This window comes from Chlorocebus sabaeus, chromosome 24, assembly GCF_047675955.1.
Source record: "Chlorocebus sabaeus isolate Y175 chromosome 24, mChlSab1.0.hap1, whole genome shotgun sequence".
In the NCBI taxonomy this organism is placed as follows: Eukaryota; Metazoa; Chordata; class Mammalia; order Primates; family Cercopithecidae; genus Chlorocebus; species Chlorocebus sabaeus.
The window spans coordinates 53,433,266-53,494,213 of record NC_132927.1 but is presented as its reverse complement, the minus strand read 5'-3'; the positions used below and the strand labels follow the sequence as shown (position 1 = coordinate 53,494,213).

General features: G+C 47.7%; 2 protein-coding genes across 7 annotated transcripts in view; one reads left to right on the top strand and one right to left on the bottom strand.

Moving 5' to 3' along the window:
• Window positions 1-18,925: 18,925 nt before the first annotated feature.
• On the top strand, window positions 18,926-29,679 carry ZDHHC22 (zDHHC palmitoyltransferase 22). 5 transcript variants are annotated; one of them, XM_073011196.1, is made up of 5 exons: window positions 18,926-19,324; window positions 21,151-21,690; window positions 26,989-27,116; window positions 28,432-28,488; window positions 29,443-29,679. In XM_073011196.1, the coding sequence occupies exons 2-4, from the start codon at window positions 21,165-21,167 to the stop codon at window positions 28,450-28,452; spliced, it is 675 nt and encodes a 224-aa protein (XP_072867297.1). In that variant the 5' UTR covers window positions 18,926-19,324; window positions 21,151-21,164; the 3' UTR covers window positions 28,453-28,488; window positions 29,443-29,679. The 5 variants fall into 5 exon arrangements, 4 of the variants coding, with proteins under 4 accessions (XP_072867297.1, XP_072867296.1, XP_007985576.1 ...); XR_012091016.1 differs by having other exon boundaries at window positions 26,989-28,488; XM_073011195.1 differs by having other exon boundaries at window positions 28,432-29,679.
• Window positions 29,680-44,260: 14,581 nt separating this feature from the next.
• CIPC (CLOCK interacting pacemaker) overlaps window positions 44,261-60,948 on the bottom strand; it is a 19,146-nt gene continuing 2,458 nt past the window's right edge. For both annotated transcript variants that reach the window (XM_007987383.3, XM_007987382.3), the window contains 3 exons: window positions 55,722-55,909; window positions 51,587-51,756; window positions 44,261-48,156 (listed from right to left, as the gene is read on the bottom strand). In XM_007987383.3, coding sequence (XP_007985574.1) covers window positions 47,263-48,156; window positions 51,587-51,756; window positions 55,722-55,857 — 1,200 coding nt within the window. In that variant the 5' untranslated portion in view covers window positions 55,858-55,909 and the 3' untranslated portion in view covers window positions 44,261-47,262. The remainder of the gene's footprint in view (window positions 48,157-51,586; window positions 51,757-55,721; window positions 55,910-60,948) is intronic.

Genomic DNA, 60,948 nt, shown 5'->3' with positions numbered 1-60,948 from the left:
TTCAATAACTTGGCCGAGACCACATGCGCAGGAAGAGGCTTGGCAAAGACTGGAACCCAGTCTTTCTCTCTCTAGATGCTGTATTTCTTGTGGATGGTCAGAACTGCCTGGCCAATCCATAGAAGAGTGAGAAACAATAAATCATCATTGATTTAAGCCATTGGTTTCTTGGGTGGTTTGTTACAAGGCAGTATGTACCTGAAACAGATGCTGAATATTAGATTGTAGATTAATATTTTCAACATGAAGATATGTTTACAACATATTAAGTGAAAAAAAAGGAGGTTATAAAACAGTGCATGCAACACGAGTTCATTGTTGCAAAAAACAAAAGCAGATGATCTGAATCTATTCAATTCCCATTTGGGGATAGTGAGTGTTTAGATGTTGAGGGATGCTTGTATTTGCAGGAGGATGTTGATTCATTTTGATTCTATTGCCTGGAAGCTGATGACCGGAACCTAAAGCGGGTTAATGTGTGTGGAGCATCTTCCACTCTAAAGAGAGGTGAAAACCACCGTGCACCTCCTGGGGCCTCAACAGGCTCCAGAACCAGCTCTCCACTCCCACCATCGCCAGAAACCCTCCTCCTCTTTCTGAGCAGATGAGGTCAGAGCAGTCACTCAAAGGCAAGACCGCCTAAATAATTTTTGGACCCCAGTGTGAAATGAAAACAAGTTGCCCCTAATTCAAAAATTATAAAACTTCAAGATAAAAGAGCATTGAACCAACTGCCAGCACTTCTGGCCTGAGGCCTCATAGAAGTGCACAGACCGCACGCCCCTGAAGCTGCCCTTGTTCCCAAGCTAGGGTAGGGCTCTGCTTCCCCCTCTGCTTTCTGGAAGTAGGGGTGAGCTCCTGGAGACTTGCTCACAGAAGTGGAGTACCTGTAAAGGAAGGGGCTGGCATCTCATGGTCCAAGGGAGGCAGGAAAGGGAAGGAGAGTGGACAGAGGCAGCCACACAGAGCCAGCAGCAGTGGAGGGGCTTGCATGCCCTGTTCGGTCAGGTAAGGGTGTATGAGTGTCTCCATGAACACTGGGGAGGTGGCTGGGGAGGAATCTCAATGGTGGACCTCTGGAGGGTAGATCTGAGAGGGAAGACATCTAGCCACAGTAACCCTCTCCCTAGACAACTCCACCACATACCCCACTTGGAAGCCTGCTGGCAGAAGGCATTGCCCGTCAGGCAGTGGTGGCCAAGAGAACAAGATCTGTGGCTGCTCCACTCCACCTCTCATCCCCCAACCCATCACACACCAACCTCAAATCCTGCAAATGAAAGGACTCCATGCCGGAGGGGAAGAAGAGAAACCCCTGCCCCCTGTTCCTAGCCTTGCTTGACGCTGGTGGACATGGGGCGGGGGCAGTCATCCTATAATTGCACATGATTTTCTTTTAATTTTTAGAGATAGGGTCTTGCCCTGTCACTCAGGCTGGAGTGCAGTGGCGCAATCAAAACTCACCGAAGCCTGGAACTCCTGGGCTCATGCAATCCTCCTGCCTCAGCCTACCAAGTGGTTGGGACTACAGGCTACACACCACGACACCTGGCTAATGTTTTATTTTGATTTTCTTGTAGAGACAGAGTCTCACTATGTTGCCTAGGCTGGTCTCAAACTCCTGGCCTTAAGAAACACTCTGTGTTGGGCTCCCAAAGTGCTGGATTTACAGGTATAAGCCACCGTGCCTAGCCGAACATGATATTTAACTTTTATTTTATTTTATTCGAGACAGGGTCTCACTCTGCTGCCTAGGCTGGAGTACAATGGCACAATCATGGCTCACTGCAGCCTCGACCTCCTGGGCTCAAGCGATCTTCCAACCTCAGCCTGTAGCTGGGACTACAGGTGCATGCCACCACACCTGGTAAACTTTTTTATTTTTTGTAGAGATGGGGTTTCACCATGTTGCTCAGGCTGGTCTCAAATTCCTGAGCTCAAGTGATCCACCGGCCTTGGCCTCCCAAAGTGCTGGAATTATAGGCATGAGCCACTGCACCCGGCCTTAACGTTTTTTTTATTGTTGTTGAGACGGAGTCTCCCACTGTAGCCCAGGTTGGAGTGCAGTGGCATGATCTCAGCTCACCGCAACCTCTGCCTCCCGGGTTCAAGCAGTCCTCCTACCTCATCTCCCTGAGTTTCTGGGATTACAGGTGGGCGCCACCACACTCAGCTAATATTTTTATTTATTTATTTATTTATTTATTTATTTATTTATTTATTTTCAATTATTTGTTTATTTTTTAGATGGACTCTCACTCTGTCACCCAGGCTGGAGTGCAATGGTGCGATCTCAGCTCACTGCAACCTCTGCCTTCTGGGTTCAAGCAATTCTTCTGCCTCAGCCTCCCGAGTAGTTGGGACTCAGGCCCGTGCCACCATGCCTGGCTAAATTGTTTTTGTATTTTTAGTAGAGACGGGGTTTCACCATATTGACTAGGCTGGTCTCGAACTCCTGACCTTGTGATTTGCCCGCCTCAGCCTCCCAACGTGCTGGGATTACAGACATGAGCCACCACGCCCGGCCGATATTTTTATTTTTAGTAGACACGGGGGGAGGGGGCGGTTCACCATGTTGGCCAGGCTGGTCTCGAACTCCTGACCTCAGGTGATCCGCCCGCCTCGGCCTACTACTGGGATTAAAGACGTGAGCCACCGCGCCCCTGGCCTTAACTATTAAATTGAACTAGACTAACCTGGATTTTTAGTAACTGGAGGTGACCAGAAAGCTAGAAATCTGCCAGGAATACTGTTCAGGGTCAGAAAAGGAGATTTGACAAATCGTGGTTGAAGGCTGTGATTAGAGACGAAGCAGAAATGTTTCTTGTTTGAATCCTGTTCAATTCAGACTTTTCCAAAAGCCAGGTCCATGTGAATAGAAATACATTCAGAAGGGATTAGAGCAGGGCATTAGGCACCAGTTGGGTGCTGGGATTTTGTACTAAGACAAAAAGTGGCTTTTGATGAAAGGAGATGTGCTACCCTCCATCGAGCCTGTCCCCTGAGTCTCCATCTCCTCTGGACCCCTGCCAGTGACGGGCAGCCCCTACCCAGTGGCATGCACCCTCACTCATGCCTGTTCCATGCAGCTGAGGAACCAGTCTCATAAATGTCTGTTGCATCAAAACATCACTGCAGAGTCAGGAAAGCTTTTGTGTCTCCCTGGGGAAGCCAGGTGGGGGTGATTTGCAGGGATCTGGTGCCAGCACGGTGGTGAGTGTGCAGGTGGAGTTGGAGAGGGGCAGACAGGGTGCCCAGCTCGTCCTCGTGTCGTTTGGGGAAACCCCTCCGTCCTGGGTCATCCGGGAGGGTTGGTCACCCTGTCAGCGGGATTCGGACTGACAGAGGAGAGGCGTGGGGTGAGGACAGAGCGAGGCTGGAGAGACCCCAGCTGGGAACGGCCTCGAAGGAGAGAGTGCCGCCTCTCCTTTGTCTCCACCGCTTTCACATCTTGTGGGGAACAAAGCCTCTCTCTGCTGGGAGGGGCTCCTTTTCCCTAAACCAGGAGGTGTGTGAGCATGTGAGCATATGTGAGTGTGTATGTGTGGTGTGAGTGTGTGTGTGATATATGTGATGTGTGTGTGCATGTGTGATGTGTGTGTGATGTGTGTGATATGTGATGTGTGTGTGTGATATGTGATGTGTGTGTGCATGTGTGATGTGTGTGTGATGTGTGTGATATGTGATGTGTGTGTGTGATGTGTGATATGTGTGTGATATGTGATATGTGTGTGTGATGTGTGTGTGCATGTGTGTGTGTGTGTGATGTGCGGTGCTGGAGCACACCCTCCCTCCCTCACTTCCTCACTTCCTCCCTCTCTCGCTCCAGCAGGGATGACTCAGCAGGGAAGCCGGGCCCGCTCCTCACTCTGGCTCTGGTGCAGCTGCTGCCCACTCCCTGTCCCCTGCTTTCCCTCCTGGTGGCAGCCACATTGGCTGGTCCCAATCGCAAGAGCCAGGGACTTCTTGGGCTGAGGACCCTGTGATCTCTCCTTGGTGGCCTTGAGGAGGGGGCTGACCAGCCTCCCCTGGTCGCACAGGCCCCTCACTCCCTCCCTCCCCATTCCAGCTGCTTTTCCCCTCCCCAGCTAACACTGATGGGGGTTCCCGTGTGCCAGGCACTGCAGCAGGACGTCATTTATCCTCACCCTGTGAAGCCAGCGCTCTGATTGTTGTCATCCACAGACTGAGAACGCGAGGGATGAGAGGCCAAGTCACTGGGCCAGCCACTCATTCACATGCAGTTCTGACAGATATGCACACCCATGTGGGCTAAAGAGTACAGGCAGGGACACTCATGAAAGAACCCCAGGTAGCAAGCTGGGCGTGGGGGCTCACGCCTGTCATCCCAGCCACTTTGGGAGGCTGAGGCGGCTGGACCGCTTGAGGTCAGGAGTTCAAGACCAGACTGACCAACATGGTGAACCCTGTCTCTACTGAAAATACAAAAATTAGCCGGGCATGGTGGTGCATGCCATAATCCCAGCTACTCAGGAGGCTGAGGCAGGAGAATCGCTTGAATCCGGGAGGCAGAGATTGCAGTGAGCTGAGATTGTGCCGCTGTACTCCAGCCTGGGCGACAGAGTGAGACTCCATTTCAAAAAAAAAAAAAAATTATCCAGGGCGTGGTGGTGGGTGCCTGTAATCCCAGCTACTCGGGAGGCCGAGGCAGGAGACTCTCTTGAACCCAGGAAATGGAGGTTGTAGTGAGCCAAGATTGTGCAGCTGCATTCCAGCCGGGGTGACAGAATGAGACTCCTCAAAAAAAAAAAAAAAAAAAAAAAAAGGCGCCAGATAGCAGCAACAAAGTGAAGTGAACAGCTGGAAACAATCTGGTCAGTCAATAGGACACATCACAGGAGTTATGGCGCATCTGCATGATGGGGGAACGCACACTCATTAAAAAGAACCAGGAAGCTGGGCAGGTGGCACACACCTGTAGTCCCAGCTACACAGGAGGCTGAGGTGGGAGGATGGCTGGAGCCTGAGAGCTGGAGACTGCAGGGCTTGAGGATTGTGCCTGTTGATAGCCACTGTACTCCAGCCTGGGCAACATAGTGAGAGCCTGTCTCTACAAAATAATAATTAATAAATCAATAAAAAGGAGGAGCTCTATGTGTGCATGAGCATTGAGCAATTGCCAAGGTACATCAATCAACAAAGAAAGAAGAATGTTCACGCCTGTAATCCCAGCACTTCGGAAGGCTAAGGCGGGTGGATCACTTGAGCCCAGGAGTTCAAGACCAGCCTGGCAACATGGTGAAATTCCGTCTCTACTAAAAATACAAAAAAATTAGCCAGGTGTGGTAGCGTGCATCTGTAGTCCCAGCTACTCAGGAGGCTGAGGTGGGAGAATTGCTTCAGCTCAGGAGCTAGAGGTTGCAGGGAGTCAAGATTGCGCCCCTGCACTCCAGTCTGGGTGACAGAGTGAGACACTATCTCAGAAAAATAAAAAGAAAGCAGAGTGCAAAGCAGTGTGCTAGTGCAGCCGGGGGGCTACTGTGTATGTGTATGTCTGTGCACCCACGCACATACACGCCTGCTTATGTCTCTATAGAGGCTCTTATCTGCAGACCAACTCTGGAGGAGGATACTAGTAATCAGTGGCAATGGTTGTCCCTGGGAAGAGGAACAAGAGACTGGGAACTGGGGTGGTAGTGGAGGAACTGCACTTATAACACCTTTATATAGTTCTAATATCAGATAGTGCCTTCTGAAAATAAGAAACCATTGTTTAAAAACTGTAATGCAAGGCCGGGCATGGTGGCTCACGCCTGTAATCCCAGCACTTTGGGAGGCCGAGATGGGTGGATCATGAGGGCAGGAGATCGAGACCATCCTGGCCAACACAGTGAAACCCCATCTCTACTAAAAATACAAAAAATTAGCCGGGCGTGGTGGCAGCGCCTGTAGTTCCAGTTACTCGGGAGGCTGAGGCAGGAGAATGGTGTGAACCCGGGAGGCGGAGCTTGCAGTGAGCTGAGATCCGGCCACTGCACTCCAGCCTGGGCGACAGAGCCAGACTCCATCTCAAAAAAAAAAAAAAAAAAAAAAACAAACTGTAATGCAGCTGGGCGCAGTGGCTCATGCCTCTCATCCCAGCACTTTGGGAGGCCAAGGTCCATGAATCACTTGAGGTCAGAAGTTCGAGACCAGCCTGGTCAATATGGTGAAACTCCGTCTCTACTCAAAATACAAAACTTAGCGGGGCTTGGTGGTGTGTGCCTGTAATCCCAGCTACTGGGAGGCTGAGGCATGCGAATCACTTGAATCTGGGAGGCAGAGATTGCAGTGAGCTGAGATTGTGTCACTGCACTCCAGCCTGGGCAACAAGAGCGAAACTCCGTCTATAAAAAAGAAAACCTATAATGCAATATGTAAAAGAAAACTCCACGTTTGCCTGACTTCAAAGTCCAAACCCTTAACCTTAAGAGTGGACTGCCAGAGGAATTTGGACTAAGGTGTGCAGGTGAGTGTTTGTGTGCAGGTGCATGCATGTGTCTGTGTGAGTGTGCATCTGTGCATGTGTCAGTACAGGTGTGCTTGTATGAGTGGGCATGTAGGAGCAAGTGTATGCATATAAACTTTCAGAAATCCAGCTTCTGTTCCCCAAGTCCTCTTTCCAGGAGGTGAGCCATGACAAACTTACCCCCAAACTGTCCTCCCACGCTCTGCCCTTCTCTCTGTCTCGGACAGATTGCTGAATGGAACCCTAGGGGAGGGGAGCAAGGGAAGTGTGAGTGGGCTGCCCAGACAGGCCTCCTAGCATAGGACTCCACTCCGTGGAGCCAGCTCTGTTAGGGAAGAAGATGCCCTTCCCCTTTCCCTTTCTCTTTCTCTCCCCTCCTCGCCACTCCCACCCAGGCCCCAAAAGTTCTCAGCACTACCCTGATCTAGCAGACTGTGGGTGGGATGGGGGAAGACAGGACTGAAGCTGAGCAGCCCGGGCACTAAGGGGAGGAGGTGGGGAACTGAAGGCTGCCTTTGCTGAGTAAAGGGATGATTTTTCTGGGCTTGGAGAGATTGGAGAGCGAGCAGAGCCAGGGTGCCTGGAGATCAAGTTTGGGGGTGATGGGGAAACTGCCTGGGGAGTATGGGGACAGACAGGGCAAGTGGAGCAGGTGGTGGTTCCTATAGTTCTTAGTCTCACATGACCCCTTTAAAACACAGGCCAGGGTATATGGTTTGCTGCTAATTTTACCAGCAGGGTCAGATTTTCCCTCCCTGCTCCAAAATTATCCCTGAAAAGATGGCGGGGACAGCCGATGCCGTGCACATTCTCTTGCCCCCAAATTTATCCTCCCACATCTGGTAGCCTGCTTGAAATTCCACCCTCAGAATCCCGCATGGGGTTCCAGTCCCAGGTCTGCCACCTACAAGCTGGGTGACCTGCACCAACTACCAACTACCAACTACCTAGCAGCTCTCAGGCTCAGGGCTTGATCTGTCAAATGCAGATGAGGTTGCAGGGCTGGTGGGAGGTTCCGTGGAAAAACACCTGCAAGACTCAATCAGTGTTAATGCCCGATTCCCCCTCCATACCTATTGTATCTGAGGGCTCCAGACCCAATCTTACAGGAAGAGGTAATGAGCGGGGAAATGAGTATTTTAAAGGGTGGGAGCAGAGAACAAGTTGAGAGGCCTCAGCTCCTGAAAGGTGTCTCCTAAGCAGGAAAGAGAAGGCGGTGGCAGGTCAGGAAAACACATTTAGCAGCATCATAGAAATCTCTGCCCAGCTCACCAAGGCAACCGCCGCCTGTCCCTGCTGTGCAGCTGCCGCCGTCGCGGGGCCTCCCCCTCATTTCTCCCCTAGCTTTAACTTTAGCCAGATTCCACTCTAGGAAGGCAGGAGGCAGGGATGGGCGCACGGGGGACTTTGTCTCAGTGCTGTGGGAGGGGATGCTATAGATGGACCGGGAGGGATAGGACTGGAGGCAGCTGAGCACATCAGGGGTTATAGGATGAGGGTTGGCAATGATGATAAGTACAACAGAACACAAATGTCATTTATATGCAGAGAGGAAATTACCCCATTACGGTATTTGTATGATTCTTGTTCTGTGGTGTTGTGGTTATGAGGTTATTTTCCTTTAATGTATGCTGGGGAGCCTGCTAGGTAGAGATGTTCCCTGTAGAAAGGAGATGTCCCCGCATAGGCAAGATGTAGTAGAGAATTCTCATGGTTCCTCAATTCCCATTCTCCTCTTATTCTCTAGGAATTGGACCTACAATTTTTAGCTAAGCACAGGGCCACCTGGAATAAAGACTCATCTGCTGACCTTCTTTGCATCTAGATATGGTCATGTTGCTAAATTCTAACCAACGGGAGACAAAGAGAAGTATTGCAAGTAATTTCCAGGGGGTATGCTAAGAGGAAGAAGGTATGCCCTTGCTCATACTTTTTTTCCTACTTCCTGGTGGTGGAATGTTGAATCAATGGCTGGAGCATGAGAAGCTATTTTGGGCCATGAGGTAAAGGCTGCATACTAAGAATTGAGGACGAAATGATATAAAAGGAGGCTGGGCCCTGATGTGATGAAGGACTTTGCCAGCCCTGAGCTGACACCTCCATCATGAAGATGAAGACCACATCTGAGGGATGACCGAACAGGGAACTGGAAAGAACCTGGGTCCCTCCTGGCACGGTAGAGTGGCCATATTAGCCTTGGAATGCCTGTCTCTGAACTTCATTTACATTAGAAGGAACTGTATGTCTAGCTCATTTAAGCCACTGCTATTTTGGATTTCTCGTTTCTTCACAGCTTATCAAATCGTAAGTGAAATCCACAGCAAGTTTGTTCTAGGCTTCCCTGACCCACATGAGAGAGGAAACGAAGAGCCCAGCTAAGCTTCTCTTCTGCACCTTGGAGTGATCTACAATGGTGGGGGCCAAGGATAGTCTCCAGTCATTAAATGCCCTAGGAACAAGGAAGGGAGGAACTGGGTAAGGCCTCTTCCTCCCCAGGGTCCCAGAGGAATGGGATAAAGTCTGGCTTTATCAAGAACCAAGAAACAAGATGGCAACTACACTAACTTTATTGCCCCCATGGGACTGTAAGCAACTCTAGGCTAGAGATTAGCATAGACCCCAGCACATAGTAGATGCTTACTAAATATGTATTAACTGGCTAATGGATGCACTATACTAAGGAGCTTGGATCAGAGCCTGAAGGGGTCAAAGCAACACGTTGGGATAGAGTAGCAGCGGAGAGCCAGGAGAGAGATCCCTTATGGGAAGGTGACTCTGGGGGGTGTTGTGACAAGGCAGCGCTATGTGGTCTGTGGCACAACCTTCCCACAATAATGCAGCATATCCTCTCTGGGTAAGGAGGACACTCATGGACGCAGTGCTTTATAGCTAGCCATGCGTGGTCGTGTTCAGAATAGCATTTGTTCCTTGCAACTCCAAGGGCAGGGATTATTACTGCACTCTTTTCAGAAAGCAAAACTAGGGCCCAGAACTTTGAGGTCACTTGCATAAGACCATTCATAAGAAATGCAGGAGCGGCTGAGCGTGGTGGCTCACACCCGTAATCCCAGCACTTTGAGAGGCTGAGGCGGGCAGATCACCTGAGGTCAGGAGTTCAAGACCAGCCTGGCTAATATGGTGAAGCACCATTTCTACTAAAAATACAAAAAAATTAGTCGGGCGTGGTGGTGTATGCCTGTAATCCCAGTTACTCAGGAGGCTGAGACAGGAGAATCACTCGAACCCAGGAGGTGAAGGCTGCAGTGAGCCAAGATCGCACCATTGCACTCCAGCTTGGGCAACAAGAGTGAAACTCTGTCTCAAAAAAAAAAAAAGCAGGAGCTGGGACTTGAACCCAGGATTTCCCATTACAAACATCACCTTTGTTGGAATAAAGGATGCAGCTGGGGCTTTCTGGTGCTAATGCCACTCTCCTCTGAACTCCCCAGCCCAACTCTGAGACTCTGAGGCAATCGATGAAGGGGTGAGACAAGGGAGGGAAGGGGTGTCAGGCAACCTCTCAGCAGTTTGGAGGCTGGTAGAGAGATGCACCCAGCACTGCAAATAGCCCAAACAGTATATTTGTACAGAAAAGGGGTGTCCTTAACTCAAGATACTTTACTGCCATCTACTGGAAAATTATTATAATAATCATCCAAATATACATGTGTGAAAATGAGGCCCCTGGAATTGTAAAGTGTAGAACCTGAACAACTGTACAAGGCAGCCCTAGATGCAACTTCTTTTGCCTGAAAGAATGAAAAAAGAGAGGACCCTTGCCACCAGGGTGGCTCAAATCCTGCCCTCTTCTTTCCTGCCTGGCAGTACCTGGTTTACACAAAGGGTCTGTAGTAGTCTAGCTCCTGTAGTTTCACCATCTAGGGCCCTGTAGAATCTATTCATCCTTCCATCCACTCTATGAATGTGCCCTGAGTGTGTCCTCTGGTCTAGGTCCTTATCTGCATTCTCTGCCATTTCCTAGCTGCGAGCTCTTGGATGTTTTCCTGAGCCACTGTCTCCTCCTATATAAGATAAAGGTATCTCTCCTGGCCATTTGAGACTTACGTGAGACAATGTACAGAAAGTCCCTCCTGGAACGTGATCAAAACTTGCCCCTTTACCCCTAAAGCAGTCAACTGTCAACTTACTGTGCTGAGGGACTCCGTGACCAACAGTCTTGACCTGCTCCTCGCACTGTTGGATCTGACTTACACACACCAGGAAGTTCACGCAGAGAGGACAGGCTCTGGCATGTTTTCCTTCAGAAACAACCAAGAAACTATGGATGTGAACATGTGAAGGTGAAGTGCACAGCACAGAGCTGAGCCCACCGGGTGGTCACCCTGTTTTTCACCTTTAAGCCCTGGCTAGAAACTATGCTGGCTGGGAGGGCGCAGGGATCCCTGATCCTGAGAGGGGCTGAACAGTTGGGGTCGTGGGGACTGGGCCTTGCAGGTTTCAATTCCCTGCAGGAATAGGCTTGCAGACTGTTGCTTGAACAGGTCCCTGGAGATTTCCATTAGGGTTAAAAGCAGGGCCGTCCAACCCTTTGAGTTTCAGTTTCCTCATCTATAAGATGAAGCCAGCCATATTTACTTTGAACCATCATTGAGGGGATTAAAAAGCAGGAAGTAAATGGTCTACCACAATGACAGAAAGAAGTAAACACAAAATAAATTATAGCTACAATTGCAATCGTGGGCTCCAGGGGGCGTCTGGGCTAGCTAAAGGATGCTATTCTCTGCCGTCCAACTCCCAGCCTCCCTGGGGGATTGGAAAAGCAGGTCCCAGAGCTGGTGAGAAGGCAGATTACAAACTCCCCACTTTGTGTGGGAAGGAAGCTGGCACAAACTTTCTGGAGGATGGTTTGGTAATAGGGATCCTTTTGACCCAGACACTCTACTTCTTGGAATTCAGCCAAGGAAATAATCACAGGGTCCCATAGAGTTGTTTGTGTTAGGATGTTCATTGCAATGTTGCTAATAATAGTGAGAAATTGGAAATAATCTAAAGTTAGAGATACACTCAACACACATTTTGGCTGAACACCAGATGGTCAATTGTTACAATCAGTATTCAGCCGAAGCCCAAGCCAATGCCTTTGATAAAGGAGTACATCTAACATTTTATCAGAGATTCTCTGTGATGACAGTTTCCTTATTGGTGCATTTCACTGTCAGTGTTTAATAGCTAAACATTATAGTGCAAGAACAACATTTTCTTAGTGCTAGCAGTAGCGAGATTGCTCCTGTATTATGTATTATGTAATGTTTGTGTTAATAAATTGGTGCTTACTTCTGACTGATAATGGCAGAGGAGTGTGATGCCTCACTTGTTCTAATAATTTTTTCTTGGCCAGGCACGGTGGCTCACGCCTGTAATTCCAGCACTGTGGGAGGCCGAGGTGGGTAGATCACCTGAGGTCAGGAGTTCGAGACCAGCCTGGGAAACATGGTGAAACCCCCTCTCTACTAAAAATACAAAAAATTAGCTGGGCGTGGTGGTGGGCATCTATAGTCCCAGCTATTTGGGAGGCTGAGGCAGGAGAATCGCTTGAACCTGGGAAGCAGAGGTTGCAGTGAGCCGAGATCATGCCACTGCCCTCCAGCCTGGGTGATAGAGAGAGACTCTGTCTCAAATAATAATAACGATAATATTTTTTCTTTTTTTCATATTCTTTATAATCCATATTGAGTTAAATGTAATTTATCATAGATATTGTTATTAATATATGTGATTTTAGAGGTTTCCCTCCTGATGAAATTATGAGGTTGGTTAAGCTGACATTCTATTTTTATTTTATCTTTACAAGATATAAAGAATTACAAATAGGGCTTAAAAAAAAAGACTCATGGCCTAAATAGAATAAAGTAACTAAAAATGGAATACAGTTTAAAAGGTTGTTTTGCTTACTGCCATGAATATTAGTATCCCAAACAATTCTACAAAGATTAGAACTCTGATGTAATCTAATCTCTATTATTCTCCTTCATATTATTATTTTAATTTTGTTGTTGTTGTTGCCTCAAAAAGTATCTTTAAGCCAGACGTAGTGACTCAAGACTGTAATCTCAGCTACTTGGGAGGCTGAGGCAGGAGGATTCCTTGAGCTCGAGTTCTAGGCTTCAGTGAGCTATGATAGTGCCACTATACTTTAGCCTGGCGGTGACAGAGTGAGACCCTGTCTCTAAAAAATTTAAAAATTTTTTCAAGTCTTTAAAAAGTATCTTTTAAAAGTATCTAGCTGACATATTTTTCAAAATTTGTATTAGCTATGTGTTTCCTTCTAAATCTGAACACTTAAAAGCTCTCAATAATTATTTCCATACATAAAAAGGACAATGTTTACAATCATAAATGATTACAGCATTTTACTCTTGCAATAATAAATGTACATTTATACATCGATAGAATTTCAACAAATAGAGCACAAAAGAAGACATTCATTACAATTTACACATAGAAGGTCATCCATATTTGAAAGTGTTTATTACAGTACATCCAAATGATATGCCAGTATAACAGGTTGTTATGCTTATTGCATGCAAAGTCCATGTAACACAGCCACGGGATAGCGGATCATGCCCCAGTCTAGGAAACCCAGAAACGATGCTCAAGTCTGAACTTGTCAGTTCAGCCTTTCAGGGGCCAAAGTTGAAGATGGAGCTCTAAAGCAAAATTTGATACTAAGATCAAAGCCAAATTTTGGTGCACCCCTATTAAATTGTGTCTCTTCTGTAAGAGGGACATATTCGCTGTCCATTAAAAATTATGTTGGGGAAATGTATTTATCAACACGGAAGGATTGTCTTGTTAATGCTGAATTTTAAAAGCTGGTCATAAAAGATAATGAAGATGTGAGCCCAGATTTGTAATCAAGGGGAAACAAACCTGAGTAGATGAAAGATTGCGAGACACATACAAGATGTTCACGATAATTAGCTCAGGGCTTAAGATGGAAAGGTTTTGTTTTGCTTTTAATTAAAAAAAATTATATTTTCTTACAAAACATATTACCCATATGGTTTTTAAGAGTAAAAAATATTTAAAGTGCATCTTTTCTGTCTCCCCTTCTCTTTCATCTGGAGCCAGATTTTGAGCTTATGGAAGCAGCCAGATGGCCTGCGACACTGACCGTAGCCACCTCCAGGCCTCACTGTCCATGTTCATCTGAGGGCCAAGGCTTTGGCAGGCTGCAGCTGCCTTTCCTGCACCTGCTCTGTGAGGAGGAGGAGATGTGCCAAGAGGAAGGCAGAGATCAGATGGAGGGCAGAAAAGGGCAGTGGGCAATAGCCCCATTTGACCAATGACAAACTGGAATCTCAGAGGCTAGAAGTCCCAGAAAAATCCATCTTCAGTCCTGAGGCCCAGGGAATGGCTAAACTGCAGGTCTAAACTTTTTCACAGTAGAAGAAAAAGCTACAAGTCATTCTCCAAATCCATTTCCCTCTTCTTCTTTCTCAATACAACTCACAAATCTTAGCTGGTTACATACTGACCAGTAGCTAGGTATGGCCATGTGACCAAGTTCTGGCCAATGAGAGAGGTAAGTGCATGTAAAGTGTGTGACTTCCAGGAAATTCAGGAGAAACCTGAATCTCCTCTGCAGAAAGAGCAAATCTGAGAGTCAGAGAAGCTAAGGAACTTGCTCAAGGTCACATAGCCAGTGAATGGCAAAGCTGGGATACAAGCTCAGGTCAACAGACACCAAAAACTTGTGATTTTTTTTTGGTCACACCACACTGCCTCTCTCCTGGGGCCTGGGCCATCTCTGCTGGGGTAGGGGGAGGGAGAAAGAGGGGGGGTCAGGAGTGTGAGGTTTGTGCTGCCTGCTGCTCTGTGACGGTAACAACATATCTAAGAGGCCTCCAAACAGCCAAGGGCACTGCGGGGACCTCACTCCCCTGGTCTCACTCCCCTCCTCCTGTAATTGAGATGTCAACCTTCTGCCTCATTCCTTCCCATCCTGGACACCTGGCATTGCAGGGCTCTCAATGGAGACAGCTGATTTCACCCTGCTTCTCCTGAGCCTCCTCCATCATGAAGACATAAACTTGGTGTGTCAGACAGATAAGTGAGCACTCTCTCACTACCCCCCTTTCTTTTCCTTCCTCTCTCCTTTTCTGTCTTCTCCTCTCTGCCCTCTCCCTCCCTCCTCTTCTTCCTCCCTATGCCCCCCGTTTCTCCTCCCTCTGCCTCCTGCACACTCTGAGATGAAAGGACCAGTTAATCTTGCTGCCACCGCTTCCATGGGGCTGCATACTCACTTGCTTGTCCACAGGCACAGGCGTCCCTACCAGGACTGCCTAAGCGGTCCCTGGAAACCATGGCTAATTGGTGAAAGAGCCCATTCGTTCATTCTTCCACAGCCTGGATACTGCAAAAGAGGTTCTCTCAAGCTAAGCCAAGATTTCCACCCTGATGCACCAATCACCCGGGAGACCACTGGGTTTACCTGTCACCCAGACCTGTAGTTTCTACCTTGACATGTGAGCTTGGAGGCTGAGCATCCCTGCCCCTAATCACACACACCCCCTCCAGCACAACAAACAGCAGAGTGCCTGAGGGCATTTGATTAATGTGCTGCAGGCTTACAAGTTTATGAATATTATATTTATTCATTGAACCAATGTTTACTGAGCACCTACTATGTGCCAGACTCTGTTATAGGCACTGGGGATACAGCAGTGAATAAAGCAGTTCAAATCCTGCTGTCTTGGAGTTGAGAATTCAGTGGGGAGAGACAGACAGTAAACAGACAAATATATACCTGTCAAGTGGTGATAAATGTTGTTGAAGACAAAGCAGAGTAGACGGAGACGCAGAGTGCAGAACACAGCAGTTTTAGGTAAAGGGAGATCCTTTAGGTCTGTTACTCTGGAGAAGTATGTTACATACCTGCTTCCTTTATGCAACTGACATGTTCCAGAAAAGTTAGATATCAATGAGATTTGTTTTGCATATTAAGTCATATTTCAAATCAAACATAGTCAAGCCTTGCAAATTAACATGCAGCAAATCTCTGAACCTCAGTTTCCCCATAAGGAAAATGGGTTTGATAATTCTTGCCCCAGCTAGTTTATGCTGTTGAGAGAGATTCATGGGGTGAAATTTTAATTTTGTGGATGTACTTTGTAGCCTGCAAAGCACTTTATTCAAAACATCAAACTAATGTTATCGTTGTTAAAATGAAGACATAGTTAGCAAAATAAATTACTACCTCCAAATAGAAATTCTGTGATAATCCAATTTTCATGTATTTAGTTGGCTAAAATGAAGATTACACTTGCATGTTTTCCAAATCTGGGCAGGCAGGGATGGCATCTTTGTAAGCCTTCTGAGGCTTGGGAAGCACTCTGAGTTTATCCCTGGCTATGACCTGCTGTCAGCACTAAAGAGCATCCTGACCCAAGCCTATCTTCACCTTGATCTATCTGAAATAAGAGCATGAGAATGAAGAAAACCCCCACCAGCCTTCTTAGGTGCAGCTCCTTGCATCTTGGAATAGTCTCCTTCCAAAACATTTGGGGCATTATAGGCCTGACAGACATGGAGGCGGGGTTACTCACTCAAGGCAGAAGCTGCTGGTTACATGGATTTCTCTCCTTGTAATACAACACTCTGAGGCAAAGTGGAATAATTTCCACTTGAAAGGGAACTCATTTTATTCAAATAACACCACCAAATAGCAAGATTGAGGGTGCATATCTCCAGGAAAGGGCTGGACAGCAATTAGATGCTTATCTGTGTCCCTGCCCCCATGGGACTGCCTGAAGGTACAGTCATGGCTTAACTATAGGAATCTACAACAAGAACAATGGAGAGTATGGTTTATAAATTATTTCTGTCATTGTTTATGGAGGATGAGATTAGACTCAGGGTGGGTGGTGGCAGGTTGCAAGATCAATGGCAAATGTGTCCTCACCAGACATTTCTTTTTGAGACAGAGTCTTGCTCTGTTACCCAAGCTGGAGTGCAATGGAGTGGTCTTGGCTCATAGTAACCTCTGCCTCCTGGGTTCAAGAGATTCTCCTGCCTCAGCCTCTTGAGTAGCTGGGACTATAGGCACCGGCCACCACGCCTGGCTAATTTTTATATTTTTAGTAGGGATGGGGTTTCCCCATATTGGCCAGGCTGGTCTCAAACTCCTGACCTCAAGTGATCCGCCTGCCTCAGCCTCCCGGAGTGCTGGGATTACAGGTGTGAGCCACTGCATCTGGTCCTCACCAGACATTTCAAAGACCTCAGAATGTAGCTCTTCCTTTCAGAGACAGACCAGTAGCAATTCATTGATTAAGAGACTTTTACTCAGTGTCGACTCTGGGCAAATCATCCTATTAGGAAATATGGAAGAAACCCCAAAACATTTCCAACATAGGCAAGGAGCTCTCATTTTAGTTGGAAAGAGAACAGAGTTCTGTGGATGAAAAGAGGAGCCCTAAAGAGGATGTGGGAGACGCTAAGGCACTTAAATTACATCATCCCATTTGATCATCATCACCACAAAGTAACAGCAGCATTCTTATTCCCATTATATGGAGGAGAATACTGAGAGCTGAGAGGTTAAATGACTTGCTCATGGTCACACAGCTGGTAAATGGCAATAAAATGCTCATTCTTAGTCTGCTTGACTCTCATGGGGCCAGAATCCAAGTGAAGTTTTCATATTGATTTTGCCTCCCTATTGATTTTGTCAGGGATAAGCATATGTTTTAGAAAAACAAAATGACATTTGCTTCCCTTCACTCCATTCCTTAAGGGGAGCTGAGGAACCACTAGCTTTAGATCTGAAGCTTTAATGTCCTTTTCTGCTGATAAATGATATTTCTAAATAAATAATCGTCCTTGTCCGTTTGTGTTTCCACGACCAGATCTCCTTTTCCTGACTGAATACTCCCTTCCCCCACTAACATCTTCCCACGTTCGCTTAGCTTCTTTCTCTCTTTCCTTTTCCTCATACACACAAATTCAGACACACACCTTCCCACCTCACACCCATATGCAAAATAAAATTAGAAATACCACCCGACTCACAAGGTATTTGGGGAATGGAGATCTTCAGTCAGTATAGCCAAACCCAGGCACCCCAGGCTCCCTCCCTGCCAAGCCCATGTGAGAGGCAGACAGAGCTTGTGAAAAGGGGCCCAGACAGCCACAATTATGAGACAAAGCTGCTCTGAAGGAAAAAGGGCCATGTGTGCCTCCCCATGTCTGTCCTGTGGCCACTGGAACTCACAGGGCTACCAGCTGCTCACGGCCACCATGTGGCATACTGTCCTTTCACTTACATGGCAGATGCTTTTAGAACGCGAAAAGGTTTGCTGGCCTCTTTTTTATTTTGATGTATGCTGATCAATTACAGAGGAACAGTGTCTGGTTATTCGAGAATAAAGGCTGAGCTGACTAGCATATGGCCCTCATTTCAAGGGATTGCTCTTGTTTTAATCAGCCAGTTGAGAAAGCAATAAATACTTATTTATTTATTAAGTATGCCATCACCTAGAGGAGAGGAACAGGGCAGGTAGGTGAGCTATGACACCCAGGAAATTGAGGATGGTGATGGCACCAATATTCCTGCAGTGTTTGATGTTTTTAAGGCTCTGCTCCCCCCGCCCCCCACTATTTGATACACACTGGTGTGACTACCCTCTTGGTGCATCATGGTACCCACCTTAGAATAGCGGAGCCCTGGAAGGGGAAGGAAATAGAAATAGGAAGGTGGGGGTGGGGCCCGAAGAAGCAGCTCCAAGTTCAAGCTCTGTGTCTGGATAAACTCCCATTGTCTTTCCTTCTCCCAAATCAGAGCTGCCCATGGGTCCCATGGTGATGCTGGGTTGTGTGGAGGCCGAGGGCAGGAGCATTAACGCTAGAACAAAGTTCAAGTCCAGGCTCTGTCACTTAAAGGCTGTATGACCTTAGATATGCGACTTAGCTTCTCTAAGCCTCAACCTCCTCATCCCCAGAATGGGGCTCAGCCAGCTTCGTAGATCAGGCTGAGAGGATTAAGGAAGCGTCTTATGCTAAAGGCTTAGTGCAGTGCCTGCTACCTAGCAGGGGCGCGATAAGTAGTGTCTCTAATTATGATCTAATCAAGCAGTGCTTGCCCTGGGCAGGCCCTGTTTAAGGGTTTTACATAGATTTTCATTTAACCCTCACATCTCTGCTTTACAGATGAGGAAACTGGAATCTAAGATTACACTGGAATTTACAGATGAAGAAACTGGAATCTGAGATCTCACAGTAGTGAATGGTGAATATTTAAACCCAGGTAGACAGGCTCCAGAGTCCCAACTCCCAATCCTCTGTACACAGCCCTTTCGAGGAGATGACGCTGGTCTTCACGGGTGTTGCCCTGGCAAGCCGACCTCTCAAAGCCCCAGGGTTTCTTCAGTCCGAGTGGAGAGCAGGGAGGTCGTGGGACATAGCCGAGAGGGAAAGGCAGGATAATGGCTGGAGAATCCACATCAGGGCTGAATCTCAATCTCCCAGCTGGAACGGGCAGCTGAAACCAGGCAGAGCGCCCCAGCCCGCTCAAGGGGAATCGAGGGGGGAGGAGGGGGCAAGTCCACAATGCTGAGACTGGCGGCCAGAGCACCGCCCCCAGGAGCGGAGGGAGGGGTGGCGGGGCTGGGGGGTGCCCAGTTGCCGTCCCCGCCGCTTCCTTGCCCCTACTCGCTGGCGCCCAAGTGGGAAAACAGCAGCTGCCCGCTCCCTCTTCCCCACATCCCCGCTACCTGCCCAGTTCCCGAAGCGAAGCGCAGGCTGCGAGCCAGCCGGGCCGAGTCCACAACTTTGCAGCCTCGGGCAGGGCGAGAGCCGGCGTCCGGTGCTCCTCTTCTCGGCGACCAGAGCTCGGTGAGTTCATTTCCTCACCCCTCTGCAGCGGCGGCAGTGCGGCGGCGGAGGCGCGGGGGGCGGCTTCCCTTGCGTCCGGGAGGTAGTGGCCGAGAAGCCCGCGGCCGCCGGCGCTGCCGGTCTTTCTAAGGCTCTGGCTGTGCCGCCCTCTGCCGCGGGCGAGGCGGGCGCCAGTGCTCAACGGACAGCTCCCTGAGCCCCGGGGCCCCACGGGCGGTCTCTGCTGTCCCTTCTCCCGCGCAGGGCCCGGGCTGAGACTGCCCACCGAGCGCCCCTCACTCCCCTAGCCCCTGTCCTTCGCCGCCTTCCCAGCGCTGCGGCGCATCTGGCTGCTCCCGCGCCCCCCTGGCGACCGGCGCGGGGAAGGCACTTGCTTCGCCGGAGCCCCAGGCCAAGGGCTCTCTGGGGCGGGCAGCGCCGCCGCAGCCCCCGGCGGCGCATGACTGGGGGCGGTGCCCAGCCCCCCGCGACCACCTTCTGGCGTGCACTGCGCTGCGCCCCAGCGGCAGGGAGAGGCCCACGCTCTCCGCGGAGGCTGCGGGTTCCCGGGGGGCGCTGGGACCTGCAAAGGGGATTCCAAGGTGACCAGTCGCCCTGTCCTGACGGGACAGCCTGGACAGAGGCCCCGTGGCATCCGCCCATCCTAGGTGCAACCGCCTTCCCAGAACTTTTCTCGCGCCTCCGGCTGGCCAATTCCTTAGCCCCTGGAAAAGTTCTCTCGGGCGCACGGAATCCTATTTCTCGGTGGCTTCCGAAGCTGGCCAGGAATCCCGGCTGTGAGGCGTGGAGTGGGATGGGGACGCTGTGAGGGCTGCGCACGGCGGCGGGGTCGATCCCAGGAAAGGCCGGCCAAGCATCCACTCGTGTACCCAGGGCGGGCTTGTCAGCATGGAAAGGATTTCGGCGCCATGAGGGTTGTTTGGGTTTCTCTCACCAGGAGGGCGGGAGGCGGGCGCGAAGAGGGGATTTTAATTTCGCCTCAAATGAAAACGCTCTTTGCAAAGAAATAGCCCGGGCAGCCAGCGTTGGAGAGATGTGCTGGCCAGGACCCGCTGACACAGGTATTCTGGCTGCATCCCCACCCCACCCGGTGCCCGAGAGCGAGTGTGAGTGTATCGATTGTTTTAATTGATTTTTTTAAGCTACGTGGCAGAGGCTGCGTGTCTGTACACGCAGATACATACATACACAAATACACATACTCAAGCGCACACAGATTACACGTACAGAGTCACAGACAAGGACACACACACACATCGTGGTCCCGCACGCACACATACCTCCAAAGAGCCTTGGGTAACCGGTGAGGTCCCTGAGTGCTGCCCAAGATGTGTGTGTGGGTGGGGGCGCAGGGAAGGAGAAAGGGAAGTGTGAAGCAGGATTTCCAGCAGCTCAAATGCCGCTGATACCTCTGCCCCCGACCCCAAATCCTTCCCTTTCTCCTCCTAGGGAGGTCTGAATCAGAAATCCCAAACCTGGGCTTGTTTCCACAGCCACAGAGGGGAGGAGTCCTATCCCCCAGCGCCCCCCACCCTCACAACTTGTATTGCTGTGCCTGACTCGACCGCGCCAAGGCGCCCAGCTCGCTCAAAACCCCAGGCAACACTCACCCCCAGGTAGGGCCTAGACCGGAGGCCACTGCGGGCTCGGGGTCTCTGGCCTGCCTAGTCCGGGGTTAGGGAACTGGGGAGGGGAAATCGGCGGGACAGGGGTTTGGGGGCGTGGAGTCGCGTGCAGAGCCCCAGAGGCGCGGCACGGAGGAGCGCGCGAGGGCGCCCCCTGGACGCCGCAGTCAGTCAGTCCTCTTCTCACCCCTGGTCCCGCAGGAATGTAATCGAGGATGCTGGCCCTGCGGCTGCTCAACGTGGTGGCCCCCGCCTACTTCTTGTGCATCTCCCTGGTGACCTTCGTGCTGCAGCTCTTCCTCTTCCTGCCCAGCATGCGCGAGGACCCCGCGGCCGCCCGGCTCTTCTCGCCGGCCCTGCTCCACGGGGCGCTCTTCCTATTCCTCTCGGCCAACGCCCTGGGCAATTACGTCCTGGTCATCCAGAACTCCCCAGACGACCTGGGCGCCTGCCAGGGGGCCTCGACCAGGAAGGTTCCGTGCCCCTCACCTAGCACCCACTTCTGCCGAGTGTGCGCCAGAGTCACCCTGAGGCACGACCATCACTGTTTCTTCACCGGCAACTGCATCGGCAGCAGGAACATGCGCAACTTCGTCTTGTTCTGCCTCTACACCTCCCTAGCCTGCCTCTACTCCATGGTGGCCGGCGTGGCCTACATCTCCGCGGTCCTTTCCATCTCCTTCGCCCACCCCCTGGCCTTCCTCACGCTCCTGCCCACCTCCATCAGCCAGTTCTTCTCCGGTGAGTGGGCCTTGGCAGGCAGGTTGGGCTCTACCCAAAGACCTCCCACCCCAAAGGTTGCCGGGCCCCAAACTCCAGCCCCAAAAGTTGCCAGATTTAGCAAATAAAAATACAGACCCTTCCACTAAATTAAAATTTCAGATAAACAACTCATAATTTTTTAGTATAATTATGTCCCAGATACTGTATGAGATACACTGAGAAAATTTGCTATTGGCTATCTGAAATGCAAATTAAGCGGACATGCTGTATTTTATTGGCCACATCCCCCCTTACCCTCATCATCCTCATCCATCATGCTGTCCATATGCTCACAGAGTTGTGGCATCCAGGTAATACACCTGCTCTGTGCCAGGCAGGGCTGGGTGCTGGCCATTCCTCCATGTAGCCCCATGAGGTACAACCATGCTATGACCGTCCTCTGCCTGGACCCCAGTCCTGCTTACATGTCACCCAAGGACTCTGCTCTCCAGAGGTCTCACCAACCAATTGCAGTAATATTGAACTTGTTGCCAGCCAGCCCAGCAGGAGACTAAGCCTCGTCCTCCTGCCTATTATGTTTGACCTCACCAGCCTGTTCTCCAGCCTGCCGATGGCTCAGAGCAGAGGGAACTTGGGTGGGAGAGGCAGGCTTTTTTTTTTTTTTAGACAGAGTCTCACTCTATCACCCAAGCTGGAGTGTAGTGGCGCAATCTCTTCTTACTGCAACCTCTACCTCCCAGGTTCAAGTGATTCTCTTGCCTCAACCTCCCGAGTAGCTGGGATTACAGGTGCATGCCACCAGCTAATTTTTGTATTTTTAATAGAGACAGTGTTTTACCATGTTGACCAGGCGGGTCTTGAACTCTTGACCTCAAGTGACCCACCCACCTCGGCCTCCCAAAGTGCTGGGATTACAGGTGTGAGCCACTGCACCTGGCTGAGGACTACACTTTAACTAGTGTGCACAAGGACCACTCCCTGATATCTGGCCCTAGAAGTACTCAGCTCCTGGTGGCAGTTCTTACCACTTTATTTGGCCTTGAGACTGGCTCCTACTGCGTTTCCTTCCACTTCCTCCCTATCCTGGCCTTTGACTCTGAATGGCTTAGCTTCCACAATCGGTAGTGTCTACGTGCTTGGGCCTGCATGTATAGCATTGTTATCTCCATTTCTCAGATGATGAAACCGAGACTCAGATGGGATTAAGTGGCTTGCCCAGTATCTTCCTACTACTGAGTGGCAGTCTCTGGTCTGCCTCTCGGGTCCTTAATCCATAGCTCTTCTGTAGTGGCTCAGGGAATAGAGCATGCTTCCTCACCTGTTGGCCTTCTAGGAGCAAAGAAAGACAGGGGGCAGCTACTTCCACTGAAAGCCCAAGATTGTTTTGAGGTGCCTGTGCTGAACATTCATAAAATTTCTGCTCTACTCTGGGGGAAGCCATCATTTCAGTCTTTGTGGTGACTACAGCCCAGTTCTTCCCAGGCACAGAACTATCATGCCATTTGGCAGTGGGAACACAGAGATACAGAGGGGACCCAGCTACGGGGGCTGCCTTCAGGGCTGGTGGCTGAGCTGGGTCCAGAACTCACAGCTTTCAGGCCTTCTGGATCCCAGCACTGGCACAGGAGGCTGCTGGGACCAAAATAACCAGGACGGGGGAGGGTGGGTGGGTGGGCTAGGGGGTGGAGTGTGAGCACAGGCAGGTGGAGGGATGAGGAGAGCCAACAAGCCTGCTTATACTTTCTTTTCCAAGTAGTTTCGCCAACCGTAAAAATGGATGGTTCCAGAAGGAAGACCTTGAAATGGTTTGATTTGAGATAAATCTGGGCTTGAGGCCTGTCCATATGTGCTAGGTTTGATCTGATGGGAGAACAGAGCCAGTGAGTGCCCACCTTGGGGCCCAGACTCCTGTGCCAGCATAAGGATGAGTTCCAGTGTCTTTCACTTCCTCACCATATCCGCTGGGAATAGGCGACCAAAACTTCTTACCTCTAACTCTCCTATCTCATCCTTTGTGACCTTTCATCTTTCCTCTTGACAACCCTCCTTCTTTCCCTCCCATGACATACACCCCACCTGTTCAGCTTTCCCTTTCCTATTCCTCTTGTTCCCCAACCCTCAATCCGAACAGTTGGTAGCACCGTCTCTCATCTGCTCTGGAGGGCAGGTGGACAGGAAGGAGTAAGAAGCATGGGTTGTTTAATAGAAATTGAGTTTGAGATCAGCCTGGGCAAGATGGTGAGACTCCGTTTCTACAAAAATAAATAAATAAATAAATACACTAGTCAGGCATAGTGGCATGTGCCTGTTGTCCCATCTACTCAGGAGGATGAGGTGAGAGAATTGCTTGAGCCCAAGAGTGTGAGGCTGCAGTGAGCTATGATAATGCCACTGCACTCTATCCAGCCTGGGCTACAGAGCAAGACCCTGTCTCAAGAAAAAAAAAAAAGAAAAAGAAAGAAAGAAATTGAGCTGTCCCCAACTCTGGTGCAGATCTGAGTCAGATCTGTCACCAGAGCATGGATGGCCGTGAGTTTGGGCCTTGAGAGCTAAAAGTGGGAGGGGTCTTCTAGTGTGAAGGTGGCTGCCAACCACAGGCCCTCAGCTAATCCAAAGAGGGAGGCGGCTAGTTAGTTAGGTGTCAGAAGTTGCCCTTTCTTTTGGCTTTGTGGGACCAGTACAGGTTGCTGTGTCACCTCTCTGACTCTTATTCTTATCTGGGAAATGGAGATGCCACCATCTGACCTGTATCTTGGCATTTGGGTAAGTACACCAGCATGATGGGTGCTACCAGAAAGTGCAGTAGGAGGGAAAGGGGACTAAAGTTCATTGAGCACCTGTTATGTACCATCCACTATGCATGTCACATTTCACCTATTCCTCACGACAAGTCCATATTATCATATCCATTTTTAAGGCTCAGAAACCAAAGACTCAGCAAGGTTAAGTTGCACTAACACCACACAGCTGGTATGATTCCAAATCAAGATTTGGAGTTGGGGCTTCTAGCCTCCAAAGTTCATACTCTTTCCACCACACCACACTGCCTCTTGGGGGCTGCCTCTCTGAAGCTGCTTCTGGAATGAGCCATTTTGGGAGGGAGGCAGCTACTTGTCCTTGGATGTACTGAAAAGTATGCTGGGTGATTATTTGTCAAAGGTGTTATAGATGCTTGTTGGGAGGAAGGGGCAGGGGAGATTGACTGATGTGTCCTTTTAGGCCCATTAGGAAAATTCTGTGATTTTTGAAAAGAAGCAGAACTATTATTACACAGTTAAGAGGAGCTGAAGCAGCCAGGCTAGGTAACTTCAAACACTTTTAGACAAAGCAGGTCCCCAGAATAGCCTTTTGTAGCTGCTGCATGGGGCCAAGAAAAGGCTGCAAGGTCTTTTTCTCATGCCTTGATTTAGTGCCAGGAAAAAACCCTGTGGGAAATGGCTTCCATCCGCCCAGGCTTATTCCTGGGGCAGTGTTGCAAGGCAGGCCCAAGCTTGACAGCTCTGATGTTCTCACATCACAGCTCGAGGGCCATCTTTGCCTGTCAGCATTCCTCACACCAAAGGGCACCATGGACCTGGGATCTTCCATCCTGCACATGGCTGCCCAAGCTAATCTGTGCCGACAAGTAAGAAGTGGGTCAGGGGAATGGCACAGCCCGATGTGAGCCCTGTCCCACTACTGCCCCTGTGCCAGTGGAGGGGCTGCTCTAAATGGCAGCTGGGCCTATCTGTCTCCAGCTTTGTAAAAAACAAAACAAAACAAAAAACAAACAAACAACAACAACAACAAAATGGGTATCCAAGCTCCTAGGGATGAGGACAAGAGGAGGCTGCTAATGAGAGAATCTGAATCAGATCCACATCCTCCCTGACTGCTGAGTCCACCACTGCTCATACTGGACAAGTGTTGAAAGACCAGTTCCCAGGACTTTGGAAATTGGAGGCTGGAGAGATTTGGGAAGAGGTGGGCTGGGGCAAGAGAAGGCTAGGGAAAGGGCAAAATATGGTTGAGATTTTCAGGGGCAGAATAGGTTGTAAGGTGGAGTCCTTAGAGGAGACACCCCCACCCCACCAGAGGAGGTGATAGGGTTGCCCTACAGGGAGCCAAGGGCTAAGGAGGACTTTCGAATTAACTCCAGGGTCCAGTGCCCTGGCTGCTGGGCAGATCAAGGTAAGTGTCTTTGCCACAGCTGCCAAAGTTGCAGCCCAGCCAGGACTCTAAGCCCTGAAAAGGAGAAGGAGAAAGCTTGATAGTTTCAGGAGTTAAACTTGAACTCATTTTGGATGTAGTCTCCTGCTCTGTAAAAATGACCCTCTGCTGGGAGCACCACAGTGAGTGTGAACCGGGATGCTGACCACTCTGTACATCATTTTCTTGAATCATGCAGCCGAATGAAATCGTTAGTATTATTATACGCATTGTACAGATGAGTGAACTTCAACTGAGAGGTTGGGACACTTGTGTAAGTCCACACAGCTGGGAGACTCAAACTTAGCATGGACCAGCCATCCAAACTCTGAGGTAGAGTGTGGGAGCTGTTACTCAGTGATTATTTCAAACCAGTAAGAGGAAGTGCTTGGTTTAGAGGGATTCTGGGGAGATCCTGCCCCATGACACAGGGCCAATGACCTTGGGGGCCTCTTCTAGCAAGATTTGTTTGACAGAACCAGCTCTGGTGGAATGCTGTGGTGGCCACACTGTCCTCTTGTTAACATTAATGACTGAATTATTCTCTACGTTGGTGCTCTGGGCTGCTCTTGAGACTAAGCTCGTGACTTATTCTTTCCAGCTCTCCATCATGCTGTCATTTTCCTGCGTCTTCTCAACCAGCACTCCCAGAACAGTACGGAGAAGGTGCTGCAGTCTAGACAGCTGCCTAGATACCCGCTCCCTCTTTAGGGTCCTCAGCTCACCCCTCTCTTCTCCTGAGCAAAACCCCTTCACCCTGCTTCCAGCCCAAAAGGAGAAAACAGAGAGAGACAGGCATCTTCGACTCTACAGAAATGTTATCAGCGGCCAGATGCTGCCCCAGGAGCTGAGGGCTCTCCTTGCTAAGCTCATCAAACTTAGCTGTTTTTGCCAGGTCTCCAGTTTTCCCCACCTTGCCTCAGGTGCCATCCGCACCAAGAAAAAGTTAGGGCAGCTGGTTCTTCCTTCCTCTCCCTCACTGCAGCTGCAATGCTGAGATTGCTACAAAATGTAGTGTCAATCTCATTAATCTCCCTCCCTCCCAGTGAAAAGCCTGCCAAGATCACAGTTCTGCAGGTGGCCTGGGTGTAAAGCGGCTCTGGTGTTTCCCCTCCCGTTGCCCTGCAGGAGCTGTCCTGGGTTCTGAAATGTTCGTCATCCTCATGCTCTACCTCTGGTTCGCCATCGGCCTGGCCTGCGCTGGCTTCTGCTGCCACCAGCTGCTGTTGATCCTCCGCGGGCAGACCCGCCACCAGGTGCGGAAGGGGGTGGCAGTGAGGGCCCGGCCCTGGCGCAAGAACCTACAAGAGGTCTTCGGAAAGAGGTGGCTGCTGGGCCTGCTGGTCCCCATGTTCAATGTCGGAAGTGAGAGCTCCAAGCAGCAGGATAAGTAGCAGACACACCCGTCATTTATCTCTCTCTCTCTCTCTGTCTTGACTCCTCCTGAGCATAAAACCATGGCAGCCTTGTCTCCACCCATGACCCACTACAACCTTGTGCTGGTAAGGTCGTAGCATCTTCCCCCCGCCTTCCGCCCATGAGAACAGTGTGGGCTGGTGGATTATGACAAGGAGGAAAAACATCCCCCCAGGCATTTCTAGGCTCCTCACGAGCCAGCCAGGTGGCTGCTAGCCGTTAGACTGCCTCTGCTTTCGTTCCTTCCCCTTGGGATCCCTGCTTTCCTCCTCTTCCTGGCTCATCCATTCTCCACCAGGTCTCATTCATCACTGCTGTCTGCTAGAGCCCTTCCTCTCAGCCCCCATGTTGGGAGAGGGGAGTGGATTCTTGCTGCTGGTATGAAACTTCCTGGGACCTAGAGGCTGGCAAATGTTTAAAATCACCATGTGTAAGAGGCAGCCAAGTCAGCTCTGCCAACAGCTAGGGGAGTTGGGAAAGAGTGGGTGTGTGTCTGCATCCCCTCTGTAGGAAAAAGAACTCAGTAGCTTGCTGCTCCCTCACGCCACCCCCCAGGTTCAATACCCTTTCTTTGGGAGACAGAAGTCAATGGCCTGCTTTTTCCAAATGCTATTCCCTGTCCATCCTGCCCCATCTGGCCAGCCCAGCCCAGTCCAGGACCTGGCTGGATGCTTCGTCTCCCTGGAACTCTTCCAGCCTTTCTACTTGATCTCCAGCCCCCAGGTCTTTGCCAGATGATGGGAAGGCAAGGAAGAAGGGACAAGGAAGGAGAATTACTGATAAAGGAAGGGGGTATTCGACTGTATAACCATATGGAAGTGTGTATGTGTGTGTGTGTGTGTGTATGAGAGAGAGACAGAGACAGAGAGAGAGAGAGAGATGGGTGGTGGTGAGAAGTGTTAGAAACATATAGAAATAATGCCTAGGGGAAAGGGAGAAGTGAGAGGGACAATTGGGTTCATTTATGCCCTATACAAAGGGCATTCCAGCAGCTGAAACTTTTCAGTGTTTGAATGGCTGCCTGTGAAGGTAGTGAGTGCCCCATCACTAGAGGTATTCCAGCAGAGTCTAGGCAGTCGTCTGCGGGCATGCTGTGGAAGGGATTTCTGCACAGGGTCATTCTAGGTGAGCTTACACATTCCTTCCAACCCCAAGGTTCTGGTGTCCTGGTTGTGACTGCTGGACCCAGAGGCAAGATCTGCGGAGATGCCTGTGAGATATTTGCTTTCCTGGAGGGCAGTGTGGGCATGGGAGGGGTCTGAAGATCAGTAGCCAACCCAGCCACTGAAGAGAGAGTCTATGCAGAGACAGGGCTACCTGGGTGGTTGCGGAGACTGACATTTGAGGACAGGGAGATGGAGCCGTGTCATTGTCAGTGGCAGGGCATGGGCGGCAGTGGTGAGTTAAGGCTGGGGAGTGGAGATGACTGGAATATAAGGGTGCAGTTCCCAGACCATCCCTGCGCATCTGACTGACTCCGGTGGAGGCACTACTGTGTGTTTTCTGAAACCCAGAGGAACAGACCCCTGGGGCATATAAGGGAGTAGGGACAACACAAGTGCCCCCTCCTGACTGGGTCCCAAAGCCAGTATGACATCCATGCAGGCAGTAGTGCTGAATCCACGCCCTGCAATGCCCAACCACCAACCACAGCGATCTGCTGATAGCTGCACAACACCCTGGGTTCTTGAGCAGAGATTGGGAGGACTTTACTGTGGTTCTGCCTTCACGCCCCCTAGACAGCTAATGTAGTACTGGCTCGACCTGCTTATACTTCTCCCTCCCATATTGATTAATTCATTCATCCATCCTACATATATTTATTGAATGCCAACTACGTTCCCAGCCTCTTCCAGGCACTGGCAATGCAGTGGTGAACAGGGTGACAAGATTCATGCCATCAGGGGCACCTTGTCATGGCCATCTGTGCACTGATTCACACCCCCTGAAAAATGGTCACTCTGCCATCTTGGTGGTTGGTGGGGCAGGTTATTTGGAAAGAAAGGATGTGATAGAGATGGCTGAAGGGGGGAAGCCTAGGCTGCCTCAATGGAGGAGTCACCGGGGCATCTTCACCCCCAATTCTGGCCATACTTAAGCAATGGGAGGGAGAGGGAGGAGGGGAAGGTCTGGGCAATTTTGGCCTTGACTCTTTCCTGACCCCAGAGCTCAAGCTTAGAAGCCAGCCCTGCTGTTTTCAGCCTCCTGAAGTCTCAGCACGGTGAGGCCTGACATCCTGAGGAAGGGCAACAGGGAGACCTACAGGATGTTGACTGCTTGCAGACTGGTCAATGGGGGATGAGGGTGGGGAGGTTGCCAGATGTGAGACCTGAGTAGCATTTGTACACATGGCCCTGTATTGTCCTTGAAGAACGTCAATAAAATATATGGTTTTAAATTGGATTTGATATGATTGTATGGGCACTGTTGGTAGCAGGGCTGGACTGAACTGATGCAGCCATACTAGCTGTTCAAATATTTAAAATAAGTATTGAAAATACTTCTCTCTTAGTTGGTAAATAACCATGGCTCAGATTCTCTGAGTATCCTACCCCTTCTGCCCCTGCTCCTCCCTGGGAACCCTTGATTCTCTCCACAATCCAGCAACTAAAGTGATGAGGGGCCCCGAGCCCGCTGCAGCCCTCAGTCAGAGTCCACTGTGATTTGTCAGGGCTGGGCCGTGTGGTGCAACATATGTATCACCTCTGGTTGGTAACAGGTCTCAGTGCTGGGGTGGATCCACAGGGAGCAGGGGTTGGAATATCTTACCTAGGAACTTTCCCTTTCCTCCTTCTCCTTCCACTCTTTCTCCTCCTCTCCCTCCCCTCCCCATATCAGAAGACAGGTGAGGAGGAGTGAAGAGAGTCCCTCTGCTCCTCCTCCACAGACAGAGCCAATTGCTCCTAGGGATCAGTCAGGCCCCCTGCCCTCTCAGGCCCTGCAACATCTGGAGGTCTCAGGCTTCCCAGCCCTGGGGACAGTTGGGAGGATGTTGAGCCCTTCAGGGAGTGGGCCCTGAGCAGATGAATGAGTAAGGCCTCTGATTCATCCTAAAGACACGAGGCCTGGACTGAGGAAGGATACAAATGCAAAGAGCTGTTGCAGAACCCTCAGCCTAGCCCAGTGTCATGATGGTGTATGTGCCCTGAACACGGGCCAACAGGCGACCAGCTTTGCTGCAGGAGCTGGGTGAATGGAGCTGTGGCGAATCCTCAGCACATTCTAGAGCATGGGCTGCCTACACTTCACAGGGCAGGCACCACGCTTGCCTTAGTCACTGTCATATCCTTGATGTGTAGCAAGGGCTAGGCACACAGTAGGTGCTCAATGAACATTGCCTGAACGATGCAGATTTACCACTCACTTGCTTACTCCACAACTCTTATTCCTGTGCTGGACTCAGGACTGCACTTTGCACATTGTGGGGCTAGAAAACAGATGAGATCACTCTTTCTTCAAGGAGTTTCCATTCTGGCAGAGGTTTCTGGAAGTGCTCAGAGGAGGGAGAGAGCACATTCTGCTGTTAGGTCTGGGGCCTTTCCATGATACAGGGCCTGGAAAGATAGATGAGATTTCAGCAGGCCAAGAGGGACAGGGAGGGCTTTCCAGGGACAGAGAACAGGCCTGGGGCCTTGGGGTATAGGGGATATCATGAAAAGACAGAGGAGGTTAAGGCTGAGAGTAGGGACCCAAGCAGAGAGGGCTCTGAATGCCAAGCTAAGGGACCTGGAGGGCATTTGACAGGCAATAGGGAACCATTGAAGGTTTTGAGCAAGGGAGCAGCATGATCAGAGGTAGATTTCAGAAAGCACAGCCTTGGAGGATAGACTGGAAGTGGGAGAAACTGGAGGTTGAGGGACCTGGTAAGAGGCATATGCTGTATCTCAGTGAGATGTAGCCAGGGTCCAGGTGGGGATAGTGGTTGTGGGATGGTAAAGAGGGGAAAGATATTGGAGGCACTTCAAAGACATGGGGCATGAGTAGAGGGATGCTGGGGAGGGGGCCCAAGATGGCCCTGAAGGTGAAAACATGGTGATTGTTAGGAGGACTGGGGTGGAAAAGATTGTGACACTAGGGTTCAGGGCCATCCCATGCACTAGCCTCTGTCATTGGCCTATCACATGGAAGTTGATGGTGTCATTTTTAACTAACCACTCTGTCCATGGAGGAGGAGGTTCAGGGACATCTGCTGGTCATTCTTGACAGCATAGCTCTCTGACTCCCAAAGCAGGGGTAGAATCATCTGTTAGCGCCAATAGAGATCATGGGTCCTCAGGCCCATGTGTTGGAGTGAGATGCTTGGCTCCCCTGTGCCTCAACCTTTCCATCCAGAAAGTGGGTACTCTTCTTTGGCCCATGCCCTAGTGTCAGATTAGGAAAGGCAGGAACTGCCTCACTCTAAGCTCCGGGAACCCAAGGAGTTTTGGAAAGAGGACAAACTTGAGGAGACTTCAACCCAGGTCCCCCTCCACTGTAACCAATCAGTCCTTAGGTCCCAGGGGCCATCTGTTAGCCAGTCTTTCTCCTTAGGAATATGACTGTCCTTGTTACTGTCCATGCATTTGGTCCCCCAAATACTGTGGCTCCTGTCTGTACCCAGTGTCCTCCAACTGGCCTCATTGCTCATGAGATTCCCCCTCATCTCCCTCCTGCCCTGCCTCTCAGCATGCCCTCACGGATGCTTGGGAAGCAGCCCCTCCTGCCAGGAAGAAAAGGAAGGATGGGCAGAGAGAGAGGAGGCATTTCTCCTAACTTATCTGAGATACCTTAGAGATGAGGCAGAACCTTGGGCCTGCTCACTAGCCACAGTGAGCCTGCTGGTGGGGGCGGGAGGTGTCTGGGAGTAGCTTGGTTGCTCCAGATGTTGGCCTCTGCTTCTGCCCTCATTTCCCTCTCTATTCACAGTACTGGCCCAGCTCCTTCTTTCATTCTTCAAAAACATTCATTGATGCTGACTCTATGCCAGGCATGACGCCAAGAACCAGGAATGCAAAGATGAAAGAGACCTAGTACCTGATCTCAGGGAGCTCACTAGGAAGAGAACAAATTGCAGATGGTTGTGATTCAGTGGCATGAAAGTGCCGATGGGAGCACAGGGTGCTACAGAAGCCTGGAGGAGAGCACTTACTTGACCAGGGCGGACCTGAAGGCTTCCCAGAAGAGGCAACATCTGGGTCATGCAGGATGAATAGGAGCAGGCCAGGCAGAAAAGCAGGGCTGTGGGTGGGAGTAGAGGTAGGAGGGACTGTGCAGAGTCAGAGATACCAGGTGATTTCTGGGAATTGCAAATCTGCATCTAGGGATGGTGAGATGTGAGCACACACCTGCAGCCACAACTGGACATCCGTCCTCAGGCCACGCTCCCCACAGACCCTGCCTCCTTCCTCTCTGATCACTTCTTAGAAACCCTAACTCATACCAGCTCATGTTGTCCCATTTGGGTGAGTCAAGCATGAACTGATGTCTAGTTTTTCCAAAGGATCCACAGGTCTCCAGGTTGGTGATCAAAGGTAGAGGGTTAAGTTCATTTTCCAGAGAATCAGCCCAAAGATGTTAGAGCTCACCTGGGAACATCAGACATTCCTAGTCCTCTCTGGGCCCAAAGAGAGGTCTCTGGGAGTTCCCCATCACTCTTGCGTTCCTGCACAGTCTCAGCAAATGGTGTTGGAAGGACACCATTCCTACCAAGATGGCTTCCAGGAGTTACAAAAGAACTGGAAAGGCTGGGACCCTGAGATGTAAGCAGTGACCTTTTGTTATGTGCAGTGCCCCATCTGGACTGGCAAGGCAGCCCCCTGCATGGCCCTCTGCACCCTGGTGGGCACCTCCCCACACCCTGTAACCTGGTGGCCCCAGCATGCCTCCTCCTTTAGCCTAGGTCCCTCCCAGCCCCTCCTCCACATCGCACTTCTCCATAGGACCTTTCCTCAACTGGTCCAGCCCCCTGGAAACCCTCTATCCCAAACTCCCACTACTGTTGGCAGCTCTCTGTCACTCTTACTCTCTCCTGTAGGTTTTGTCTCCTAACTACTGCATGCCCTTGGAAAGCAGAAATGGAGATGGTGGAATCCTTTAGTTTCCCCCGTCCCTAGCATGGTGTAGGACACTAACATTGTTGATACAGTCATTCTGTGTAGTGATACTGCATTGTCACCAGTATACTACTGGTGTATACATTATACTGGTGACAATGACCAGGATTTGCTGAGCCTTCCCAACATGCCAGGCCCTTGTCCTACACACACTTCATCTGTATTAACTCACATATTCCTCACAGCAATACTACAAGGTATGTTTTATTATAACCCCGACGTTCCAGGTAAAAAAAAATAATAAAGGCACAAAGAGGTTGCGTAATTTGCCCAAAGCCTGAAACTAGTAAGTGGCAGAGTCAGGATTCAAACCCAGGCTGCCTGCTCCAAGGTCTATTTAACCTGGCACTAGACTGTCTTTCCATTGGGGAATATTATAGTCACACAATACATTCCCTGCTGAAAATTAACAAGGAGCCAAGTTTCTACTCATTCATTCATTGATCTGTTCAGTCAACGTGTTTATTGAGTACCTACTATGTAATAGGCACGGATGGATACAGAGAAAGGAAGTAGGCTCAGCTTGTGCCTTGCAGAGCTAACAGCCAACTGCTTGTGGTGACTTTGCAGGGGAAATGACCTAGGGCGTCCCTAGGTCTTTCCCAGCTGAGGATTATGGGCAGATTGCCCTAGATGAAGCCACTTCTTCCAGGGCAGAGTATCGGTGGAGGTCTGAGGACAGTTGGGGCTGAGGCTCAAGGATGTTACCTAGTCAGGGAAAAAGTTCAAGCTCTTTCTAGATGGCAGTCCTCCCAGGCAGTGTTGGGGTACCTGCAGGAGGGGACCAGACCCTGGCAGAGAGCCAAGCACAGCCCAGCACACCTCTGCCCCCATCCCTGCAGACCAGGACATGGAGCCACCAAAGACTCTAAAATGAAAGTGGGGCCTGAGGAGAAAAACACCTGCAAAGCCTGTCTATGACAGAGGAAAAAGATAAGCCTCCAGAGAGGGCAACAGACAGCTACCGAAGTGGGGTTGCATGTGAGGATCCCCCCATGGAAGGCCAAAAAGCTGTGTAGGAGGGGACCAGGGGGCTGACCTGGAACTCAGAGAGGAGCGGAGCTGGTGTTGAGGCTTTCCAAAGAGGCAGTCCTGTATGTGGGCTTCTCCCCAGCCTTCCTGTCCCCAAATACCCCCTTTCTGGCTGGCTTGTGCTGCCTGAAATTCCCCCACTATGAATATGTCCTTCAAAATAGCATTTTGGCTCCCCAGGCCCTTTGTCTCAAATTCTGGGAGGTATTTACCACTAAATACCTTGAAATGAGGCTGCCTTATTTTTCTGATTGACAGCTGCGAGGTGGCCAGAAGTTGTCTGAAGGGGCGATTTTAGGTAGAGGGGAGGGGAGAGTGGTGCCCAAGGTGTGAGGTACTCTGTGGGGAAGGAGGCCCTGCAGGGTGTGGTGACCCTGGACAGGGCAGGCCAGAGGGGCAAGGACTGAGGTGGCAGGGGGTGCAGGACTGAGCAGGACTGCTCCCAAGTCCTCAGTCAGTAAGTGGCATCCTGGAAAGATCACACTGTGAACCCAGGGTGCCCAGTGGTTCTGAGTCCCTGTGTGACCCTGGGCGGGTCACTGCCCTCCGTGAACACTGGACTCGCTCTTAGACTTGGCGGGGATTGCACACACTTGGCCCTCAATGGGGCACAAGGTTTTAACGACCCCCAAAGGGGCAAGTGGCTTTTACTTTGCCACAGACTGCCCCCCACCATTGCCCAACCCAGAGCCACCCCACACTCTACCCTTGGCTATCTGGCCCCTGGAGGCTTTGAGTTTGTGACCCCTGAAAGGCAAGTTTCAAGAGAGCTCAGTTTTAGTCCCGACTTGCCCTGGATGGGCTGTGTGACCTTCCACAAGCCACTGGGCCCGTTCCGGAAACCTTCCACCCAGCGTGAGGTGCGGGGGATAGTGGTGGGAAGGGGGAATACGACTGAACAGGTGGAAAGTCAGGGGAGGCGAACTGACACGAATGGGATGCCCCGAGCAGCAGAGGTCACCAGCAGCAGGAGAAGGACGGTTCTTGCGTTTGCTCAGAGACCTCAAGGATTGTTATCTTATGGTGGAAAGAGAGGGAGGAGACCTGGGGAGGGAAGACAGGAGGCGCAGGTAAGGGGCAGCGCGGCCCCTCCAGCTGACGCGCCTGCCGCGGAGGCCAAAAATTCCCTCACACGTGCCGGGTAATTAATAAACAGACTAGCAGGGACGAGGGGCGACGGCTTGCCGGAGAAGGATTTAATTAGCAATGTTTTCGGGAGAGAAAATTAAATTACAGGAAGCGGTGGTGGAGGCTGCGGACCACAAAATCCCGAAGCCGATTCCTCAGACCCCTGCGCGCGTCGGGACCGCCTTGCCATCGCCCCGGCCGTGGGACGAAGGCCGCGCAGCATGGGGAGTCTGTCCGGGCTCCGGCTGCGACGCAGTCGTGCGTGGCTTCCCCGGAACCCGCCGGAGCCCGCGGCCGTGGCTCAGGCTCGCCGGGAGGGGGCGCCGTCGGGTCTCCGCGCTCCACTGTCCCGGCGCGCGCGCCCAGCGCTTGGTGGCGGCACGGAAACCGCGCGCTGCAGCCAGCCTGGGCCTGCCTCGCTTAGCCGGAAAGGGCGAGATCAGGGACCCAGACTCGTGATGCCAGCAGTGGTCTTACTCGAAACTCATCTAAGCGTAAGGTGGGGAGAACCGGCCTGATGAGTGGGTGGCAGGTGGTGCAGGACACTGCAGTCTTGTCCACGGCCCGGGCCCCGCGCATCACCGCGTCTCCGAGAGCGCGCTCCGAGCCCAGCCCCTCCTGGGAGGTTCTTAGCCCTCCTCAGGCGCCACCGCGGCCCGGGGACCCACCTTCTCCCGGTCTTCTGGCGTTTTCTATTTGTCACAATAGCTACCATTCCTGAGCTCGCGCTAGAGTCAGACCTGGTGAGTGAGTACTTGGCTTAGGGAAGGCACCAAGCCCTGTGCAGTGTGATTATTAACCCTATTCGGCGGAAGGGAAAGAGGAAACGAGCTCAGAGAGGCTGAGGAAGTCGCCCAGCAACACACAGCTGGCAAGACATTGAAATCCACATCCCATTGGCTTCTGAGCTCTTCCCCAGCAGGGGAGCGCCTGTTTTTCATTCTCAGTCTCTAGCAGAGCCTCGCACGTGGGTGCTCAGGAAGGATTTATTGAAGGAACAGCAGATTTTTCCTTGTTTGTCAAAGGGGGTGCTCATAGCTGAGGGGTGTGAGGATTAAATGAGATGGTGTGTGTGTAAAACACCTGACTGTGCACTTGGAGCACCGTGAGCAATTAGTAAAAGCTTGTGCCAGTGTTAAAGAAACTCAACAGTGCGGGGAATCACTGGGGACTTTGGTAAAATGTAGACCGCCGAATCAGCAGGGCCTGTGACTCTGCATTTCTCACAGGCTCCCAGGTGTTGGTGATACTGCAGATGACAGTTACTTCGCTGTGTGGAACTGGTCCCCATGCCTCCTCACCCCAGCCCCAAGTCCAATCTCCCACAAGGGAGCCACTGCAATTATTCCCAGCTTTGTCTGCCTATCTGCAATCCCCTGAGGAGCTTTAAAGAATATCCATGGGGGTGGGGGACGGGGGACGGAAGGTCTTTTTCCCAGAGTCTGACAGGTCTGGGATGTGGCTGGGCATGTTCAAAGCTCCCTAGAGGATTCTACTACCACAGTCAAGGCTAGAACCGCTATAGGGGAGGTATCTGAGGAAGGCAGTAAGTGAGCAGAGGAGGTTTGAGGAAGTTCACCTGATGCAGGTGTGAAGGACAGATTGTGCAGAAGCCTGGAGGCTGAGTCACCAGGTAGGAGGCTGGGCCAGCTAGGAGGCTGGATCTGGCTAGGGCAGGCTGATTCCTCCATAGCTCCCCACCCACCAGCTGTGTAACTCTAAAGGAGGGTGAGGCCTGGGACAGGCTGGGGAGGGCTGGAGAGCATGCTTGGCAGGTATTCTGCAGGGTGTGTGCAAAGGAGGGTCTCTGTTCTGGGTGCAGCAGGGTGCCAGAGGTAGGCAGGGAGCTGGGTTGTTTTGCTGGCCACTGCCTGTATGTACAAAGTGGAAGGCTGGCCTTGGACTGAAGCCAGCTCAGAGGGCCCAGTCCTTGTTCTTGGAATGGCACAATTCACTTGCATCAGCAATCTTATTATTGTTTACTGAGCACCCACCACGTGAGGCCACTGTACTATACACTGTACATTAAGGCACAACAATCTTTCAGAGTTGACAGTAACTTAACAAATGAGGAAGCAAGGCGCAGAGAGGTTATATAACTTGCTAGGACCACACAGAGACCAGATCAAGATCTAAAGCCATATTTCCATCTCACCAAGATGTCTCTACTCCTGCTCTTTCCTTTGGCTAAAACGCTATTCCCCTTCCTCTCTATATCTGTATCAGGGGAACTCCCTCGAAACCCCTCTGCTCACATTACTGCTCTCCTATGTTGTCTCTATGTAACTCAATCTCTAAAATAAATCTCTCCTATGTTATCTCTATGTAACTGAAATAATATCTGAAAGTTATGTTCTTCATCTCAAATGAAATGGCTGTTTGCAGATGACTGACTAGGAACAGACTTATTGAAGTCTTATTGAAGCTCTACCCTATGCCAAGGCTGAGATCTCAGACACTACTTAGATCTCAATCATCGTGAGTTCCTCTCAAGGTCTTGGGGAGCTCCTGCGGCTCTGGTCTATGATTTTCCTTGGGCACCAGGCACAACCTTGCGTCACTACTTTTCCCGTGGGTCATGACTCCTGGCTCAGATGCCTGGGCTCCAAGGCCAGGGACCACATTTATCTTTCTATAGACCCTGGGCCTCAACACGTATTTGGTGCAGCCAGAACCAGGACTAGGGTAAGTCAAGCAAGGGCCCATGTGAATGCTTATGCCAGCAGCAGCTGGGGAAAGCAGATGCAGGTACTGTTGTTGTGGGTGAGCTCAGAAGTCTGAAGGTGAGTCGCTCAACAGGATAATCTGCTGCTGCTAACTCCCTCCTACTGTGCTTAGGTGTGTTGGGGTGGACTTATCAATTAATTTATTGTGCCCATTCAACACTTCTGTTCTCAACTTAATAGTTTCATATTAAGGACTCTTGCCCTAATCAAAGGGTGCTAACCCCAAAGGTTATTAAAGCATTATCTTTGAAATGAGTAGGAAATATCACCTTGTCTAGGCTTACGCACCCAGCTTTGGATGTTTAAGACCTACAGAGACCAAAACTGTCAAAGGGGCAATTGACTAACTGATTGTCATTGCTACCTCCCACAAGACTAGAAGGAGGGACCAGGTCTGTTTTAGCCACCATTTTATATCCACAGCTCAGTCAGCAGCTGGGACATAAACATGTTGAAAATGTGTTTCCCTGAAATAACAATGACAATGCTTTGGTCAGGTAAGCTGCAGGAATCATTAAAACTTTCAGAAGAAGGAGAAATGATCAGGTTTTGAGAATACAATTTTGAGGGGAGAGGTGTGAAAATCCAAGTGATGAGGACCATGTTTTTGAGGATTTTTAAAGGCCCCCAAAGTGGGACCTACCCCAGGGCTGACCTGTGGGCTTGTGTTGTCTGGTGCCTGCTCAGCTCTGGTCCTGTGGGTCCAAGAACCTTTTTTTTCCCCTTGAATTAAATATCTCTGCCATGTTGACTTTATTTATTTATTTATTTATTTATTTATTTTGAGACGGAGTTTTGCTCTTTTTGCCCAGGCTGGAGTGCAATGGCACGATCTTGGCTCACCACAGCCTCTGCCTCCCAGGTTCAAGCGATTCTCCTGCCTCAGTCTCCCGAGTAGCTGCGATTACAGGTATGCGCCACCATGCCTGGCTAATTCTGTATTTTTAGTAGAGAAAAGGTTTCTCCATGTTGGTCAGGCTGGTCTTGAACTCCCGACCTCAAGTGATCCACCCACCTCGGCCTCCCAAAGTGCTAGGATTACAGGCGTGGGCCACCGCGCCTGGCAACTTTTTTTTTTTTTTTTTTTTTTTAATCATTCAGTGCATGCTGTCCCACATGTAAAGATCCCCATGCAACTGGCAGGACCAGGAGCCAGTCTTGGCCATGGGCTGAGCAGAAGTGACATTGTCACTGCAGCTCAAACTGACGAGTACAATCAGCAATGTTAGTAATTTGCTAGCTAGGAGCTTCACAGCACAACCGATGTTTATAGAATGCGTCAAGAATAAAATCAGTATCAAACTATCAATTTCAATAAAATCAGTATCATGCTTTCTAGCTAGGTAATTTGCTAGCTAGGAGCTTCACAGCACAACTGATGTTTATAAAATGCTTCAAGAATAAAATCAGCACAGGCTAGAAAGCATGATACTTCTAAATACACCTTGCCGAGACAAGCATCAGCTTGGATATCCTTTCAAAAAAATAAAAGGCTTTCACCTTAAAGTTCACCGTCTCGGCCTGCGAAAGCCCAGGGGACCATTATTGAAAACACACAATCTAAACCATGCCTGTCACTGTGTTGTCGGGGTGCAGGCTGCATGTATCCGGGGCCCTTTGTTGTGACAGTTCACTGCCCTTTCTCTGTGTGTTTTGCTGAGGTGAAACTCATTTGCATTTCCTGAGCAGCCCAGTGATGAGCGGGGAGGCCCGGAAACCTTGCTGGAGCCCAGAGGGGAATCAGAATGAAATGTTAACCAGCAGGACCACGAGGCCTCTGGGGCCAAGTTTTCCTGCCGTTTTTTGAGGACAATGCAGGACTCATTGAGGGTGTGGTGCTCCATTTGCATGTAACTTCTTCAAGCTTCTTCTCTTCCCCCCGACTGGGCACTTGTGCATGGGTTGTGTGGAGATAATTTCACTTGTGTGGAGATATTCACTTGTGCAAGGGTTGTGTGGAGATAATTTCAACCCAGCTCTCTGTAGAGACACGATTATTATGGCTTACCATCTACAAGTGGTAGCAGGTCTTGATTTTTCAGGGCTTCTGGTTTTTCACTCTAACCCTCAAATGAAGGGCAGACCCCATGCCAAGCACTCCCATCTGCCCACCCAGCAGGCAGGGGCTTTGTGGGCTGTCCCCAGAGAATGGAGGCCTTTGCTCTCTTCTGTTATAAAGACATTTACCAGGATGAACGAACATGCTTCCAAGGCCACTGCAATTCTTGAGATCTAGTGAGTCTGTAGGAAATGTAAAGGCAGCTATTTTTATTCTCATGTTCTCTAGCCACTCTGACTGCCTTGCTGGAAGGATAATAATCACTCCACCTGCCAGGGCCCTCACGCGGGCTGGCCGCAGGATCCCACTTTCGGTTTTCATTCCCCTTCATTTTCTAACAGCTTCCGCCCACTCCCTGGGTTAACTTCGTACTCTATGGGGCCTTCTTGCTTTTTTGCTCAGCTCATCTCCTCCAGCTGCTGTAATTTGAGGCAGGAACCATACAGACTGTTCTTTCAAGCAATTCTGTCTTGCATAACTATCCTTCAGAAAGAGATAGGAAAGCCATGTGTTTTAAGAATAAAGGGGGGCCGGGCACGGTAGCTCACGTCTGTAATTCCAGCACTTTGGGAGGTCGAGGCGGGCGGATCACCTGAGGTTGGGAGTTCGAGACCAGCCTGACCAACATGGAGAAACACCATCTCTCCTAAAAATACAAAATTAGCCAGGCATGGTGGCGCATGTCTGTAATCCCAGCTACCCAGGAGCCTGAGGCAGGAGAATCGCTTGAACCCGGGAGGCGGAGGTTGCCATGAGCCGAGATTACACCACTGTACTCCAGTCTGGGCAATAAGAGTGAAATTCCGTCTCAAAAAAAAAAAAAAAAAAAAAGTAAAAAGAAAAAAGAATACAGGAAGGATTCTGAGACGAAAAAATCAAAATGGTCACACATGGACCCACAGAACAGTTCCTTCCAGGAAGCCAAAGAGTAACCATCTTGGGTTGATATTTGCTCTCCTCCCATTCACTGTAAATGAGATTTTGGTAGAAGACAGTCTTAATTATCCCAAGCAGTGACAACCCTGAAGGGGCTGAAGCTATCACTTGAATCCCATCACTGGGTCTGTGAGCGGCGAGGCTGCCTCGCTCCGTAGAATAGTTTTAAAACACTTTCGAGACATCATTTTTTTGCATCGCACCTTCATCTCAGGATGTCAAGTGCATAGCGAGCATTATGCCTCTCCTCTTTTGAGAAAGGAAACTGAGGTAGCAGAGATAAAGGCTGCAGGAGCTAGGGCACAGTCGTTGTTTTCTTCTGCCTCTTTCTCTCAGGGATTCTGATTGTGCTGTGTCACCCAGGCAGACTTCTCATCTCTAATCTCTCTTCTGGTGTAGATGAAAGGTGGACCCAAAAGGCTTGGACCAGAATAAAGACCTCACAAAGTATCACTGCATCTATGTCATCTCTGACTAGTGACAGTGAAAATAATGTTAAATCAACCCAAGTGGTTCTGTTTTTCGTTTGGCTTTTTTATGAGACAGGGTTTTTGTCACCCAGGCTGGAATGCAGTGGCATGATTTTGATTCACTGCAACCTCTGCCTCCTGGGCTCAAGCGATCCTCCCACCTCAGCCTCCAGAGTAGCTGGGACTACAGGTGTGTGCCACCACACCCAGCTAATTTTTGTATTTTTTAAAGAGACAGGGTTTTGCCATGTTGCCCAGGCTGGTCTCAAAGTCCAAGGCTCAAGCAATCCATCCACCTCGGCCTCCCAAAGTGCTGGGATTACAGGCGTGAGCCACTTTACCCAGCCCCAAATGGTTCCTTAAAACACATGAAGAAACATCATCCCTGGTTGTGGGGAGAGAAGTCTGAAAGGAAATAAGCTAACTGACACTCTCCCAAATACAAAAGTTACCTTCTTCATCTCAAATGAAAGGAAAGGGCTGTTTGCAGATGGCTGACCAGAAAAGGACAGGATCTGATTTAACCCTAAATCATTCTCCTTTTGGACCAGTAAGAATTCTTTGAGACCAGTTTTTTACATGGGAGGTAGTAAATTCACATTAGCTGCAACAAGATAATCATATGAAAGGCAAAACCAACGCAGACTGGCAAAGAGCTTCTCCCAGAGTTCCATATAAAGAAGTTAAAAATCCGACAGAACACCGTACTATAAAACCATCTTACTGGAGGCCCTCAGAACCTCTTTTCTAAGCACCCCATGTTTTAAAAAATTTAATCGGCCGGGTGCGGTGGCTCAGGCCTGTAATCCCAGCACTTTGGGAGGCTGAGGCAGGTGGATCACCCGGCCAAAACTCTCAGGAGCTCGAGACCAGCCTGGCCAACATGGTGAAACTCTGTCTCTACTAAAAATACAAAAATTAGCTGGGCGTGGTGACGGACACCTATAATTCCAGCTACTCGGGAGGCTGATGCACAAGAATCGCTTGAACCCAGGAGGCAGAGGTTGCAATGAGCCGAAATCGTGCCACTGCACTCCAGCCTGGATGACAAGAGCAAGACTCTATTAAAAAATAATAATAATAATCTATTAATTCTACGGCTCACCTGTAACACAACTATAGATCTTACAAAGGTTAGCACTGAGATGAAACTTCAAGGTAACTACTTCAAATTGTTCATCATTCAGCTGAGAGGAGTGACATCTAGAGAGAGGTTAAGTGACTTATCCAAAGTCACTGAGTCAATGAGTAGTAGCTATGACACGTGAATGTAGGTCTTTAGACCCCATCGCACCAGGCTACAATCTGCAGCGATGCCATAAAAAATATGGATGAAACAGGTTTGCAAACAGGCCGTCTTGAGGGGCAAGTGTTTCCACATACAGGAATCACGCCGAGGGGTGAGGAGCTGCAAACGCAAATAACTGGGCTATTTTTGAGCCTCTGAGGCTCAAATTTTTGTGCTCCTTCCCTTCTCTGGATTCCACTTAAGGAAGGATGGTTCTCTTTATTTCAGAAGGGACCTTCTCTAGCCATGTTTACCCATTTTTTGTTTCTTACTAGTGGCCCGCCAGCTACGTTTTTTTCTTTTTTTTTTGAGACAGAGTCTCACTCTGTTGCCCAGGCAGGAGTGCAGTGGCTAGATCTCAGCTCCCTGCAAGCTCCGCCTCCTGGGTTTACGCCATTCTCCTGCCTCAGCCTCCCGAGTAGGTGGGACTACAGGCACCCACCACCTTGCCCTGCTAGTTTTTGTATTTTTTAGTAGAGATGGGTTATTCACCGTGTTAGCCAGGATGGTCTCGATCTCCTGACCTCGTGATCTGCCTGTCTTGGCCTCCCAAAGTGCTGGGATTACAGGCTTGAGCCACCGCGCCCGGCCAACAGCTACATTTTAAAAAGCCACTTAGACAATTGTATAGGACAGAAATAATACTGTAAGAATTAGACTATGACAACCCTCCAGGCCTTTTAGTGAGGATCAGCTTTTCATTTCCCCAGTGTCTTAAAGATCGCAGGAAGGGGCTCCCGACTGGCCTCAGAAACAGGGAGGACTCCACATGTCTCCCTGTTGAGATCCTCTAGGTGAACCCTGACAAGGAGCAAGGCTTGAGGTGGCACGGCGGAAGGCATGGAGGTGTGCTTGCTAAGGATCACTGTGCTGTAGAAAGAACTTCACTTACTGTGGCTTTAGTTTATCCCGGTATACAATTGTAGTAGCTTTGTCACTTAAAAGTTCTATTTGTGAAAGTGTCAATCAGATGGAAGAAATCACTGGACTGTCTTCACCTCTCACTCCTCCCAACCTGCCCAGCAAAACCCTCCAAGGCTCAAGAAGACGGAGGAGTACTCATCTGCCATAAGCCTGCTCATATTTCAAGTTCACACCAGTGAAAATCTGAGCAATGAATTTCCACATGTTCAGTGTCTAATCTCAATATTCCCAAATAAATGAGTACCTATGTTTAACATTTAAATCAGTTCAAATATTTACTCCAGGTTTCATTCAGTATTTTAAAGCAGTTATAAAGCAAAAAGGCCAAATAGGTTTCAAGTAAGTGACTTTTATTTTTCTCTGACATTTCACAGTCAATTTCTGCAAAACTTCATACTTTCTCAAAAGAATTCACATTTGCTAAATAAACTTCTACCCTAAAGAATTCATAGCTAGAAAACCACTTCAATGTATGCACAAAAATTACTTTTCTGCTAAAAGAACCATAGTAGAAAATAAAAAGTCAGACAATACTATAATCAATAAAAACCAATGAGTGTAATAAATTACAAATGTCATTAAATCCCATTCCCAAAACCATTGCAATCAGCAACTTTTCTAGATATATTTCAATAATGCCAACAAAATCTGCCAAAAGTTCTCTTAAGGGTTGCTCTGAGCTAAAAATGGGTTCTCACCTACAGAAAACAGCAGCTCTGCCACAGTACTTCATAGCCAATTATGTTATGCATCGCTAAAACCATCACTACTTACAGCCTTGGGCAACCGATGGAGATCTTTCTGGTCACCTCCAAGGTTCCTCCATTTGCTGATCTGGCTTCTGGCCCCAACTGTCTGCTGGCCTCAGTGGATCTCTCCTTCCAAGATCTATCTTCTCTACTTGGGTTCATCTGCTTACAGCTCCAATAGGGAACAAACACCCATGGTAATAGGCTGGAGAGACTTCTAGCACTAAGTTACAAGATTAGAGAAGAGCTGGGGGTGGTGCTGCTTCTCCCTGCCACTCAGCAGTGAGGATTGATAACGGCTTTCATCATCTTTTACTGAAACAGGGAGGGAAATGCAAGCCTTAATCTAGGAAGAAGAGTCCAAGAGGCTTATAGCTCCACAGAGGGTTTTTCCAATGGAATAAATTTGGTTCTCAGCAAGTGTTTTCAGATTTTTGACACTCAGTAAGACTCATGACTGGTGCCCAGGCTGTTCTGAATGCACCTGTCTCTATAGCTTTGCTGCCAAACGTACTCTGCCAAAAAGGAAGCTTCCTAGCATGGTGCACAGAGTAGAACTGCTATAGTACCACACAGATTCAGGGGAGGCAAAGAGAGTGGGCCAAGAAAAAAACATTAAAAGGAGCTGAATCTGCCTAAAGACACATTTGCTCTGATTTCTGAAATTCTTTCAGAAAGTAAAGAGCAGGTAATAATTCTGCGTTGATGAGGGGAGTCTAGGGATGTTATCAAGTTGTTCACTTCTAAATCAGTCATATCTAAATCACACGTTTGTGAACAAAGTATAGGCAATCTGAAGCCACATACTTTTTAAACTATGTTAGAGTTACAACTACCTAGGAAATGTCATTTTAACTTCTGGTCTTGGTAAAACTTTTCTTTCCAGAAAGGGTGAAGCTGGGCTGGGCGTGGTGGCTCAGGCCTGTAACCCCAGCACTTTGGGTGGCCGAGGCAGGCAGATCAACTGAAGTCAGGAGTTCGAGACCAGCCTGGCCAACATTGTGAAACCCTGTTTCTACTAAAAATACAAAAATTAGCTGGGCGTGGTGGCAGGCACCTGTAATCCCCAGCTACTTGGGAGGTTGTGGCAGGACAATCACTTGAACCCAGGAGGCGGACGTTGCAGTGAGCTGAGATCCTACCATTGTACTCCAGACTGGGCAACAAGAGTGAAACTCCATCTCAAAAGAAAAAAAAAAAAAAGAAAGATGAAGCTGATCATATAGAACTTATTAAGATAATTTTGTAAAGAACAAAGATTTTCAAGAGGATGAAATTTTAAAATGAGAGAATATTTTGAAACTTTACTACTAAGAAACATAGTTGCCTATTTAATGAAGCTGAAAAAAACATGTATTGTCTGGAAACTCTGGAAACTCTGGTCATAGTCTCCATTTCGAGATGAACTTCATACAACCAACATTACACCTTTGGCTTTGTTGCCAATATCTAACACATGAAGGAAACACAGAAGACAATGCTCTATAACTGCTTCCCATCACTACAAATGAAAATTTGGGATGTGAAAAGAAAATGGGTAAGATGCTTTCCAATTTTTTGTAGACTTACCATACCTTCGAGACAACTGTATTTAATTCAAAGTTTATCAAACATAATAATCACTTCTTTTATCAAAATAAAAGAAAAAGAAAAAAAAACAACATGGCAACAGAGTTAACTTATACTACATCCCCAGGAACCACTGAAACTATCCTTAAGATTTTTAGATATAAAACAGGATATACTATTTCAAAAGAAGAGAGAAAAAAAGCCTAAGTTACCAGAGTCGTCCAGCTCCTGACCATGAGATATGCCAGCCATGTCTATTTTCTTTAGCTTCTAAGTCAATAAAGCAATTCATCGACTATAATTCCAGATGGTACTGCATCCATTCCACACCTTAAAATTTGGAAGTATTTTTTTGCCTGCTAGTTTAAGAAAAATCTGACTTGTAATGAAAGTCTAGGAGTCAGATGGTACTACCCTTTCCCTTGACTTTCAAGTTTAAGAAAACAAAGTGTTGAGTGATTAAGTGCTCACACCCAGGTGCAACCTGTGCCCAGGGCATTTTAGGTCTTGCCCAACTAGCATGATGCCTTGTGGAATGCAAGCAACCTCCTCTTATTTCTCTCTGTGACTAAGACAGGCAAGGGAAGATCCATGAAGGTTTCCTTGTGTCACCTACTCCCTGGCTCAACAGGCATTGCTCTGTATGCTCATTCGTGTTACTGCACCCTTGATCCTGGTGAGAGAGTGGGATGATGGGAGGTGACAGCAGGAAGAGCCCCACACAATCATCTCCTGCTTTGCCCCGTGATCCACTGAAGCACCTGCAGGCTAAGGAAAAGGGGCTCAAGGGCACTCCCAAACTGAGGTCCTCAGTGGAACGGGGACATATGTATCCTGTGCCCAGACCACAAGTTAAGACAGCAGCCAGGTATTGGCACGTGGCTTCCTAAGTGAACCACGACACAGTTTAAGTTTAGAAGGAAAAGCTCTTACATAAGCTTTGGGAAACAGGAGTAGGTAACAGTAAATGAGCTAAAAGAACCACTCAAGTAACAGGAAAATATGCCTCTGCACTATATGTCTGGGTGATCAGAGAATGCTTCTAGGTCACTGCCTGTATTACTGGACCCAGGTGTTAAAGATGCCTGCAGCTTGGCCCAAGCCTGGGGGGCCCTGCTCTTGGTGGCTTCTATAAACAGCTGGGTTTGCTCCTTTAGCTGGTCTAGTTCTACCTGAGTTGCCTGGTTCTGACGAATCAACTCCTTGGTTTTCAAAGTGATCTCTAGCAAACCTGACTTGTGTAGGACTACTAGGGTATTCTGAAAGCGCCTATGTTTGCTCTGCCGCTGCTCTGAAAAGATATCTGGGCTGCGGCAGAGGTGCTCTGCAGCCCATAAAGGTGAGCTATAATTAGCGGACAGTGGTGAAAGGGGAGAGTTGCTCTCTAACCCATGGAGAGTGCTGTCTGATGCACAGACAGGACTGGCGGGGGAAGCGAAGGTCAGACTGGGAGCTTTAGCCACGTGACTGCTGGATACTGGCTGAAGAGTCTGTGGACTTCCACCTGCCACCAGAGAGGGCACACCCTGCAGAGCTGAGTCCTCGGCAAGTTTGGCGCTGGGTGGTGCTGGCGTCGAGGGACTGGACGGAACAGCACCAACCTTGGTTGGCTCACTGGAAGACAAGCTAGGCCCAAGTCTCTCAGTACAGATTTTCTTCTGCACTCCACTTGCTCCTTTTTCTTCTGGGCCAAGGGAAAGGCCCCTTTTGCCTGGATGTGGGGCTATTTTGGTGTAAGAATTCAGAATGGGCAAGTAGTTCCTGGAGTCGGACTTTTTCTCGCCAGTGTGGCATGGACTGACAGGAGATGGTACAGGTGGATGAAGGAATAAGAGCTGTGGCTGTGCTGAGATCACTTCAAAGGAGGGCTGGACAGTCCATGACTGGAGCTGGGATGAGCTGCTGCCCTGAAGACAAAGGAGGAGAGCAGCACACTACTCATTACTGCCGAAACGATAGAGGAGTGAAGCTTCTGTCAAAGGGGCAAGCGGATGCTCAAATGTTTAGAACAATTTCAAGGACAGCGCTTCCCTCACATAGTGGTTTGAACATCTATTTGTGTCTGATATCACAAATACTTTCTTAACTTTTTCTACGGGCAAATTGGAGGAAATACCTATTTTTATTCAAGTACTATCACTCAGAAAAATAAATGGGTAGGTAAAGCAATGACATAGCTAAGGTCATAACTGAAACAATAAAAATATGAATTTCCTGGTGTAAGTTAAAATGTGACTTTACACCAAAGTATATCTTCATTTAGTTACATCTGGAACCTCTTTTACCTGAAAATAACTTTTGATTAAAAAGTAACATATTGGGCCGGGTGTGGTGGCTCATGCCTGTAATCCCAGTATTTTGGGAGGCTGAGGGAGGTGGATCACCTAAGGTCAGGAGTTCGAGACCAGCCTGGCCAACGTGTGAAGCCCCATCTCTACCAAAAATACAAAAAATTAGCTGGGCGTGGTGGTGCATGCCTGTAGCCCCAGCTACTTGGGAGGCTGAGGCAGGAGAATCGCTTGAACCCGGGAGGTGAAGATTGCAGTGAGCCGAGATTGCGTCACTGCACTCCAGCCTGGGCGACAGAGCAAGACTTGGTTTCAAAAACAACAACAACAACAGAAAAAAAAAAAAAAAAAACAACCCATACTGTCAGGAGTCTATGGGTCCCTGTTTTTAAGGCAGTGACATCCAACGATCATAAAACCATTCAAAATAATAACAGCTACCATGTATTGGTGCTGACTATAGGCTACCACTGTGTGTAATGTTTTACATGAGTTACTTAATCTATATAACAACCTCATGAGGTAGTTACCATTTCCCTTCATAAACAGGAAACTGAGGCTTAGAAAGTTGAAATAACTTGTTTTAAGTCACCAAGTTACTAAGTGATGCAGTTAGGATTCCATCCTCTGTCTGACTCTAAAACCCATCTGAGCCATTCTGCTATACTGCCTTTGTTTTATTACTCCTCAATTATGCATTACTTTTTAATTGAAGTATTGATTCAGACGAAATCTAATAAAGAAGGACACGGCTACTTGTCTCCAATGTTTGAAAGCCAATCCAGTTCCAACCTGGTCCCAAAAATCTGAGTGTAGATGAAGCCAGGCAAAGGGCAAGTCTGACAGAGGTTCACATCCTCAGTGGGGTCAGGTGGGGTCATCTGATTTATCTGAAGAACATTAAGAACTATCTTCCCATACATGTACATGCGCACACCATTTTGCACACATTTCAGTTTCTTGGATGCAAGGTTAGGAACTTTAGCCAACTATAATTCATTTCCCATGCAAAGGCTGGAACGATCTGGAGTCCTCTTGATGTTCAAATATACTCCAGGATATACTAAGGCAAGCAATGCTAGGGCCAGAAACTGCATTTCCTTGTCATAGGAGATCCAAAATCAAGAAGTCTTTTGAAGTAGAGATCAGCCTGTTCCAGCTCAGTCAGAAGCAAAACTTCATGCCCTCTCTAGGGATGACCTACTAGGCAAATGGATCTGGAAAATATCTAATGCATTGCTTTCCCATGATTTTACTGGACTGTACTTCCTAATGCTACTGTTATGCCCACTGTCCTAACAGATACTTAGCTGACTTGTTCTAATTATTAGATTTTACAAATTGTATTATTCATGTTGAAATCACCTGAGGGAATACGGAACAAAATTTTAGACTTGGACAGGATCTCAGAATCATTTCACATAAACCCTTCATATTAAAGACGAAGAAACTGATATCCATCATGGTTAATTATGTACAAGATCACACTGTCTAGTGACAGAGATGGAATCAGACTCTCAAAAGAAAAATATCTAAAACCAAGCAGCCATAATCAAGATATTACACAACATGCAGAGGGTTTTAAATGTGTATCATTATTTTAATTTTAGAATATGCTGGATTCTAGTATGTTTTTTAAAAACGAAACAAAACTAGACTACTCCCTTAGGTCAGCCTCTTAGCTCCTGATCAGACCCAGCAGCCTTTCTGGCGGGTCTTTGTCCTGAAGAATGTGGCTCTGCTGGAAAAGCCTACTCACTCCGTAACTGTGTGTGTGGGCTGTTCTCAGCCTTCTGGAGCTGCCAGCCTAGCCTACAACAAAGAAGGGATATAAACACAGACACACAAGAAAAGGACAAGGAAGCTAGAGAGGAAGGCAGGGAGAAAAAGAACTGGGAGAAAGGAAGCCCAGGAGCAGCACTGGCAGCACTGGTGGGGCCAGGGCAATCTCACGTGGGCTTCATTTCCTGTCTCTATTATTTCTTTTCCTTTCAATAAGGAAAACCATGCTTCCAGCTAAGATATGATTTACCAAGCAAAAATCTTCAAATTCCTTTTCAGAACTCACCAGGCTGCCTTGTTGAAAATCAGTTTGTGTTCCTCATACATAACTAGGTAATAGCTAAGACATTAAGATTTCCTGTCGGGTTAAAGCCATGTTCTTTTACCCTAAGGAGGGAAAAGTCAACTACTCAAGCCAGATTTCAAATTTCACTATCTTCAAGTAGCCTCATCAATGAACCCATATCAGAACTGATATATTTTCAGAGGAAAGTACGATAAGACTAAATTTCTTTGGCTGAAATAAATCTTTTCTATTCTCAGACTTCTCTAGTCTAACTTAACCAAGTTTATATGATCAGGTTCTCAGTTTCGAACACTAGAGCTTAACTTAGATTTTCATCTAAATCTTTTCTTTCATATCTAAACAATAATCATATAATATACACAGTTATGTAATGAAGCCCCAAACAGGATGTGTTTCCACTCCACAACGATGCTGTGTGGATTCGGCTGGTATTCCCATACTTGAACCAGGAGCAGCTTCGTCACTAATGATGGGCTCTGGCTGACTACTAAGAAAATGCTCAGTATATGACATAAGAAACAGGGAAATTGCCTCTACTTCTGAGATAAATGCATTCTACATTCTTAAATTCCCAGGGCAATTCATATTAAAAAGAGCTTCTTTTGTTTCTACCCTAAACTTTGCCACATGTTAGAATGCATCACTGAAGTTATGCCATTTCTGCTTGGCTCCTCTATATACATTTCAGGGTCCCTTTGGACAAACTATGAATACAGAAATAAAACCACCTAGCTGTCTCAAAAATGAGAACACACATCATGATTCTTGTATTCCATTTTAAAAGTGTCACACTTGAAAGATAACATCTGCTCCCCAGGAGAGAAAGTACACATTGGTGTGGTTCTAGTGGTCTGTTTCTAAAATCTCTCCTTGGCAGAGAATATAAATCTCTTCCTTTATACACAGGAAGCTCAGAAATTTTTATTTGCAAAGCCTTTAGGTGATATTAGTCCTCCTCACCTGTTTGACCAGCACATTCTTCATGACGACCATGGGAGACAGGGTAGGGAAGGCATTCTTTGCAGTTTTGGAGTTCTGCCTCGGCCTGTCTTCTCTGCTCCAGCCTAAGGCGCTCAGCATGTCCTCGGACTCCATCTGCTCTGCGGAGCTCAGACATTCCGAGCTCCCATCTGGTGGGCAGAAGAATGGTCAATTCACTTAGGCTCTAGACTAGGGGTTCTTAACCAGGCTCCTAAGGAGCTATGGACCTCTTGAAATTGAAAGCAACACTTGTGATGTGTTTTTGTGAATTTTATTAAGAAGGAGGCTTTTAGCTTTCATTGGCTTTTCAACGGGATCCATAATTAATCCCTCCTCCACCAAAGATTAAATATTATTGCCCTAGGACAATTTTGATTTCCTTTCTAACTCTCTTACAGACAAAAACCTGCCTCAATTAGGGCTCACATGAAAGTAATCATCACCAGTCTACAGGATAAATGAGTTCGAGGCTTCAACATTAGTTTATTACTTTTGAGAATCTGTTGTTGAGAAAGGAGATGGGTATGGCCCAAGGTAGGATTAAGACCTTCAGAGGCTCTGGGTACCCCAAGAGGTAATTACATTTAAAAAAACAAAACCAATCTGTAAACCTCAAAACAACTGCATTTTATCCAGTTTAAGGAAGACTGTATGACTAGAAGGATATGCATCAATGGAAATATTATTTAGAATCTCCAGTGACCCTTTTAAAAAAATTATAAATGTTGGGATCCTTCCCTTGATCTACTGAAGTGATTTACCTGGTTCCATAGTAGCGTATTTTCACAAAACACAAGTAATCCAAATGTACACCTCTAGTTAAGAACCATTAGACCGAAAATGAATGAGCCCAGAAGCAATGTACATATTGAGTGCCCAGATCTTGGTTTCTAAATGCCATTCTGCACATAAAGGAAATGAGGGCTCCTTGGAGAAACAGCTGATTCCAAGACTTTGACAGGGAAGATACGAGATAAGCCTGGACAGCTTATTGTCCCAGAAAGCAAAGAAGTGCTCAAACACTAACAGAGACATATCAAAGAGACACAAGAGCTATCTTGAAGGGACTCCCGCTGGTCAAATTTGAGACAATTTGAGTATCAGAAATCATGATTTTAACGGATTGACAAACCGAATTACAAAAGAATTCCATGACTACATTAGTGATACTCAAAGACGAGGGAGGAGGGAAAGCACTTTTTACAGAAGAATGTCAGCCAATAATGTATAAAGAATGGTAAAATTAGAAGATCACCACTTTTTTCTTTGAGACAGAGTTTTGCTCTTGTTGCCCAGGCTGGAGTGCAATGGCACGATCTCAGCTTACCACAACCTCCGCCTCCCAGGTTCAAGCGATTCTCCTGCCTCAGCCTCCCGAGTAGTTGGGATTACAGGCATGTGCCACCACGCCCGGCTAATTTTGTATTTTTAGTAGAGACAGGGTTTCTCTATGTTGGTCAGGCTGGTCTCGAACTCCTGACCTCGGGTAATCCGCCTGCCACAGCCTCCCAAAGTGCTAAGATTACAGGTGTGAGGCATCACGCCCGGCCAAAATCACCACTTTTAAACCACCAATGTACTGATTCAGGCAAAGATCATCAATGGATGCTAACTCTGGTAAAGAGTTTGTTGGGGACTAGGATAGTCACACAATTATAAAGTATTGTATGATCTTATAAAAAAATAAATTACTTATTAATTACAAAGAGAAAAGGGTACTTTAACAGTAAAGAAATCTGGTACACACTATCTTAGCCAAGTGATCAACCAACCAGAGCATCACCAAGAGTAAGACTTACTTACGAGTCTCCACATGTGTTGCAATGGGAAGGATACAACATCAACAACATAATATTCTGGTCAAGATGCTAATCCTGACCCTAATAATGGGGACACTGCCAGAAAATCCAGGGTGTGAGACATTCTACAAAGCAACAGGCCTGACTCATTCAAAGATGTCAATGTCATAAAAGAAAGAATAAAAAGCAAAGAAAAGATATGGGGGTGGTTATAGACTAAACCAGACTAAAGGACAGGACAACTAAATCCAATGCTCAATCTTCAGTTGGATTCTGGATCCAAAATAGACAAAAAGACAAACAGCTGTAAAGAAAATTATTGGGACAATGGGGGAAAATCTGAATATGCAGTGTAGCTAATGATAAGTATCAGTGTTAAATTTCTTAGGTATGATAATGATATTATAACTATATAGAAGAATGTCCTTGTTTTTAAGAAATTTGTACTGAAGCTATATACGGGTAAAATGTCAAGTGTTTGCAATTTACTTTCAAATAATTCAGTGTGTGCGTGTGTGTGTGCGTGTGTGTGTAGAGAGAGAGAGAGAAAGCATATATGACAAAAAGATAGATATATGGGGTATTCATTTGCTTTTGTATAGATTTGAAATTTTTTGAAATACAAATGCAGTAATTAAAATGGGAAAAACTGTCTTGATTTTACAAATTTCATCCTACTCCAAGGTAACTAGAATAACTCAGGCAGTGAGGAAATCACTGGCACGTGGCCCAAGAGTGGCTAGACGCATTCCAGTGGCATTCACTGGGGCTACTTTCTGGGGCATAATGAGTTTGATTATTTTAATACCACTTTATGTCTGAGTAGTACAATATTCTTAAAACAACTGGCCTGACAAAGTTGAAGTTGTTAGAAGTGTCAAAATGTCAACAGTACTGGAAATAATAGATGGTAAGATTATTGATAATGTTTATTTTCTTCTTCGTGGTTTCCTACATGTCCAAGCTTCTATAATGAGCATATATTCATGAAATGAAAAACAGACAAAAAGCAAACATGATATTAAAAGGAAAAAAAGAGACACTAGGCCTCCAATGTTTCCCAAACCTATCTGACCATACAACAAAAACACTTGTTTTTTTAAAAACCCACATTCCAGGCCCTGTCCAGACCCTTGAAAGAGTCTCCAGGAGGGAGATCTGGTGATCAATATTTTTAACAAATGCCTCAGGTGAGCTTTATGATGAGGCAGGCTTGGGAAACAATGCTGAGAGAGAGAAGAAAAATCCAAAGGGAAGGTTGGCCCGCCCTTCCCTGGACTGTCCTGGCCCTGGGCAGGGCAACTAATTCCTCTTAATCTAATCCCTTGGTCGGCGCTCTGTTCCTCTTTGAGCAACAGTCTATTTATAATTTGCCTTTTCAAGCAGCATGCCTACAGGGAGAAAATATGCCAATCTAAAGACAAGAGAGTTCTAGTTTTCCTAACAGCTGCATTTCTCACTATAAGTTAATAAATCAAAATTGATTGTCTTTCTGAGTCTGGATAATATAAATTTTCTCCTTGAGAGGGTTCTACTCTCAGGATGTTGACTTGGCTAGAATCCCTCAGCATCACCCCCGCTGCATCCCCTGCGCCAAAAATCATACTAGCACCATATTCAAGCCACTACCCTTAGACCGGGAAATTAAAAAAGAGCCCCAGCACAAAATTAAAAGATTCAATGTGTATTCAGCTAGCCCTTTTGGGTAAGGTTTAAGAAAAACTTGTAAGGAAAACTGTTCTATTTTCTTATCTCTGATAGATACTCAAGTTTAGAGCTGGGCCAGGAGGCTCACAGTCCAAATACAAAATGCATAGGGACTGCGGGGGAGGGGTTGTTGGAGGGGTACATTTCTAAACACAGCAAAACTACTTTCTCAATGAAAAAGGTACCTTACAAATTACATACAATATTACTTTTATTTAACTGGCAGTCTTTAAATTTGTTACATGGCAACTACATGCAGTAGCATTTTTTCCCCTACAATATAATAATTCCTGTGAAAAACGAAGTAAAACAACAGAATTATGAGTATTTAAATATTTTTCCAGTGATCAGTTGCAATAGTTGGAAGTGTAAGATTCAGAGTCTAAGTTGAAAAAAGATGTCAAATAATTCTTTCAGAACTAACCCTATGGTGACTTTGATGGGTACCCTGACATATGGCATCAGAATTACTATTTTAAAGCATCAGGTAAGTATTTATCCTGTGCGTGAAAGCATCCCATCCTTATCACATAAATGAGTTTTGGGGAGGAAATTTTTTGGGCAAAGCATTCACTCACAAAACAGAGGAAGGATAAGATATTTTTAACCTGAAAAGCCAGAGTCCTTGTCTGACTCAGCAGCAGCCATCCCGAGCTGACGAGCCACTTTCTTCATCTCTGTGCCTTTGCCTACTTTGGCGGAGAGTCTTCTGGGGCTCTCTCTGGATGGGTTTTTCCTCTCCATGGTTTATTCAGCTGGAGGCAGATTCATTGGTACTCTTTTCATCTAGACTGCCCTATGAAAAACAATTATATAAGAAGTCACTGCCTGGAGAGCTGAAACAGGTGATCCAGATAGTGAATAAAGTATGGGCAAAGAACACTGGCCTCACCCACTTTAGCTTTATTTTCCTCAGAGGTCTCAACTGACAAAAGTTTCAAGTTTACTGAACAGAAGGTTTCCACCCATAAGGAGATTCACAGTCCTCTGGCTGCCCTCTAATTCCATTACAAATTCAAGGCACACAAACCACATTCAATATAGCTTTGTAAACTGCTAACAAAGGCACATTTGATTAGGCTTTTTGCAATGGGTAACAAAATGAACTCACCAGAGGGGAGAGGGGACAGGGGAGTGAAGACAAGGGAAAAGGAAGACGGAGAAGAGAGAGGGCAGAAGGAGGGGGAGAGGGGAAAGGGGAGAGGAGAAGAGAGACACCACAAGGCTTGCTTTCCTCGTGTACATTTGCAGGCTCATGACCTACTGCCACCTCCCACAGTGTAGTGTTTCTCAAATTAACCTCTAAATCCTTTGGCTGAGGTACTGAACAGAGAGTAAAAACAACTCCCTATACACACATGCTACTTTTAGGCTTAAAAAACACTTTTATGGGCAAATAATATCATACATAATAAAAAGCTTATAATATGTGTTACTATTAGTGTTATCTTACTTGAGCCTCACAATGTCATCTTCAGTTGCTATCTCATTTTACAGGGAAGGAAATTGAGGCTCAGATAAGTCACAGTCAATCATTTAAAAATATTGATAAATATTGCCACTGTAAATTAGGCACTGTGCAAGGACTGGGTTTATAGAATGAACAGAATAGGTATCTGTCACTTCCTTCTTGTAGCTTATGATCTAGAGAGAGACAGTCATTAATCAAGTAATCACTCAACTAGCGACCATTTTGATAAGAGCTATAAATGGGAGGGTCTAACAGTCTGGGGGACTCAGGAAGCGCTCTGTAGCTGGGATCTGGAGGATCAGGAATTAGTAGGAGTTAAGTGAAAGGCATATTCCAGGCAGTGTGAAGGCCCTAAGGGAGCAAGGGGCTTGGCACAAGCAAATAACTGAAAGGCTAGAGCACAGTGTAGAAGGGTATAATGCCACGCACTGATGACAGACTGGTAGTCAGGGAATAGACAGGCAACACCTTGGAATCCATGTTGGAAGGATTTTAGATACTAACTTAAAAGCAACGGGAAGTCATGGAAGAATTTTAACCAGAAGTATGACATGATCAGATGTGCATTTTATTCATCTTATTTTTTGAGACAGTGTCTCACTCTTGTCGCCCAGGCTGCAGTGCAGTGGCATGATCATGGCTCGCTGCAGCCTAGACTGCCCAGATGGAAGCGATCCTCCCACCTCAGCCTATGGAGTAGCTGGGACTACAGGCACGTAGCACCACACCTGACTAATTTTTTATTTTTTGTAGAGACAGGATCTCACTTTGTTGCTTGGGCTGGTCTTGAACTCCTGGCCTCAAGCAATCCTTCCACCACGGGCTCGGCTCTGTGCCTTGGCTTGGCTTGGCATCCCAAAGTGCTGGGATTACAAGTGTGCACCAGCTTTGCAATTTAAAAGCATTCTGGATGCTGAACTGAGGCTAAAGTGGAAAAAGGCAAGAGCGGCACTGAGATCATTTAGTTGCTACTGTGATAGTCCAGGTGAATTAAGGTGGTGGAGATGGGGAGAAGAAAAACATGGAGGCCCACCTGATGGGACCTGGTTATTGTACTGGGTGGGGGGAAGATGGTGGTACCACTTTCTCAGCTAGGGAGCCCAAGAAGTGCACAGAAGGGAGTTGGGTGGGTGGGGCAGGGTGGCATGGTCATGTAGATTTGGTCATGTAGAGACTGAAGTTACTGTGGGTCATCTAAGTGGAGATCCTGGGTAGGCAGTCACATATAAGACTGAAGCCCAGGAGAGAGGCCTATATTTACTCCAGTGATACACAGCTCGTCCACAGCAGACCCAGACCTAGACCAACAGTGCCAAGAATAAGACCAATCAGTCCTTCAAATTGCTGGCTGAGGATAAGAACATTACAGGTATTTTAACATGGCCATTTAGTCACCAAGGAATGGCAACTGTAAGGCCAACATGATAAGAACACAAAGAATACTGCTGGGATAAGGAGAATAGGGCAACAGGGAACATGACAATAATGAAACTAGGAAGATGCAAGCAAAGTCCTGTGATGTTTTAATTCACGATGCACTCCTAACTCTATCCTGTTGTCCTCTGAGTGAAGAAAAACACAAGCCCCCTGCCAAATAGCACTGTATCTAGAATATCCTGGAGTGCCAAGTCTGGACATTCCTGCTAATATAAGATCTAGTGAAGAACATTAACTACCCTAGAAACAGTTCAAAATAAAATTAAATAGAAGACAAGCATGCTTATAAGCAACCCTCTTGCTCATACTTTTGCATTCTGTAGGAGCAAACTAAAGGGAACACAAACTGGACTGAATGAGAGTGAATTTTAAACACGATTCCAAGTAAAAATCATTCTGCCCCATATCTAACTCATTTTAAGGGGACTGGCTTCCTCATTCAACTGACATCAAATCAAGTACTCCCACAGGTCACACGTTTAATCCTATGTGCATAAAAGATAAACAATGGCACTGTCACATCTTGCAGAGAACTATGCAAAAGCAAGGTCTATCTGACAGCTATGAAATTTGACAGCATGGACGGCCCAGCTTAAAAAGTAGACTAAAGTGTAAAACTACATCTCTAATTAAATCAGGATCCTTTTGTATGAAATTCAACAAATGTGCACAGTATAATTTTCCTAAAATAATACTGTCCAAAAGTGAATAGAAGCTTTCTGCAAAATGAAAGTAGATGAGGCTTGTGGATAGGCATTCAAACTAATTCATGTCGGACCAGGCTGTTGATTTAGATTAGGAGGGTAGCTCACATTAGCTGCAACTAATTAAGAACCTTACTTAGGTTCTTGAAGTTTCACATTATCTTACTAAACATGGATTCTTTTACAGGTACTTTAGATAATGCATCCCAATTTAGTCTTCTACAATCCTTGTGGCAAAACAATGAAAAAGGTCTTGCTATTATTATTAAAGTGTAGTCAATGAAGTTACAGAAAATACACAGGAATTTATTCTGGCTTATTAAGAATTTGTAGGATAACAGATAATTGATCATGGAGTCAAAATACTGAAACAGTGACAATCAGTTTTTGAGGCTCAGAAAACAATACTCCAAGGTATGGCACTTTAGCATAACGAGTGCTTTGTTGCTGCTTTTTGTTTTTTCTGAGACTGTGTCTTGCTCTGTCACCCAGGCTGGAGTGCAAGGCCACAAACACGGGCTCACTGCAGCCTCGACTTCCTGGCCATAAAGAAATTATCTGACCTGTCTTGTCTGATAGTAGATCATAAAACCCTCATTCCAGAATGGGTCCTGCCCTATAACAGAGAGGAAGGAATGCTACACAGAGGTCAAGAATAATTCTAGACAGACAGACCTTGCTGGGTTTCCCACCTCACTCCTTTACTATTAGATCATCCTTTACTATTACTTTTGTTTGATTTTTCTTTTGTTTTGTTTTTTATTTCTAGACGGATCACATGCTGTTGCTCAGGCTAGAGTGCAGTGGCACGATCATGGCTAACTGCAGACTCTATCTCCTGGGCTAAAGTGATCCTCCTGCCCTAGCCTCCTGAGTAGCTGGGACTCCAGGTGCATACCACCACACCCAGCTAATTTTTAAATTTTTTGTAGAGACTGGGTCTTGATATGTTGCCCGAGCTGGTCTCGACCTCCTGGGCTCAAGCAATCCTCCCACCTCAGCCTTCCAAAGTGCTGGGATTACAGGCATGAGCCACCATGCCTAGCCAGATCATACCCTTTTTGTCCAATCATATTTCTACATGGCCGTCCATTCTTCATCAAACCTAAGCATAAAAATAGACAGTTTTGCCTGAGTTTGGGAGGCTTCAATTCTGAAGACTCCTGTGTCATAACAAAACTTTGATTAAATAAAACGGTTATGTTTTTCTCTTGTTAACCTTTCTTTTGTTATGGGAGGGTCAACTAAGACCCTTATGGTAGGTGAGGAAAGGTATCACAGAGGTAAGTTAAAAAGAGAACAGATGCTAAATTTAGATCCTGGGGAGCTGCTGGCAGTTGGAAATAAAGAATGCAAAATCGACTTTAGGATGGAAAATTGACTATTTTTGATATGAAAATGATTAAAAATATGAAAGCCTCTGTCTTCAGTAAAGTTCTCTTAAGCAGCAAAAAGCCTTAGCATTGCAGCCAGGGAGGCTCACATGGGATGTGGAACAAAGGGCTACATCCCTTCCCAAACTTTCTTCTTTCAGAGGAGCAGCAGCAGTGCCCTCCTGGGAGTGGCTGAGTGACCCACTCACACACATAAAGCCCTCAACAGGAGAGAAGCAGAGAGTGATGGCATTTGCTACTGGTGTTGTCAACCCCCAAATTTGCAAGGCAAAGTCTGAAAACCTCAAGAAGTTGCTTTTTTCCTCTTAGATATTAGTTTACAATAAAATTAGATGCTCACACACTGACTAGGAGTTGAAAATGGGTTACTAAGCTCTTACCCACTGTGTCCTTTCTGCTTCCTGGCACAGACTGGAAATCACTCACGCTGCTTTACAAATGCATGTACCTTACTCTGCAATAAAAGGGCTAATTTAAGCTCCAAAACTGTCAGAATTTACCCTAATTGGGCCTCTTATGCATATATATGTAACACATTGTTCAAAAGTTTCCCAGAAAGGATAGTACACACTAAAACTCATAATGGAAAGTGAATCAGGCTGGGCGTGGTGGCTCATGTCTGTAATCCCAGCACTTTGGGAGGCGGAGGCGGATGGATCACCTGAGGTCAGGAGTTCGAGACCAGCCTGGCCAACATGGTGAAACCCTGTCTTTACCAAAAATATAAAAATTAGCCGAGCGTGGTGGCACACATCTGTAATCCTAGCAACTTGGGAGGGCGAGGCAGGAGAATCCCTTGAACCCGGGAGGTGGAGTTGCAGTGAGCCGA

Excerpts from the sequence above, each read along its gene's own strand:
- ZDHHC22 (XM_007987385.3), top strand. The coding sequence starts at position 21,165 with ATGCTGGCCCTGCGGCTGCTCAACGTGGTGGCCCCCGCCTACTTCTTG. Across the intron at positions 21,691-26,988 it reads CATCAGCCAGTTCTTCTCCG|GAGCTGTCCTGGGTTCTGAA; the intron begins GTGAGTGGGCCT and ends GTTGCCCTGCAG.